General features: G+C 47.6%; 8 non-coding genes across 8 annotated transcripts; 5 read left to right on the forward strand and 3 right to left on the reverse strand.

The window, feature by feature from the left end:
• Positions 1-37462: 37462 nt before the first annotated feature.
• Positions 37463-37544, forward strand: trnas-uga (transfer RNA serine (anticodon UGA)). Its single transcript has one exon. It is a non-coding gene; the product is annotated as a tRNA-Ser (tRNA).
• A 319-nt stretch (positions 37545-37863) lies between these two features.
• On the reverse strand, positions 37864-37952 carry trnar-ucg (transfer RNA arginine (anticodon UCG)). The gene is given in 2 exon segments: positions 37864-37899; positions 37916-37952. It is a non-coding gene; the product is annotated as a tRNA-Arg (tRNA).
• Positions 37953-42851: 4899 nt separating this feature from the next.
• On the reverse strand, positions 42852-42925 carry trnai-aau (transfer RNA isoleucine (anticodon AAU)). Its single transcript has one exon. It is a non-coding gene; the product is annotated as a tRNA-Ile (tRNA).
• Positions 42926-45476: 2551 nt separating this feature from the next.
• On the forward strand, positions 45477-45550 carry trnai-aau (transfer RNA isoleucine (anticodon AAU)). Its single transcript has one exon. It is a non-coding gene; the product is annotated as a tRNA-Ile (tRNA).
• Positions 45551-46097: 547 nt separating this feature from the next.
• Positions 46098-46179, reverse strand: trnas-cga (transfer RNA serine (anticodon CGA)). The gene has a single exon. It is a non-coding gene; the product is annotated as a tRNA-Ser (tRNA).
• A 3224-nt stretch (positions 46180-49403) lies between these two features.
• trnar-ucu (transfer RNA arginine (anticodon UCU)) lies at positions 49404-49497 on the forward strand. The gene is made up of 2 exons: positions 49404-49440; positions 49462-49497. It is a non-coding gene; the product is annotated as a tRNA-Arg (tRNA).
• A 2328-nt stretch (positions 49498-51825) lies between these two features.
• Positions 51826-51899, forward strand: trnai-aau (transfer RNA isoleucine (anticodon AAU)). Its single transcript has one exon. It is a non-coding gene; the product is annotated as a tRNA-Ile (tRNA).
• Positions 51900-52229: 330 nt separating this feature from the next.
• On the forward strand, positions 52230-52300 carry trnag-gcc (transfer RNA glycine (anticodon GCC)). The gene has a single exon. It is a non-coding gene; the product is annotated as a tRNA-Gly (tRNA).
• Positions 52301-72089: the final 19789 nt, after the last annotated feature.

Below are 72089 nucleotides of genomic sequence, written 5' to 3' on the forward strand. Positions count from 1 at the left end.
CCAGCACATCCCCACCCCACCTAATACCCGCAGCTACGCCCCACCCCATCTAATATCCTCAGGTCTTCCCCACCCCACATAACATCCTCAGCTCCTCCGCACCCCACATATTATACTCAGCACCTCCCCCCGACTTAATATCCTCAGCTCCTCACAACTCCACCTATTATCGTCAGCTCCTCCCCACTCCACCTAATATCACCAGCTCCTCCCCATCCCAGCTAATATTGTCTGCTCCTCCACACTCCACCTAATATCCTCAGCTCCTCCCCACACCACCAATATCCTTAGCTCCTCCCTACCTCACCTAATGTGCTCAGCTGCTCCCCACACCACCAATATCCTCTGCTCCTCACCACCCCACCTAATATCCTCAACTCCTCCCCACACCACCAATATCCTCAGTTCCTCACCACCCCACCCAATATCCTCAGCTCCTCACCACCCCACCTAATATCCTCAGCTCCTCCCCACACCACCAATATCCTCAGTTCCTCACCACACCACCTAATATCCTCAGCTCCTCCCCACCCCACCTAATATGCTCAGCTCCTCCCCACACCACCAATATCCACAGCTCCTTACCACCCCACCTAATATCCTCAGCTCCTCCGCAGCCCACCAATATTCTCAGCTCCTCCCTACCTCACCTAATATCTTCGGCTCCTCCCCACCCCACCTAATATCCTCTGCTCCTCCACACCCCATCTAATATCCACAGCTCCTCCACACTCCACCTAATATCCTCAGCTCCTCACCACACTACCAATATCCTCAGCTCCGCCCCACCACACCTCATATCCTCAGCTCCTCCCCACCCCAACTAATATCATCAGTTCCTGCCCACCCCACCTAATATCATAAGCTCCTCCCCACCCCACCTAATATCCTCAGCTGCTCCTCACCCCAGCTAATATCATCAGCTCCTCCTAACCTCACCTAATATACTCAGCTCCACCCCACCCTACCTGTTATCCTCAGCTCCTCCCCAAACCACCTAATATCATCAGCTCCTCCTCATCTCACCTAATATCTCAGCTCCACCCCACCCTACCTATTATCCTCAGCTCCTCCCCAAACCACCTAATATCATCAGCTCCTCCTCATCTCACCTAATATACTCAGCACCACCCACCCTACCTATTATCCTCAGCTCCTCCCCAAACCACCTAATATCATCAGCTCCTCCTCATCTCACCTAATATATTCAGCTCCACCCCACCTTACCTATTATCCTCAGCTCCTCCACAAACAACCTAATATCCTCAGCTCCTCTGCACCCCAGCCAATTACTTCAGCTCCACTCCGCCCCACCTAATATCCTTAGCTCCCCACACCCCACCTAATATCCACAACACAGTCCCACCCCACATAATATCCTCAGCTCCTCCCCACCTAAACTAATATCCTCAGCTCCTCCCCAACACACCTAATATCGTCATCTGCCCCCTACCACATCAAATATCACCAGCACATCCCCACCCCACCTAATATCCTCAGCTACACCCCACCCAATTTAATATCCTCAGGTCTTCCACACCCCACCTAACATCCTCAGCTCCTCCGCACCCCACATATTATACTCAGCACCTCCCCCCGACTTAATATCCTCAGCTCCTCCCCACTCCACCTATTATCGTCAACTCCTCCCCACTCCTCCTAATATCACCAGCTCCTCCCCATCCCAGCTAATATTGTCTGCTCCTCCACACTCCAGCTAATATCCTCAGCTCCTCCCCACACCACCAATATCCTTAGCTCCTCCCTACCACACCTAATATGCTCAGCTCCTCCCCACACCACCAATATCCTCAGCTCCTCACCACCCCACCTAATATCCTCAGCTCCTCCCCACACCACCAATATCCTCAGTTCCTCACCACCCCACCTAATATCCTCAGCTCCTCACCACCCCACCTAATATCCTCAGCTCCTCCCCACACCACCAATATCCTCAGTTCCTCACCACCCCACCTAATATCCTCAGCTCCTCCCCACACCACCAATATCCTCAGCTCCTTACCACCCCACCAATACCCTCAGCTCCTCCCTACCTCACCTAATATCTTCAGCACCTCCCCACCCCACCTAATATCCTCTGCTCCTCCACACCCCTACTAATATCCTCAGCTCCTGCACACTCCACCTAATATCCTCAGCTCCTCACCACACTATCAATATCCTCAGCTCCTTCCTGCCTCACCTAATATTCTCAGCTCCTCCACACCCCACATAATATCCTCAGCTCCGCCACACCCCACAAATATCCTCAGCTGCTCCCCACCCCATCTAATGTGCTCAGCTCCTCCCCACTCCACCTAATATCACCAGCTCCTCTGCACCCCACCCAATATCCTCAGCTCCTCCCCACCCCATCTAATATCCGTAGCTCCTCCCCACCTGACCGAATATCCTCAGCTCTATCACAACCCATCTAATGTCCTCAGCTCCTCCCCACCCCACCTAACATCAGCAGCTCCTCTGCACCCCAGACAATACCCTCAGCTCCACTCCGCCCCACCTAATATCCTTAGCTCCCCACACCCCACCTAATATCCTCAACACAGTCCCAGCCCATCTAATATCCTCAGCTCCTCCCCATCCCACCTAATATCCTCAGCTCCTCCGAACACCAACTATTATCCTCAGCTCCTCCCCACCCAAACAATCTCTACAGCTCCTCCCCACCCAACCTAATATCCACAGCTCCTCCGAACCCCAAACTAATATCCTCAGCTCCTCCCCACACCACCAAATATCGTCATCTCCGCCCCACACCACCTAATATCAGCAGCACATCCCCAGCCCACCTAATATCCTCAGCTCCTCCCCACCCCACCTAATATCGTCATCTCTGCCCCACCCTACCTAATATCACCAGCACATCCCCAGCCCACCGAATATCCTCAGCTCCTCAACACTCCACCTAATATCATCTGCTCATCCCCACAGTAAATAATATCTTCAGCTCCTCACCACTCCACCTAATATTCTCAGCTCCTCCCCACCCCACCTAATATCACCAGCTTCGCTGCACCCCACCTAATATCCTCAGCTCCTCCACACCCCATCTAATATCCTCAGATCCTCCCCACCCTACGTAATATCCTCAGCTCCTCCCCACCTCACCTAATATCCTCAGATCCTCCCCACCCCACCTAATATCCTCAGTTCCTCCCCACGCCACCTAATATCCTCAGCTCCTCCCCACCCCACGTAATATCCTCAGCTCCTCCCTACCCCACGTAATATCCTCAGCTCCTCCCCACCCCACGTAATATCCTCAGCTCCTCCCCACCTCACCTAATATCCTCAGATCCTCCCCACCCCACCTAATATCCTCAGCTCCTCCCCACCCCACCTAATATCCTCAGCTCCTCCCCACCCCACGTAATATCCTCAGCTCCTCCCTACCCCACGTAATATCCTCAGCTCCTCCCCACCCCACGTAATATCCACAGCTCCTCCCCACCCCACCTAATATCACCAGCTCCAATGCTCCCCATCTAATATCCACAGCTCCTCTGCACCCCACCGAATATCCTCATCTCCTCCCCACCCCATCTAATGTCCTCAGCTCCTCCCCATCCCACCTACTATCAGCAGCTCCTCTGCACCCCAGCCAATATCTTCAGCTCCACTCCACCCCACCTAATATCCTCAACACTGTCCCACCCCACCTGATATCCTCAGCTCCTCCCCACCCCACGTAATATCCTCAGCTCCTCCCATTCAATCCAATATCCCCAGCTCCTCCCCACCCCACCTAATACCCTCAGCTCCTTCCAACCCACCTAATATACTCAGCTCCTCCCACCCCACATAATATCCTTAGATCCACCCCAAATAATATCCTCAGGCCCTCCCCACCACACCTAATATCCTCAGCTCCTCCCCACTCCAACTAATATCCTCAGCTCTTCACCACCAATGTTTCCTTTAAGTATTTGTCTTTAGCGGGCCACGAACCAAATCATCCGTGGTCAAATTTTACAACAACCTTTAGAACAACAACTTTAACAACAACGAAACCAACAACAACAACCAGTTAAGATCATATATACAGTAAAGTGATATTGCCACCTTACCGTCTCAATTCATGAGAAATTAGAAATGATTCTGCAGGTTTAACATAACTTCCCTGCTTTTGAAATCTATTCTTCTAGAAATGAACCCGAGTTTTTTATTTGCACTTTTATGGCTTTTTTTAACCTGCGTTGCTGCTCCTGATGATTTTTGAATCTCTACCCCTAGATCCCTTTGCACCTTTACCCCATTTAGACTTTTTTTTCCAAAGAGTAGCTATGGTCCTTATGCCTGCTATCAAAATGCACCACCTCACACTTACCCATATTGAAATTCATTTGTCGTTCATGTGCCCATTCTGCAAGTTTGCTACGATAGAATTAATTAAAAGCTTTTAGTTCGTCATGTAAAAAAAATACTTGCCAGCAATGACTGGGATATAAAAAAACTGCATTTGCACTTTAGAAACGCCCCTCAGTTACAGGGTTATGCATCGACGAACAGTCCAAAAGCCCAAGGTGAGCTAAATGAGGCAGATCTATTCATACAATTTGTATTAATTTTAAAATTGACATTGTATTACCCATCCCTCAAGTCACTAGAGCAATGGCTGCACAATCAGCAGCAGCAGCGGATTTGCTATGCTGCTGACGTGCTTTACATCCAGCCATGCAACCAGAATCTTAATCACAATGCAACCAGACAACCAACAAATATAATGTGCTGTAGTTCTTTAGTTTCAATATTAAAAATCATTGAATAAAAGCTGGTATCCTTAGTTCCAACTTCAATCACTTCCATTATTAAACGTGTTATTCTTGAACCAGCAGACCCCCATGTAACATGTCAGAAATACAGCAATAATCACAAGTGCAGAACAACACATACACAACTAGCATCACCGAATTGAAAGCAAAAAGCAGGAAAAGCTATGCTTTAACAGAAATAAACATTCATCATTCTTCCTGGACTGGAGCACCAGTCAGCTTGACTTTGAAATGCAAGTCGCATTGAGTTTTAGCAGAGTTTGGTAAGTGGCAGAAAAAGTCTTTTAAGTGCATTTACTGAATTTTAGTGAGTAAAAAAGTTAATTATTTGATGTAAGTTTAATTTTTTAGAGTAAATTAAGCTGTTGCGGAGTTTAAACCGGAAGTAGAATCCGGGTATAAAAAGGGGCGGGCTTAGTGCGGTAGCACTGAGTGCAAGTCGCATTCAGTGTAAGCAGAGTTTGGTAAGTGGCAGAGTTCGGGCAAGTGGGAGGTGAGGGCGTGCTTTTTGCTCTGTTTGCTTCCCTCTCTCAGGCTAATCCAACACTGCAGAAGTGGAGCAGTGAGACAATTCAACCGGACAGGTCCCCCAGACAGCATTTACGAGGGAGGTTGGAGATCAGCTGGTTGATAGGTCCTCTTCCTTCTGTTCTATACCTTTAAATTGGTAAGTCGTATTAAATAGTGGTGTAATATTATCATCTATATCGGGGCAGAGGGCCTTAATAACAAATAATAAATTAAATTAATTACATAGATATGGGTGAACAGGTGATGTGTCACTGTTGTGAAATGTGGGAGCTGGTGGACACCATTGAGGCTCACGGTGATTACATTTGCGATAACTTTTGCTGCTTGAGCAATTCAAGCTCCATGTTAAAGAGCTTGAGACCGAGCTTCAGACACTGCGAAATATCAGGGAGGGGGAGAAGTTCCTGGACTCTATGTTTCAGGAGGTGGTCACACCTTTGAAATTAATTAATGCAGATGTAGTCCGTGGTCAGGGATAGGATGGTGTGACTACGAGTGACGCAGGTACAGGGATCCAGGAGGTAGTGCTGAAGGAGCCGCAGCCCTTGCTCTTGTCAAGCAGGATCGAGGTTCTTACTCCCTGTGGGGGCGGGAGCGGGGGTGATGAGCAACCTGGCCACAGCACCGTGGTACTGGGGACATTCAACTGGAGGGAGTAAAAAGAAAAGTTGTAGTGGTAGGGGATAGTTTCATTAGGGGGATAGATAGGGTTCTCTGCAGTCAAAAGCGGGAGTCGCGAAGGCTGTGTTGCCTGCCCGGTGCCAGGGCTAAGGACATCTCTTCTGGGCTGGAAAGGAACTTGGAGTGGGAGGGGGAGGATTCAGTTGTCGTGGTCCATGTTGGTACAAACGACGTAGATAGGACAAGGAAGACGGTACTGTTAAAAGAGTATGAGCAGCTAGGGGTCAAATTAAAAAACAGAACCTCAAGGGTAATAATCTCCGGGATATTACCTGAGCCACGAGCGAATTTAGCTAGGATAAATAAAATTAAATAGTTAAATGCGTGGCTCAAAGACTGGTGTGGGAGAAATGGATTTTACTTCTTGGGACACTGGCACCAGTACTGGGACAGGAGGGAGCTGTTCCATTGGGACGGACTCAACTTGGCCAGTGCTGGGACTGGAGTCCTGGCGAATCATATAACTAGGGCTGTAGAGAGGGCTTTAAACTAATTAGTGGGGGAGAGGTTTCTACAGAGCAAATAATAGAAATGACAACGGAGAAGGTCATAGACTAAGGTAGCAGTGGGGGAATTAAAAAACAGAACGTGTCAGGAAGGGGCAGAAGATATGGAGTAAAAGGTAAAGTAGTAAAAGGGGGAAAAACTGGAACTAAGTGTCACAAAACATATTTGAAAGTTCTTTATCTGAATGCACGTAGCATTCGTGACAAAATGAATGAGTTAAAGGCACAAATAACTACATATGGGTATGATCTTGCGGCCATTACAGAAACATGGCTGCAGGGTGTCCATGACTGAAAATTAGACATACCAGGGTATTTAACAATCAGGAAGGACGGGCAGGAAGAAAGGGGAGGTGGGGTGGCTATGTTAATAAAGGAAGGAATCACTGTAATACAGAAAAATGATATTTGGTCAAAGTAGCAGGATAGTGAAACAGTTTGGTTGGAGATAAGGAAAAATAAGTGGAAAAAAAACACTAGTGGGCATAGTCTAAAGGCCTCCGAACAGTTGCAACTCTGTTGGACGAAGTGTTAATCAGGAAGTAGTTGAGGCTTGTAATAAGGGAACAGCTATAATTATGGGGGAATTTAACTATCATATTAACTGGACAAATCAAATTGGGCAGAGCAGCCTTGAGGATGAGTTCATTGAGTGTATTAGGGATGGGTTTCTTGAGCAGTATGTAACTGAACCGACCAGGGGGCAAGCAAACTTAGATTTTGTCCTGTGTAATGAGACAGGATTAATTAAAAATGTCCCACTAAAGGATCCCCTTGGAATGAGTGACCATAACATGGTAGAATTCCATACTCAATTAGAGGGTGCGAAGGTTGGGTCTCAAACAAGCGTGCTAAGCTTGAATAAAGGAGACTATGAAGGTATGAGAGCGGAATTGATTAGAGTGGACTGCGAAAATAGGTTAAAGGATAAGACGGTACATGATAAGTGGTGTACATTTAAGGAGTTATTTTACAACTTCCAAAAAAATATATTCCACTGAGGAAAAAAGGGTGCAAAAGAAAACAGAGCCATCCGTGGCTAAGTAAAGTAATTAAGGATAGTATCCGACTAAAAACAAGGGCATGTAAGGTAGCCAAACCTAATGGGAGGTTAGAAGATTGGGAAGTCTTTAAAAGACAGCAAAAAGTAACTAAAAGATTGACTAAGAAAGGGAAGATAGATTATGAAAGTTAATTAGCAATAAATATAAAAACAAATAGCAAAAGTTTCTACAGTTATATAAAAAGAAACAGGGTGGCTAAAGTAAATGTTGTTCCTTTGAGGATGAGACCGGGAAATTAATGGTGGGAAACATGGAGATGGCAAAAACGCTGAACAAATATTTTGTATCAGTCTTTACGGTAGAGGACACTAAGAATATCCCAACACTGGACAAACAGGGGGCTCTAGGGGGGGAGGAGCTAAATACGATTAAAATCACTAAGGAAGTGGTACCTGGTAAAATAATGGGACTCAAGGCGGATAAATCCCCTGGACTTGATAGCTTACATCCTAGGGTCTTGAGGGAAGTGGCGGTAGGGATTGTGGATGCATTGGTAATAATTTTGCAAAACTCCCTGGACTCAGCAAAGGTCCCAGCAGATTGGAAAACTGCTAATGTAACACCCTTATTTAAAAAGGGTAGTAGGCAGCAGGCTGGAAACTATAGACCTGTTAGCCTAACATCTGTGGTTGGTAAAATGTTAGAGTCCATTATTAAGTAGACAGTAACGGGACATTTGGATAAACGTAATTTAATAGGACAAACTCAGCATGATTTCATGAAGGGGAAGTCATGTTTGACAAATTTGCTTGAGTTCTTTGAGGAAGTAACATACAGGGTGGATAAAGGGGAACCAGTGGACGTAGTCTATTTAGACTTCCAAAAGGCATTTTCGCAAGTTGCCACACAAAAGATTATTGCTCAATATAACAAATCACGGGATTGGGGGTAATATTCTGGCGTGGGTGGAGGATTGGCTCTCTAACAGAAAGCAGAAAGTTGGGATAAATGGTTCATTCTCAGACTGGCAATTAGTAGCTAGTGGTGTTCCGCAGGGGTCAGTGCTGGCTCCCCAACTCTTTACAATCTATACTAACGATTTGGAGGAGGGGACCGAGTGTAACATATCAAAGTTTGCAGATGATACAAAGATGGGAGGGAAAGTAAACATAGAAACATAGAAACAAAGAAGATAGGAGCAGGAGTAGGCCATTCGGCCCCTCGAGCCAGCTCCGCCATTCAATGAGATCATGGCTGATCATCAAAACTCAGTGCCCCGTACCTGCCTTCTCCCCATATCCCTTGATACCTTTAGCTCTAAGAAATATATCTAACTCCTTCTTGAATATATTTAAAGACTTGGCCTCAACCGCCTTCTGTGGTAAAGAATTCCACAGGTTCACCACTCTCCGGGTGAAGAAATGCTTCCTCATCTCTGTCCTAAATGGCTTACCCCTTTTCCTTAGACTATGACCCCTGGTTCTGGACTCTCCGACCATCGGGGACATTCTACCTGCATCTAGTTTGTCCAGACCTGTCAGATTTTTATAAGTTTCGATGAGTAGTGAGTGAGGAGGGCATAAAAAACCTGCAAAGGGACATAAACAGGCTAAGTAAGTGGGCAGAGATTTGGCAGGTGAAATACAATACTGGAAAGTGTGAGGTTATGCACTCTGGCAGGAAAAATCACAGAGCAAGTTATTATCTTAATGGCAAGAAACTGGAAAGTACTGTAGTACAATTGGATCTGGGGGTCCTGGTGCACGAAACTCAAAAAGTTAGTATGCAGGTGCAGCAGGTGATCAAGAAGGCCAATAGAATGTTGGCTTTTATTGCTAGGGGGATATAATATAAAAACAGGGAGGTATTGCTGAGACCCCACCAGGAATACTGCTCACAGTTTTGATGTCCATACATAAGAAAAGACATACTTGCTCTCGAGTCAGTACAAAAAAGGTTCACTCGGTTAATCCCGGGGATGAAGGGCTGGTCATATGAGGACAGATTGAATAGATTGGGACTCTACTCATTGCAGTTCAGAAGAATGAGAGGGGATCTTATTGAATCATATAGGATTGTGAAGGGGCTTGATCGGGGGGATGCGGTGAGGATGTTCCCAATGATGGGTGAAACTAGAACTAGGGGGCATAATCTTAGAATCAGAGGGTGGTAGGTTTGTGGAATTTGCTGCCCCAGAAAGCTGTGGAAGCTACATCATTAAATAAATTTAAAACAGAAATAGATAGTTTCCTAGAAGTAAAGGGAATTAAGGGTTACGGGGAGCTGGCAGGAAATTAGACATGAGTCTTGTTTCGGAATGGTCTTGGCCCTGTGGGTAGTGGAGTGGGCCCAGGGGCCGTGTAGCCTGGTTCTGCTCCTACTTCTTGTGTTCTAATTCTGTGTTAGATTTCAGGAGATGGTTTTATTCCTGTTCCTGGCTGGGTGGAGATCGCCTTTGCAGAAGGCAAGTACTGTAGAAAATATAGGGACAGAGTGATCTCCTGGACGAGTTTCGATCGCCTAGATGGGTCGGAGAGGAATTTCCCAGATTTTTTCTCCCAAATTGGCCATTGGATTTTTTATCTGGTTTTTCGCCTCTCCCGGGAGATCACATGGGTTCAGTTGGGGTGGAGAGTGATAGAAGATTTTAGGTTGGGATCAGATCAGCCATGATCTTATTGAATAGTGGAGCAGGCTCGAGGGGCCGATTGGTCTACTCCTGCTCCTATTTCTTATGTTCTTATGTTCTTATGTTACTCTTATGTTGATGTAAAAATGTTAATTTACAAATTTCGCTTCCAATATTTTTTCTCTCAAACATTCTCCACAATAATAATCCCTGCTCTTTATCACGAAAATAGCGGGAAACAAACTTCATTTTACCCTCAACTGTTAATCTTCTAATTCAAACATGTATTCCAAATAGAAAGTGTACATTATCACAATCAATGTATTTTGTGTGTTTTTATCAATAAACAAGTAGAGGTTTCGTCTAAAGTAGCTTTCTACAATTGGTATACTTTATTGCATAGCTCTTGCTTCTATTTTTTAATTCGTGAATGGGATGTGCCCATCGCTGGCAAAGCCAGCATTTATTGCCCATCCCTAATTGCCCTTGAGAATGTGGTGGTGAGCCGCCTTCTTGAACCGCTGTAGCGCTTGTGGTGAAGGCACTGCCACAGTGCTGTTTGGGAGGGAGTTCCAGGATTTTCAACCAGCGACAATGAAGGATCGGCGATATACTTCTGTGTCAAAAATAGTGTGTGATTTGGAGGGGAACTTGGAGGTGGTGGTGTTCCGATGCACCTGCTGCCCTTGTCCTTCTGGGTGGAAGAGACCGCGTGTTTGGGACGTGCTTCCGAAGAAGGTTTGGCAAGTTACTGCAGTGTATCTTGTAGATGGGACACACTGCAGCCATGGTACGCTGCTGGTGGAGGGATTGAATGTTCAATGTGGTGGATGGAATGCCAATCAAGTCGAGCTTCTTGAGTGTTGTTGGAGCTGCACTCATCCCGGCAAGTGGAGAGTATTCCATCAAACTCCTTACTTGCGCCTTGTAGATGGTGGAAAGGCTTTGAGGAGTCAGGTGGTGAGACACTCGCCACAGAATGCCAAGCCTCTGACATACTCTTGTTGCCACATTATTTATGTGGCTGGTTCAGTTAAGTTTCTGGTCAATGGTGATCCCCAAGATGTTGATGGAGTGGGATTCGGCGATGGTAATGCCATTGAATTTCCTTCGGAGGTGGTTAGACTCTCGATTGTTGGAGATAGTCATTTCATGGCACTTCTGCAGTGCAAATGTTGCCTGGCACTTATCAGCCCAAGCCTGAACGTCGTCCAGGTCTTGTTGCATCTGGGAAGGGACGACTTCATTATCCAAGGGGTTGTGCATTCATCAGCTAACATCCCCTTTTCTGACTTAATGTTGGAGGGAAGATCATTGATGAAGCAGCTGAAGATGTTTGGGCTTAGGACACTGCCCTGAGGAACTCCTGCAACGATGTTCTGGGGCTTTGATGATTGACCTTGAACCAGCACAACCTTTGTGCTAGGTATGGCTCCAGCCAGTGGAGCTTTTTCCCGCGATTCCCATTGACTTCAATTTCACTAGGGCTCATTGATGCCTCAGTCGGACAAATGCTGCCTTGATGTGAAGGGCAGTCAATCTCCCCTCCCCTCTGGAATTCAGCTCCTTTGTCCATGTTTGGATCAAGTTTGTAATGAGGTCAGGAGCCGAGTGATCTTAGTGGAGCACAAACTGGACATCAGTGAGCAGGTTATTGGTGAGTAAGTGCCGCTTGATAGCAATGTCGAAGACATCTTCCATCACTGATGATTGAAAGTAGACTGATGGGGCAGTGATTTACCGGGTTGGATTTTTCCTGCTTTTGTGGACAGGACTTGCCTGGGCGGTTTTCCACATTGTCGCATAGATGCCAGTGTTGTAGCTGTCCTGGAACAGCTTGGCTGGAGGTGCGGCTAGTTCTGGAGCACATGACTTCAGCACGATTCCCGTGGAGTTGTTGGGGCACATAGCCTTTGCTGTATCCAGTGCGCTCAAACGTTTCTTTATATCACATGGAGTGAATCGAATTGGCTGCAGACTGGCTTCTGTGATGGTGCTGACCTCAGGTGTAGGCCGATATGGATCATCCATTGAGCACTTCTGTCTGAAGAAGTTTGCAAACGCTTCAGCCTTGTCTTTTGCACTCACGTGCTGTGCTCCAGCATCATTGAGGACGTGGATATTCCTGGAGCCTACTGCTCCCGTTAGTTGTTTAATAGTCCACCACCATTCAGGACCTAATGTAACAGGACTACAGAACTTTGATCTGATCCATTGATTGTGGGATCGCTTAGCCCTGTCTATAGTATGCTGTTTCCTCTCTTTCGTCCTGTGTTGCAGCTTCCCCATGTTGGCACCTCACCTTTAGGTATTCCTGGTTCTGGTCCTGGCATGCTCTTCTACACTATTGAACCACGGTCCTCTGGATTAATAGAGTGAGGGATATAACGCGCCAGAAATTTACAGATTGTGGTGAAACATAATTCTGCTACTGCTGATGGCCCACCGTGACTTATGGATGCCCAGTTTTGAGCTGCTAGATCTGTTGTGAATATATCTCATTTAGCACGGTGGTAGTGCCACACAACAAGATGCAGGGTGCCCTTAACGTGAAGTCGGGACTTCATCTCCAAAATGAGTGTGCGGTGTTCACTGCTACCAATAATGCCCTGGACAGATGCATCTGAGACATGTCGATTGGCGAGGACGAGTTCAAGTAAGTGTTTCCCGCATGTTGGCTCTCTCACCTCCTGTTGCAGGTAGTTCGGTCAGTAGTGGTGTTACCGAGCCACTCTTGGTGTTGGACTTTGATGTCCCCCACCCAGAGAGTACATTTTGTGCCCTTGCTTCTCTCAGCGCTTCTTCCCAGTGGTGTTCCCGATGGAGGAGTACTGATTAATCAGCTGAGGGAGGGCGGTAGGTAGTAATCAGCAGCAGGCTTCCTTGCCCATGCTTGACCTGAAGCCATGAGACTTCATGTGGTCTTGACTCAAGGGCCACCCCTTCCTGACTGTATAACACTGTGCCGGGTCTGTCCTGCTGGTGGGACAGGACATAACATGGGATGGTGATGGAGGAGTTTGTGACATTGGCTGAAAGATATGTGACGTAATAAAGACTCACTACACACTTGGCTGAACATAAAGCAAGGCTTTAATCGACTTGTAACAAAACATGGAGGTCTAGTTAGTAGACACTAGCTTCCTGTTTCCAGACTATCTCTGCCAAGTTGGGCCCACGCATGAGTATTTACACTCCTCGGGCAGCGCCCTCAGCTGGCTGTTCAGTAGTACTTCCTGAATTACTTCTTGTAGAAGTTGCGATTTATGACCTTCTTCCTCCCATAAAGGTTTGGAAGTCCAGACTTCCTTTAACGGACTAGGCGGTCCAAAAATAGCCGTAGTCGTTTTGCTTTCTGCTTGTGACCGGAAGGCACATCTCCCCGGACCGTGTCTGTGGAGGCCTGGGACTATCATAACTCTGGGTGCAGAACCCCACAGGCGCAGAGTTGGCTCATCATTGGTCGTAGCCGGAGATTGTCCGGAATCCTGATTCCGGGTGGGCATCCTACGGGGAGCGTTCAACTCCCTGAGTTGGTCCAGTAGCACTGCTGGCAGATCCCTCGATGCCCCAGGTAGGGTGTCATCTTCATAGGGGTGCAGAGTGTTGACATCATCGTCATGGGATCCTACATCATTCGGGCCCGTGTGACCGGTTGGGCAGGGAGCCAGATCTCTGAGCGAGACGTTTGACTCCCGGCCATCGGGATACCGCACGTGTGCATACGTGGGGTTTACCTCCATTACCTCCACCTCGTCAATGAGAGGGTCCTTCTTGGCCGACCGGACAAACCTCCGGAGTAGCACAGGGCCTGGAGCCACCAACCATGATGGTAGAGATGTCCCATGTGTAGAGCGACGCCAGAACTTGAAGAATCGCTCATGAGGTGCGATATTAGTGGATGTGGAGAGAAGAGACCTGATAGAGTGTAACAGGTCGGGGAGCACAGTTTCCCACTGCTGGTCTGGTAGGTTGCATGACTATAGTGCCAGACGGACAGCGTTGCAGACGATGGCATTGTATCAGTCAACCTGTCCATTGCCGATTGGGTGATATGATGTCATCTTACTCGAGGTGATTCCCCGTTGGGAGAGATAACTTTTAAGTTCACTCGACATAAAGGAGGGACCCTGATCTGTGTGGATAAAATTGGCCGTCCCACAAAGGGAAAAGACCTGATCGAGGCATTTAATTACCGTAGAGGTAAGCATATTAGGACAGGGGAAGGCAAAGGGAAAGATTGAATACTCGTCTACCATCGTAAGTAGGTAGGTTTTCCGCGTCGACGAAGGCAATGGCCCTTAAAATCTATGCTGAGCCTCTGCATGGGCTGCATTGCATGTATGATTAAGTCATCTGATGGGCGGAAGAATTGTGGTTTCAATTCTGCACATATCCTACAGGAGAAGCATATTTTCCTTACGTCCTCCATTGAGAATGGTAGATTTTTGGAGCACACAAAGTGCAACATACGGGTAATGCCAGGATGGCATAAGTCCATATGCAGATCCGCCAGAGTCGAAGTTGAAATTGAAGAGCAAAATGCCCGTGTGAAGGTATCTGGGGCCACATTTTGTTTGCCGGGTCGGTAAAGGATAGTATATCCAAAGGCGGCCAGCTCCATCCTCCAGAGTTGAATTTTATTATTTTTGATTTTGTGCGCTTCCAGTTATCCAACATGAAGGCCACTGAGTGGTGGTCAGTTATGAGCATGAAATGACACTGAGCAAGAAAATAACTCCATTGGCGTACAGCCTCGATGATGGCTGTAGCCTCCTTCTCAACGGGGGGGCGGTAATGGAGCTCGCTACCTGTAAGGTTCTGGATAGGAATGTCACAAGCCAGCAACCTTGATTCAAGGTAGCTGAGATCACAACCTCCGAAGCATCGCATTCGACCACAAAAGGAAGGTTTTCATCAATGGAGCGAAGCGTGGCTTTCTCTAGCTATCGTTTGAGGAGGTTGAAGGCAGAAATAGCCGTTGTTTCTAATGGAAAAGACTTTGCATGAAGCAGGGGCTGTATTTTATCAGAGAAGTGAAGTATCCACTTTGCGTAATAAACAAACATGCCAAGTGTCCGACGAAGAGAGACGAGATTTGTAGGGGTAGGGAGCTCCTGAAATGGACAAAGTCACTCTGGGTCCGGTTTAATAACACCGTTGCCCACCCAGTAGCCGAGAATGTTCACTGATGGCACCGATTTCACCGATTTGCATTCGTTTAACGTTAAGTGACGACGGCGGAGAACGTCAAAAAATCTCTGAAGATTGGCGTCATGCTCCTTTTGATCATGGCTGGCAATCGTGATATTGTATAAATATGGAAAGCTATCTGGCAAGTTCTCTTGCTGGATTAGGCCATCCATTGCCCGTTGGAAGACGGCCACCTCATTGGTGACCCCAAATGGAAGGCGACAAAACTGATAAAGCCGACCATTGGCCTCAAAGGCAGTATAATTTTTGTCCGAGTCTTTCAGCAGTACCTGATGGCACGTGCTCTTTAAATCAAAGGTTGAAAATACCTTGTATTTGGCAAGGTTGTTGACCATATCATCTATGCGTGGTAGCGGGTAGGCATCCAGATCGGTATATTAATTAATAGTCTGCGCATAATCAATACACAGACGTTTCTTATGTTGTTTTAAAGGGTTTTTCACAATGACGACTTGAGCCCGCCAGGGGGATGAACACAGCTCAATAATACCGTCAGCTAAAAGGTGAGAGATTTCTGCCTCGATAAATGTCCAGTCGTCTTGGCTAAAGCACCATGATTTGGTGGCTATGGGTTTACAGCGGGGGAGAGATTGGCAAACAGGGAGGGCTCACCGAGTAAGGCCGCTGAGAGCGCACAAAACGGCACCTTAGAAATGGTAAGCTCCAGCTTCGACCCTCCAATCTCAAAAGTGAGTCTTTTGTGCTGCTTCTGGAAGTCCTGTCCCAGAAGCACATCGCTACATAAGTTTTCGAGTACTCCGAGCTGGGTGGAGGGATACGTGCGTCCATTAAGGATAAGGTTGCCAAGACAGAAGCCAGAAGAATTGGTGGTCAGAGTCTTCAGAGCCATTGCAATCTCCCTGTCCGAGGGATAAATGCACAGTTTTAACCTGCTGACAGCCCGCTTACTAATGAAGCTGTCAGAGCTGCAGTAGTCAATTAGCACGCCTGGAGTGTGCTCATTTACTGAAAGCTTCGTGGCTGCATGGGACAAACTTTGGGGAAAAACAGCAGTGATGGGAGGAGGGGTGATTTTCCCTTCGGCAGCTGTAGCCTTAGCAGTTGTTCTTGGGGGAGGAGCAGCTCCATAGGTAGCAGCTGTGAAGCTAAGAGGATCTCTCGACCGGTATACTTTAGAGGAGTGGCCTTTCTTGTTAGCATAGGCCCGTGACTGGCATACCTTGGGAAAGTGTCCTTTCTTGCTGCAATGATTACAGGTCGCATTACGAGCCGGGCAAAATTTTCTGTAATGGAACGTACCTCCACAAAAGAAACACTTTCTTCCTGATTGCCAGGATGCTGCTAGGGCGGGGTCGTCATCAGCAAAGGCCTCTTGGGTAGGGTCATCGTCCGTTAGAGTAGAGTCATCATTGTTGTATCCGTGTGTTAATGAAGACACGGAATGCAGGAGTTGGTTTAACAGGTGTTTACTGAACAAAGTCTGGAGGTGAACTAAAAGATACAAGACACTATACAGGCTTATATAGCCCGAGTGGCCACAACCGGCATTACAGTACACAGGGGCTCTTAAAGGCACATACACCACAATCATCAGCGGGGGCATCCACCCGAGACATATCGAAAGACTTATTACAGGTGATAGCCGCCGCCCGTGCACGTGGTGGGTGATAACTGTCTGCATTCTTCTTGGCCAAGTCCAGGGAAGACGGCTGGTCAGAAGCAGCCCATAAATTGAGGGTTTTATTTTTCAGCAGATGCTGAGATATAAAAGGGGACGCAAACCCATTGATAAAGGAATCGCGGATTAGTTCCTCATGATACTGTTCAGCTGTAACCGCTTTAAGGTTACAATCTTTGCTGAGCCTGTGGAGTTTCTGGAGCAATTCATCGAGTGATTCCCAGGCTGCTGCCGAGTTGTGGTCAGTAGGTGTCGGGTATAGATTTCATTTGGGGACTTGACATATAGCTGCTGTAAAATTTAGATAGCAGCGCTGTAGTCTATACAGTTCTCAATATAATCATACACATGAGGAGATACATAGTTAATAAGCATTCGTAACTTATTAGGGGCATCCACCCCACATTCTTCAAGAAAGTTGCTAAAGGTACGAAACCAATGCTACCATACCTTCGCTGCCGCAGGTGCATTCGGGTACAGGTCGAGACGAGCGGGTCTAAGGAGTTTTTCCATGATGGATCAGTTTCTTGGCCAAGTTCTTTTCTGTGGTTTGAGTTGCAGCTGGTTGTTCCAAATCACCCAGAGCGTGGAGATGATAACAAGTCGATTAAATTGACGTAATAAAGACTGACTACGCACTTGGCTGAACATAAAGCAAGGCTTTAATCGACTTGTAACAAAACATGGAGGTCTAGTTAGCAGTCACTTGCTTTCTGTCTCCAGATTGTCTCTGGCCAAGTTGGGCCCACGCCCGAGCATTTATACTTCTCGGACGGCGCCCTCAGCTGGCTGTCCAGTAGTACTTCCTGAGTTACTTCTTGTAGAAGTCGCGATTTACGACAGCCCGTATGGGGCAGAAAGCAGCAATCTATAGACCAGTTATCTTAACAGCTGTCGTTGGGAAAAGGCTGGAGTCCTTCATTAAGGAAGCAGTAGCAGGCTATTTTGGAAAATCATAATGCAGTCAAGCAGAGTCAGTATGGTTTTATGAAAGGGAAATCACATTTAACAACTTTGCTGGCGTTTTTTGAGGATGTGGCGAGAAGGATGGACAAACGTGAGCCAATGGATGAGGTGTATTTGGATTTCCAGAAGGCAATCGATAAGGTGCCAGATAAAAGGTTTCTGCATAAGATAAGACCTCACGGATTTGGGCGTATTATATTAGCATGGATAGAGGATTGGCTAACTAACAGAAAGCAGAGATTCGGGATAAGTAGGTCAAATCCGGTTAGTGAAAGTTAACTAGTGGGGTGCCACAGGGATCGGTGCTGGGGCCTCAACTATTTACAATCTACATTAACGACTTGGATGAAGGGACCAAGTGTAATGTAGCCAAGTTTCTGGATGGGTGGGAAAGCAAGTTGTGCAAAGGAATCAAAGAATATGCAAAGGGATATAGACAGGCTAAATGAGTGGACAAACATTTGGCAGATGGAGAATAACGGGGAAAGTGCGAGGTTATCCACTTTGGCAGGAAAAATAAAAAAACGAATTATTATTTAAATGGAGAGATTACAAAATGCTACAGTTCAGAGTGACCTGGGTGTCCTTGTGCATGAAGCACAAAAAAGTTAGCATGCAGGTACAGCAAGGAGTCAAAAAGGCAAATGGAATGTTTGCCTTTATTGCAAAGGTGTTGGAGATAAAAAGCAGGCAGTCCTGCTCCAACTGTATAGGGAATTGGTGAGGCCACAACTTGAGTACTGTGTGAAGTTTGGGTCGCATTATCTGAGGAAGGATGACCTTGCCATGGAGGGAGTGCAGCGAAGATTCACCAGGATTATTAATCGGATGGCAGGAATGACGTATGAGGAGAGATTGGGTCAATTGGGCTTATACTTGCTGAAGTTTAGAAGAATGAGAGGGGATCTCATTGAAACTTATAAAATTCTACCAGGACTAGAGACACTAGATGCAGGAAGGATGTTCCCGATGGCGGGGGAGTCCAGTACCAGGGGCCACAGTCTAAAGTTAAGGGGTAAGCCATTTAGGACAGAGATGTGGAGGAATTTCTTCACCCAGAGAGTGGCAAACCTTTGGAATTCACTACCACAGAAGGCAGTTGAGGCCAATTCACGAAAAATTTTCAAGAAGGAGTTAGATATAATTCTTAAGGCTAAAGGGATCAAGGGATATGGGGAGAAGGCAGGGGCAGGGTACAGAGTTTGGATGATCAGCCATGATCTCATTGAATGGCGGAGCAGACTCGAGGGGCCGAATGGCCTAAACCTGCTGCTATCTTTTATGTTTCTATGTTTCTATGTTTAATACAAGTAACGGCATGTGTGCACACCCCCTGCAGGTCAAAGTTGCGCGGTGCTTGTTAACAGGACTGCATTATGTGTAAAAGCAAGTGTTCGACCCGTGCTGGTCATTTGCGCATGGTATACATTAGCCGGTCTGCAGTATAAGTAATGGCAGCGTGCCCCTCCTGCTGATCGAACGTGCATGGTGCATGTTTGCAGGTCTGCAGTAAAAGTAACGGCAAGAGAGCGCCTCCTGCTTATCTAAGGTGCGCGGTGCATGTTAACAGGACTGCATTATAAGTAACGGCGAGTGTGCGCCCCCTGCTGGTCTAATGCGCACAGTGCACGTTAGCCGGTCTGCAGTACAAGTAATGACGAGTGTGCGCCCGCTGCTGGTCTAATGCGAACAGTGCACGGTAGCCGGTCTGCTGTGTAAGTAACGGCGAGTGTGCGCCTGCTGCTGGTCTAAGGTGCCCGGTGCATGTTAGCAGGTCTGCAGTATAGGTAATGGAGAGTGTTCGCCCCCTGCTGGTCTAATGCTCACGGAGCACGTTAGCGGGTCCGCAGAAAAAGTAACCGCGAATGTGCGCCCCCTGCTGGTCTAAGGTGCACAGTGCAAGTTAGCCGGTCTGCAGTATAAGTGCGAATGCAAGAGCGCCCTCTGGTGGTTTAATGCGGACAGTGTGATGCCTTCAACCATTAACGTGCTTGTGTTTGATAGTTTTTTTTTAATAAAGTGTTTATGAAGACATTAAGTTCCTGACACTGAAATAATTCAACTCAGAGGGAAAAAATGAGCAATTCTTACAGCAGATAATTTATTCTATGGGTGGAAGGAATGTCTAAGGGGGTTACCGAGTGATGTTGAAAACATTATTAACTTTTCTGCCATTCAGCCGAATTGTGATGAAATTTGAGGTTTTTCTCAATTTAAAGACTGTATTTTAAGGGGTTCAGTAAAAATGCTCAGTGTTTATGACACCGGGGTTCTGTGTGAGGAGCTGGTGAGTTTAACAGGGTCAGCACTGAATGCTGGAAGTTCTCTGACAGTCTCTGTCTCTCTGAATGGTGCAGGTGGTGTGGGCGGGTCAGGGTTGATTGACAGCTGAAGGCTGTTTCTGGTTCAGTAAATGTAGAATGTTCCTTCCAAATGTTTTTTGATTGACAGCTGCAAACGACTTCTTTGTCTCAGGTCACATTAAGTGAATCATTCTTTGATCATTCCGTGTCTGCTTTAAAGGGGTTTGCTGTCAGTCACGAAACATTCTGAAGCTGCTTGACACGGGTTTACTGTCATACTCGATCATTCTCTGTCTTCTTAAAATGGGTTAACTCTAAATCCCGGGTCATCCACTCGGAGCAGCAGGGAGCAGCGAGGAGGACCCCGGCTTAAAAACCGGCGGCAGTTGCGAGGCCCGACCACTTGGAGCAGCAGGGAGCAGCGAGGAGGAGCCCGGCTTAAAAACCGGCGGCAGTTGCGAGGCCCGGCCACTCGGAGCAGCAGGGAGCAGCGAGGAGGAGCCCGGCTTAAAAACCGGCGGCAGTTGCGAGGCCCGACCACTAGGAGTAGCAGGGAGCAGCGAGGAGGAGCCCGGCTTAATAACCGGCGGCAGTTGCGAGGCCCGACCACTCGGAGCAGCAGGGAGCAGCGAGGAGGAGCCCGGCTTAAAAACCGGCGGCAGTTGCGAGGCCCGACTACTCGGAGCAGCAGGGAGCAGCGAGGAGGAGCCCGGCTTAAAAACCGGCGGCAGTTGCGAGGCACGACCACTCGGAGCAGCAGGGAGCAGCGAGGAGGAGCCCGGCTTAAAAACCGGCGGCAGTTGCGAGGCACGACCACTCGGAGCAGCAGGGAGCAGCGAGGAGGAGCCCGGCTTAAAAACCGGCGGCAGTTGCGAGGCCCGACCACTAGGAGCAGCAGGGAGCAGCGAGGAGGAGCCCGGCTTAAAAACCGGCGGCAGTTGCGAGGCCCGACCACTCGGAGCAGCAGGGAGCAGCGAGGAGGAGCCCGGCTTAAAAACCGGCGGCAGTTGCGAGGCCCGACCACTCGGAGCAGCAGGGAGCAGCGAGGAGGAGCCCGGCTTAAAAACCGGCGGCAGTTGCGAGGCCCGACCACTCGGAGCAGCAGGGAGCAGCGAGGAGGAGCCCGGCTTAAAAACCGGCGGCAGTTGCGAGGCCTGACCACTCGGAGCAGCAGGGAGCAGCGAGGAGGAGCCCGGCTTAAAAACCGGCGGCAGTTGCGAGGCCCGACGACTCGGAGCAGCAGGGAGCAGCGAGGAGGAGCCCGGCTTAAAAACCGGCGGCAACTGCGAGGCCCGACCACTCGGAGCAGCAGGGAGCAGCGAGGAGGAGCCCGGCTTAAAAACCGGCGGCAGTTGCGAGGCCCGACCACTCGGAGCAGCAGGGAGCAGCGAGGAGGAGCCCGGCTTAAAAACCGGCGGCAGTTGCGAGGCCCGACCACTCGGAGCAGCAGGGAGCAGCGAGGAGGAGCCCGGCTTAAAAACCGGCGGCAGTTGCGAGGCCCGACCACTCGGAGCAGCAGGGAGCAGCGAGGAGGAGCCCGGCTTAAAAACTGGCGGCAGTTGCGAGGCCCGACCACTCGGAGCAGCAGGGAGCAGCGAGGAGGAGCCCTGCTTAAAAACCGGCGGCAGTTGCGAGGCCCGACCACACGGAGCAGCAGGGAGCAGCGAGGAGGAGCCCGGCTTAAAAACTGGCGGCAGTTGCGAGGCCCGACCACTCGGAGCAGCAGGGAGCAGTGAGGAGGAGCCCGGCTTAAAAACCGGCGGCAGTTGCGAGGCCCGACCACTCGGAGCAGCAGGGAGCAGCGAGGAGGAGCCCGGCTTAAAAACCGGCGGCAGTTGCGAGGCCCGACCACTCGGAGCAGCAGAGGAGAGAGGTAAAAAGTCATCAGTGTGTGACATCACCAGGGAGCAGGTAACTGATTGGTTGGTGAGTATTTCTCTTTTTTAAACTTTAACTCTGTAATTTATAGTGACTAGGGTCTTTTCTGGTGTAGCAGGGACTGTAGGTAGACTATACAAGCGCCTTAGAGGTATCTTTAATTGGTGATAGTGAATTTAACTTAAATTAATTAAAGGGTAAGTCATGCCAGGAGAGCCCAGCCCCGTGATGTGCTCCTCTTGCTCTATGTGGGAATTCAGGGACACTGCCCCTGATGACCACGTGTGCAGGAAATGCATCCATCTTCAGCTACTAGCAGACCGCATTGAGGCGCTGGAGCTGCGGGTGGATGGGTTGTTGAGCATTCACGATGCTGAGAGGGTCGTGGATAGCGCATTTAGTTAGTTGGTCACACCGCAGGGAAGGGTTGCACAGGAAGAAAGGAAATGGGTGACCAACAGGTGGAGCAATAGAAGCAGGCAGGTAGTGCAGGAGACCCCTGTGACCATTCCCCTCTCAAACAGGTATACCGATTTGGATACTCTTGAGGTGGATGACTCACCAGGGGAAGGCAGCAGCAGCCAACTTCCTGGCACTGGGGGTGCTCCTGCTGCCCAGGAAGGGAGGAAAAAGAGTGGGAGAGCAATAGTAGTAGGGGATTCTATAGTAAGGGGAACAGATAGGCGTTTCTGTGGCCGTAGACGTGAATCCAGGATGGTTTGTTGCCTCCCTGGCTCAAGGATGTCACTGAGCGGCTGCAGGGCATTCTGGAGGGGGAAGGTGAACAGGCAGAGGTCGTGGTCCACATTGGTACCAACGACATAGGTAAAAAGAGGCATGAGGTCCTGCAGCAAGAATTTAGGGAGCTCGGTGGAAGATTAAAGAGCAGGACCTCAAAGGTTGTAATCTCTGGATTACTCCCGGTGCCACGTGCTAGTGAGTATAGGAATAGGAAGATAGAACAGATGAATGCGTGGCTAAAGGGATGGTGCAGGGGGGAGGGCTTTAGTTTCCTGGATCACTGGGCCTGCTTCTGGGGAAGGTGGGACTTGTACAAGTCGGACGGTCTACACCTGAACCAGAGGGGGACCAATATCCTTGCGGGGAGGTTTGCTAGCACTGCTGGGGGGGGTTTAAACTAACTTGGCAGGGGGATGGGATACAGAGTGGAGCTATAGTAGGGGGTGATTTACAGCCAAATACAGAGGAAAGAACAAGTCAGCTGGGAAGGCAGAGAAAATATGTGAGGGCAAAAGGGAATATGGCAAGGCTGGAAGGCATTTATTTTAATGCAAGGAGTCTTGCAAATAAGGTGGATGAACTGAAGTTGTTGTTGAACACATGGGAGTACGATATTGTTGCTATCACGGAGACATGGTTGAGGGAGGGTCAGGACTGGCAGCTCAATATTCCGGCGTATAGAATCTTCAGGAGAGACAGAGGGGGGTGTAAAAGGGGAGGGGGTGTTGCAATATTAATTAAGGAGTCGATTACTGCTGTAAGGAGGGATGATATATTAGCGGGTTCCTCTAATGAGGCCATATGGGTAGAAATTAAAAACAAAAATGGGGCAAGCACCTTGCTGGGAGTGTACTATAGGCCCATCAAACAGTCAGGGGGAGATAGAGGAACAGATATGTAGGCAAATCTCAGAGAAGTGCGAAAATAATAGGGTAATAATAGTGGGGGATTTCAACTTCCCCAATATTAATTGGGATAGTCAGAGTGTGAAAGGCTTAGAGGGTGCAGAATTCTTAAAGTGCATCCAGGAGAGCTTTTTGAGACAACATGTAGAAAGTCCTACAAGAGAGGGGGCGGTACTGGACCTAATTCTAGGGAATGTAGCCGGGCAAGTGGTGGAAGTGTCAGTAGGAGAGCATTTTGGCGACAGTGACCATAATTCGGTAAGATTTAAGGTGGTCATGGAAAAAGACAATGACGGCCCGGAAATAAGGGTTCTAAATTGGGGGATGGCCGATTTTAATATGATAAGGCAGGATCTGGCCAAAGTGGACTGGGAGCAGCTACTTATAGGAAAATCCACATCAAAGCAGTGGGAGGCTTTCAGAAGGGAAATAGAGAGAGTACAACGCCAACATGTTCCTGTAAAGGTCAAGGGTGGGACCAACAAGCAAAGGGAACCTTGGATGACAAGGGATATACAAAAATGCATTAGGAAAAAAAGGGGGGCTTTTGGCAGTTACAAAAGACTAAAGACGGAGGAAGCCCTAGAGGAGTATAAAAAGTGCAGGGGCATACTTAAAAAAGAAATTAGGAGGGCGAGGAGGGGCCATGAAATAACACTGGCGAGCAAAATAAAGAAAAATCCTAAGATGTTTTATAAGTATATTAAGGGCAAGAGGATAACCAGGGAAAGGGTGGGGCCCATTGGGGACCAAAGTGGCAATCTGTGTGTAGAGCCAGATGATGTAGGCGGGGTTTTAAATGAATTTTTTGCATCTGTGTTCACTATGGAGAAAGATGATGTAGACATAGAAATCGGGCAAGGGGACTGTGACATACTTGAACATATTAGCATCGGGAGGGAGGAGGTACTAGCGGTTTTAGCAGGCCAAAAAGTGGATAAATCCCCAGACCCGGACGAGATGTATCCCAGGCTGTTGTGTGAGGCAAGGGAGGAGATTGCAGGGGCTCTGACACAAATTTTCAGAACCTCTCTGGCCACAGGGGATGTACCAGAGGACTGGAGAACAGCTAACGTAGTACCATTATTCAAGAAGGGTAGCAGGGATAAACCAGGGAATTACAGGCCAGTGAGCCTAACATCTGTGGTAGGGAAATTATTGGAAAAAATTCTGAGGGACAAAATTAGTCTCCACTTGGAGAGGCAAGGATTAATCGGGGATAGTCAGCATGGCTTTGTCAAGGGTAAATCATGTCTGACAAATCTGATTGAATTTTTCGAGGGGTTGACTCGTTGTGTGGATGAGGGAAATGCTGTGGATGTGGTTTACATGGACTTCAGTAAAGCTTTTGACAAAGCCCCGCATAGGAGACTGGTCAAGAAGGTAAGAGCCCATGGGATCCAGGGTGCCTTGGCGCGTTGGGAAGCAGGAGGCTGAGAGGTGACCTTTAAAATTATTTAAATTATGAAGAGGTTTGATATTTCAAATTAATGAACAGATCCGCTTCGAACAGGGTCCAAACCATCACGCCTAAATCACAGAATCACAGAGAATCACAGAAACCCCACAGTGCAGATAGAGGCCATTTCGGCCCATCGAGCCTGCACCGACACATATCCCACCCGATCCCCGTAACCCCTGCACCAACACATATCCCACCCTATCCCCGTAACCCCACGTATTTAATCCCCCTAACACTAAGGGTCAATTTATCATAGCCAATCAACCTAACTCGCACATCTTTGGACTGTGGGAGGAAACCGGAGCACCCGGAGGAAACCCACGCAAACACGGGGAGAATGTGCAAACTCCACACAGACAGTCGCCCAAGGCCGGATTCGAACCCGGGTCCCTGGCGCTGTGAGGCAACAGTGCTAACCACTATGCCACCATTCAAGACCAACGCCGCAACCAATCAGATATCGCAGCTGAAAATACTCCTCTTTGAAACAGGCCCAGATGCAGAATGATCATAGAATCATAGAATGGTTACAGCACAGAAGGAGGCCATTCGGTCCATCAAGCCCGTGCTGGCTCTCTGTACGAGCACTTCAGCTAGCCCCACCCGCACACCTGCCCTTGCCCCGTAGCTCTGCAATTTTTGCTCATTCAGGTACTTATCCAAGTCCCTTTTGAAGGCCGTGATTGAATCTGCCTCCGCCACCATTTCCAGTTACTAACCAATCATTGCGTAAAAAAGTTTTTCCACGTGTCGCCTTTGGTTCTTCTGCAAATCACATTAAATCTGTGCCCTCCGGCTCTCGACCCTTCTGACATAAGAATATAAGAAATAGGAGCAGAACTAGGCCATTTGAACCTTCGAGCCATTATCTGCTCTGACTAGGCCGCTCATGATTTTGAAATGGCCCGGGACTGACATGATCTGTACAAACAGCACATCCCGTTTAAACAGACACGGAATGATCCGGGACTGACAGTCCATCCCTTTTAAACAGACACAGAATGACCCGGGACTGACAGCACATCCCTTTTAAACAGACACAGAATGACCCGGGACTGACAGCACATCCCTTTTAAACAGACACGGAATGATCCGGGACTGACAGTACAACCCTTTTAAACAGACACAGAATGATCCGGGACTGACAGCACATCCCTTTTAAACAGACACAGAATGATCCGGGACTGACAGTACATCCCTTTTAAACAGACACAGAATGACACGGGACTGACATCACATCCCTTTTAAACAGACATTGAGTGATCCGGAACTGACAGAACATCCCTTTTAAACAGACACAGAATGACCCGGGATTGACAGTTGATCCCTTTAAACAGACACAGAATGAATCACTTTCGTACTGGGACAAGTAAGTCGTTTGTATCATTCAGTCCAACAAAGCTGATGGTTAGGAATTTCCTGAATTGATGAACCACAGGCAGCCTTCAGTTGTCTGTAAATAAACAGACTTTCTACCATGCACCGTGCACATTCACCCACCGGGGCGCACAATCGCCTTTACTTGCACTGCAGACCTGCTTACATGCACCGTGCCTGTTAACCCACCAGGTGGGGCACATTCGCCATCATTTTAAAAGTATACTGATATTAATAGCAATTTTTGTTAAACAAGTCTATTATTTTCCCCTAATACCCTGGTCTAGCAAAAGTCTATCGAACTCAGATATACAATCATTAAATGATCGAGCAATAACTGCCTTTTGTGGGAGGGAGTTCCACACTTCGACCTTTCTTTGTATGAAGAAATGTTTCCTAATTTCTCTCTTGAACGGCCTGGTTCCTATTTTAAGGTTTGGTCCCCTTGACCTAGACTCTACCTCACCCCCCCGCAACCCACACCTGCCCCTCCCCCGCCACCCCCCATCCCTCGCCCCAGTGGAAAACGTTTCCCTCTGTCAACTCTATCAATTACCTTCAATATCCTAAAAATCAGAATCTGCCCACATGGCAGACTGGTAAGACAGGTAAACGCCCAAAGGATCCAAGGAAAGTGACAAGTTGGAAGCAAAGGGTCGTGGTCGATGGGAGTTTGTGACTGGAAGGCTGTTCAGTGGGGTTTAGGAGGGCTCAGTACTAGGTCCCTTGCTTTTTGTGTTACATATCACTGATTTAGACTTCAATGTAGGATTAAGAAGTTTGCCGATGTTGTATAAATGTTGTCCGTGTGGTTGTTAGTGAGGAAGAAAGCTCCAGACTGCAGGACATTATCAATGATTTGGTCAGGTGGGCAGAAAAGTGGCAAATGGAATTCAATTCGTGGAAGTGAGAGGTAATGCATTGGGAGAGGGCTAACAGGACAAAGGAATATACAATAAATGGTAGGATATTGAGAAGCGTAAAAGAACAGAGGGACATTGGAGAGCATGTCCACAGGTCCATGAAGGTAGCAGAACAGGTAGATAAGGTGGTTAAGGAGGCAATTGCAAAAGACTGCGGATGCTGGAATCTGAAATAAAAACAAAAAGAGCTGGCAATATTCAGCAGGTCATTATTTCAGATTGCCTGCTGAATATTTCCAGCATTTTCTGTTTTTATTTCAGATGAGCTGCTGAATATTTCCAGCATTTTCTGTTTTTATTTCAGATGAGCTGCTGAATATGAGAATACCAAGGTCAAGGAAATAGAAACAAGAAACTGTGAAGGCAGCAAGAAGTAAAATAAAAAGGCTAAACTGATCTTTGGCTGCTAATATGGCTGGCGCCCACAATGTTACACCTTGCTGTTAGAAACAATGTATGGCAGAGTGCAGAAGTTATACAGACAATAGGCGATCAGAAAACACATTACCGTGATTGCAAACGCATTACCATAATGTTTAGGTGATCAGAAACCCATTACCAGGATATTTACTTAACTGTAACCCATTCAGTAAAATGTGACTTCTTTATTTCAAACTGCCAGGCCAGGAAATCAAATTAACTGTCTACGTGCACAGCTCGGGATTGGTGCAGACTGTACGATGTGTTAATGTCTTCTCAAATGCAAGTATAATAATGTAACACACTGTAGGACAAACTGCTTGCTCTGTTGGATTCGCAGACTCTTGCAGGAGTCGGTGTCGATATATCAGAGTAAGACTCCGCGGATAATAAATCGTTTGAATTCTCCAGTTGTTCGACTCAGTGTTTACTGAACCAGACTGAGGGTAAAAGAATCCGTTCTAACATTTGGTGTCAGAAGTGGGATCTCAACGGGCAGTCACCGAGAGTTTGCGAACTAGGAGCTGAATCGTCTCGGACATGGAGGGAGGAAATGGGGCCCCGATGAGAGTAATTTTTGTACTGCCTCGGTTTTCCTCCGATTCCGCCAGTCCGACGATGAGTCAGCCGATCGCTAACTCCCGTGTGGTGTCCCGCCGAGATCGAGGTCAGTCTGGCGAATACTGGAAGGGATAGGTGATTAGGTCAGTGATCGGATATCACTGAGGGTCAGTGATCGGATATCACTGAGGGTCAGTGATCGGATATCACTGAGGGTCAGTGATCGGGTATCGCTGAGGGTCAGTGATCGGGTATCGCTGAGGGTCAGTGATCGGATATCGCTGAGGGTCAGTGATCGGATATCGCTGAGGGTCAGTGATCGGATATCACTGAGGGTCAGTGATCGGGTATCGCTGAGGGTCAGTGATCGGATATCACTGAGGGTCAGTGATCGGGTATCACTGAGGGTCAGTGATCGGATATCGCTGAGGGTCAGTGATCGGATATCACTGAGGGTCAGTGATCGGGTATCACTGAGGGTCAGTGATCGGATATCACTGAGGGTCAGTGATCGGATATCTCTGAGGGTCAGTGATCGGGTATCACTGAGGGCCAGTGATCGGGTATCGCTGAGGGTCAGTGATCGGATATCACTGAGGGTCAGTGATCGGATATCTCTGAGGGTCAGTGATCGGGTATCACTGAGGGCCAGTGATCGGGTATCGCTGAGGGTCAGTGATCGGATATCACTGAGGGTCAGTGATCGGATATCACTGAGGGTCAGTATACGTACTGAGGGAATAACTAGGAACTGTGTAAACTTAGAAATAACACTTGTGTCAGGTAAAGAGTGTCGACCTTGTATCTCACTTGGCCCGCCTAGGCTCTGAACAAGTTTAAAACGCGACTGTGTAAAGTTCACAAGGGGAGTAAGATGGGCAACTGTTTAGATACCACGACTGAATCGGGTAGCGCCTTACAGACCCTTTGTGAACAACATCCTGACAAAGCGAAGCAACTCAGACAGTTGTCGGGAGGATTGAATAAGAAATTAGGAAGTGATCAATGGCCACTAGGAGGAACTAAGAATCTAGATGCCGCTAAAAAGGCTCAAGAACTAATTTGGAAAAGTAACAGGGGTACCACAGCCAAAGAAGTAATTGCCCTATGGAGACAGTACTGTCAGGAACTGAAATAAACTTCCTTGTTAGCAAGCTGGCAGGATAATGCCTTAAAATTAGGAATAGCACTTACAGGGGGAGGGGTAGTCAAATCAGTAGAGGCATTGAAAAAGGAATGCGCTCATGAGAAACGCTCAAAACAGGAGTCTGAAAAGACCACGAGCGAGCCTGGAAAGGCTGATAATAGTGGATTACGTAATCCAATGGTTGGCCTTGCCTTGACAGAGGGAGATGGTGATGATGATTTGGACGAATGGAATCACAGGGCTCAGGTTGTTCCCCACGCTCCCCCCCCCCGTACGTTAACATTTATCCCCCGGTGGCACCCGCACCAGCTGTACAAACCACCGCGCCGACACCTCAAGTATCTGCCAGTGCCGTTTCCCTGCCGCCGTCAGTCACGGTTCAAGTAAATAATCCCCCGCCGGTCCAGATGGGAGACCAACAACCGGGTCCCCAGTATACCGACCCTGTTGCCTTTTACACCCGACTCAGGACTAAGAATAATCGGCCCCCGACGACACCCTCCCCACCCCAACCCAGTCCATCAAGGTCACGAAAACGGAGAAATCAAAGGCAGATGATTCAAAGTCAGAGATTAGAGAGTCAGAGCTAGAGTACCCTCAAGGCTTTAAGGTCCTTTTTAGAGTGCCGGGACCATAGTGACATTGACAGTGGAGATTCAGGAGACGACTTGTCATCCCTGGAATCACGATCCGATACCGAGAGACCCGCCAGACATAAACCGACACCCCGGCAGTTGCCGGTGAGACAAATGCCTAACCCTGCCTTTAACGCAAATATTCCAGTGGCCGCCGATAACCCCCGAACCATAGGTATCTTCTACCCCTGGAAACCTAACGAGATAATGGCTATCTTAGCCGGGATGCCAGATAGGAAGAAATCCCCCACCTTGTTTGTAGAATTCCTCCGGACTACTATACTCGTCTATAATGCTGAATCAAGAGAATTATGGGCGTTAGTACAGCAGATCTTGAATCCCGCCGAACCTGCAAGGTTAACCTAGGCTTTGAGGATCATGCCACATTAGAGGCTCAACACGCACAGAGTGCTGCTCGTGAACACACCATATTCACTGCTTTAACCACCACCCTGCAGAAACCCATTGATATATCCAAGGTATTGGATACTAAACCACGAAAGGGCGAGGGAGCAGTGAAATTCCTAGAGAGATTCTCTGAGGTATATCGGAGTCAGTCAGGAGATGCTAATTACCGGAACGGAGCAAATTCGCCGCAATACTGTGCTATCCTGATAAATTGTCGACCAACCTCGGTGTCTGAAGCAATTAAGACTAACAATATGGACTGGTCAGAGAATCGTCCCAGCCAGATGGCCAGGGCAGTGAAATATTATTGGAAAGGGAGTAAGAGTCAGGAGAGTCAGCCCCAGGTCAAGGTCAAGACTGAGTACGTGATAAAAAGGAAGAGCCAAAGCCCACCCAAGATGTGATAGGATATCAGACGGAGCCCCTTTACTGCGTCCCAGGGTGGGTTGATAGACAAGGGTACAGAGATACCAGCCATCCCAACGGACCAACCGTCCCTAATTATGGCCCACCCTACGCTCACCCAAGACAAAATTTCGGCGATAGAGGAAGAGGAGGGAGGCAAGCAGGGTCAGATACCTGTTTTAATTGTGGCCAGCAAGGCCATTGGAGCAGGGAATGTACCTCCCGAAGACAAGGAAGAGCGGGCCACATGCAAGGACAACGGGGAGGTTGACAGGGAAATCGGGGACGAGGAAGATATACAGACTTCTCCCAGAATAATCCGTTTCCCCAGTACTGACTAGCCAACCTCGTGGCGAACGGGTTCCACTCAGACAAGGAGCCCCTTTCTATCCCTGCTGATTGAAGGGAGCCGACATACGTTTCTGGTAGACACCGGAGCTGCTATGTCATCTGTCCGATCAGAGCTCAATCTCCCTAAATCCGGGGAGACACAAAGCCTGTCCAGATTCCAAGGACAAGTGTGCCAGTACCCAATATCAGAACCAGTTGAAGTAACATTTCAAAATGAGTCTGTGAAACACCAATTCGTGATCACAAATGGGCTGGATTGCAATCTCATGGCCAGAGAACTGTTATGTGCATTTCAATTAAGAAGCATTGTACTACTATCAACCCAGCATGTTTTCTCACAGAACCACCCCTCGAACAAACAGACCCAGGACATGATTGTCTATTTTTAATCACGGAAGATACCTCCGTCAGTGAGGATCTATCTGATGCCCCAATGCAGAGTCCTGACACAACCATGTATGTAGATGGAAGTGCGTCCGTCAGTCCCCTTGGGAAAAGACTTTCTGGATATGCAATCGCAGATCAGGACAGTAAGACTTTGGAGTCTGCCGCCTTTGAGTTTCCGTATTCCGCCCAACAAGCAGAACTGTTCACATTAATACGAGCTTGTATCTTAGGGAAGGACTTAAAGGTTAACGTTTATACAGACTCGAGATATGCCTTCGGAGTGGTTCATGATTTCGGACAATTATGGAAAAACAGAGGGTTCCTAACCTCTGCAGGAACACAGATATCCCATCAGAAATTAGTATCTGATTTGCTACAAGCCCTCATGCTACCAAAACAGATCTCCGTGATAAAGTGCTCCGCACACACAGCAGGACAGACCCCTGTAGATATAGGGAATAGATGCGCAGACCAGGAAGCTAGGGAAGCGTCCCAGGAACAACGAGTGGTTGTGCCTAGAATGATGAGCCAGACTAAAAGCTCAAATAAAAGCAAGTCTCCCTCGGAAAAGCCAATGCCAACCATCCAAGACGTCATTAAGTTACAGGAGGACGATCCTGACCGTGATAAGGGACTGTGGAAACAGCTCGGTTGTACATATGATTGTGTGTCTAAATTATGGGTCACCCCTGCCGAGCAAAGCTTGTATGTCAGATGAGCTAGCATTATGGGTTATACACTTTGCAACTCATTGTGGTACCAGAGCAACTAGTGACACGTTATTAACTACATGGTAGCATCCTAGATTACAAGCTCTGGCTCAAGGTATTAGCAGTCGCTGCCTCATTTGTCAGCAGCATAACCCGGGAAAAGGCATACCTTGTGAAATGGGTAAGACGCCGTTACCCATGGGTCCCATTGAGACCCTCCAGATGGACTATATTGAATTAGAAAGGTGTCAGTGTTATAAATATGTACTGGTTATTGTTGATGTATTTAGTAAGTGGATTGAGGCCTACCCGACTACGGATAACAAAGCCTCCACTGTTGTAACAGTTTTAAGGAGAGAAATTATTCCAAGGTACGGAATTCCAAACCGATTAAGTTCAGACAACGGCCCTCACTTTGTGGGTCTGGTAAACAAGGAGTTCTGCACTCAAATGGGCATCCAACAGCAGCTACATTGTGCCTACAGGCCACAGGCCGCCGGACTGGTCGAGTGGGCTAATCAGACCTTGAAAAATAAACTTGCCAAATTACAGGCCGAGACGGGAACTACATGGCTCAAATTACTCCCCGTGGCCTTGTTCCAAATACGTACTATCCCGGCTGGTGCCACCCCAACTGCTGCCAAAGTAGAGGGAAAGAGTGCTTGGGTCCGCCTCCACCACTGTAAAATTGTCAGTAATGCTATGCCTAAAACTTAAAGAATGCTAACCTCTCTTGCTTCCAAGAAATCTCTCCCTAAACAGACGTGCCGCGCCGACCAGCCATGCAGACGTCGCTGTGGATCCTCTCTATCAGTGCCCTGATCACCCTTGGAATAACTCAACGGCCCAGAAAGTGGACATGCCGGTGGAACCATCCCAAGCGGGTACACCACCTGTGCCACGGAGACGTGCTTCGGTGCAATGATGATAACCCAGGCGGGTTCGGGAAATGGAACGTGATCAACTGGGACACCAACATTGGGCTTTTTAGACAGCCCCACCGCTCGCTAATGCTGAGATACATACACAGAGGAACATTGCCATGCCATTGGACCAAGTGTAAATTTGATTACGTCTGTTGACGCCAGGTGACCAAGTCTGTTACTGCAGGACCATGCAACAGAACTACCGATACCAAAGGACAAAGCTGTTATCCAAAGTCCAACCAGGAAAAGAAAAGAAATGGACTGCCCCTATGAGCAGCTTCGACTATTCGAGGGTAGAAGGTACCCTCACAAAGAGACGTAAACGAGATCTCCAACACACTTTCCCTGAAGAAACCCCGACGGGCAACCTATTCCTCCAGACTCACGCAGCCCTATACTCACCAGAGTCAATTGTTTGTTATCCGCCCCTGATATCTGTTGAGGGGGTGTTTACCCCAACCCCGGTTATTGTTCCCCCGGACTTTCTTTTAGATGCTCACCTTCTCCCTCCCACAAACAATATAACAATACCCTATACCTTAACCCCGCCCGCCAATTGCCTGAAACCAAGCAGAAACCCTGGTGGCTATGAGAATTGTTGGAATGGGACGGGCTATGGCTGTAGGTCAGTATGGGTTAAGCAGAACTACACCTGCTTGATGACACGCTGCCTCCACCATCAGTGTACGATAGGACCAGACACCAGTCGCTGCACATGTGAGCAATCCGTATATGTGTCAATAACCGAAGGAGTACAAGTTTTATGTGGAGAAGGGGATGGGACAACTCTGAAGGTAGGGGGGGAAACCTTTATGCTAGTAAAAATAGCTAATACCCAGCCTACTGATACTCGTGAGATCCAAGGTTTTGACTATTTCCTTCCCCCGAGCCATTTAAGCACAAGGCAGAAACACGTATCTGTGATATATACCAAACCAGGCTACTTTTTCTTGAGCCAAGGAAAAGCCACTAATTTCATGGTAGTAGATACCGCCCCCAGACGGTAGCCATCGCTACCTTAACCCCTACCACAGTACCCTGCCCCTCCCAATGGACATCCCACCGAAAAATAGTAGTCAGGGCAGCCTCGAAAGAGTTTTGCTCCAAGTGGAAAAATCCTGAATCCCTAGGACACAGAACCTCTATAGGATATGGATTTGCTGGCCTGTTCTCTATAGGCTATATTGGAGCCTATCTGGCCGCCAATAACCGGAACTACCTTATCTGTGGCCTCACCATCCTGGGTATGCTACCATGGGGGCCCTCGACGCAGTCACTAAAGAATTGTCGGAACTCAGGTTATTCACTATGCAAAACAGATATGCCCTAGACTACCTGCTGGCCCGAGAAGGTGGTGTCTGTGCAATAGTAAAAGGTAAATGCCTTATGGGAGTCCGAGACCAGACAAAGAACATCACCCGCTTTATCACTAAGATAAGGGAACAAATGGATAATATGAAGGAAGCAAGTAACTGGGGAGATTGGGGATTTGGAGGATGGTATGACTGGTTGATAAATATGGCTATGTACCTAGTAGTTGCAATCGCCTGTATTTTTATTGGACTAGCAATCATGAAATGTCTGCTAGGAAGAATGCAGCTAGCTTTGGAAAAAATAGGTAGCCCGAAGATGTTAATGGTAAGACTGACCAATGAATGTGAAATGAAGGAAGTAAAGTATGATGACAATGAAGAATTTGATCGACTAAATAAGATAGACGTAACCGAATAACGGTTGGTTATCATAGAATGATAAAAGGAGGGATTGAGAATACCAAGGTCAAAGAAATAGAAACAAGAAACTGTGAAGGCAGCAAGAAGTAAAATAAAAAGGCTAAACTGATCTTTGGCTGCTAATATGGCTGGCGCCCACAATGTTACACCTTGCTGTTAGAAACACTGTAAAGCAGAGTGCAGAAGTTATACAGACAATAGGCGATCAGAAAACACATTACCGTGATTGCAAATGCATTACCATAATGTTTAGGTGATCGGGAACCCATTACCAGGATATTTACTTAACTGTAACCCATTCAGTAAAATGTGACTTCTTTATTTCAAACTGCCAGGCCAGGAAATCAAATTAACTGTATACGTGCACAGCTCGGGATTGGTGCAGACTGTACGATGTGTTAATGTCTTCTCAAATGCAAGTATAATAATGTAACACACTGTAGGACAAACTGCTTGCTCTGTTGGATTCGCAGACTCTTGCAGGAGTCAGTGTCGATATATCAGAGTAAGACTCCGCGGATAATAAATCGTTTGAATTCTCCAGTTGTTCGACTCAGTGTTTACTGAACCAGACTGAGGCTAAAAGAATCCGTTCTAACAAATATTTCCAGCAGTTTCTGTTTTTATTATTGGTTAAAAAGTCCTAGGGAATATTTTCCTTTATTCGGCGGCAGGTGGTTAAGAAGGCAAATGGTATCTTGGCCTTCATAGCGAGAGGGTTTGAGCACAGGAACAGGGATGTCTTGCTGCAGTTGTACAGGGCCTTGGTGAGACCACATCTTGAGTATTGTGTGCAGTTTTGGTCGCCTTATCTGAGGAAGGACATTCTTGCCATGGAAGGGGTTCTGCAAAGCTTCACCAGGCAGATAGCTGGGATGGCAGGAATGATGTATGAGGGGAGATTGTGTCGATCGGGCTTATACTCACTGGGGTTTAGAAGAATGAGAGGGGATCTAATTGAAACGTATAAAATTCTGACAGGACTGGACTGACTAGATGCAGGAACGATGTTCCCGATGGTCGGTGAATCCAGAACCAGGTGTCACAGACTAAGGATAAGGGATAAGCCATTTAGGACAGAGATGAGGAGGAATTTCTTCATCCAGCGAGTGCTGAACCTGTGGAATTCTCTACCACAGAAGGCAGCAGAGGCCAATACATTAAATATATTCAAGAAGGAGTTGGATATATTTCTTAAGGCTAAAGGGATCAACGGTTATGGGGAGAAAGCAGGGACCGGGTACTGTATTTGGATGATCAGCCATGATCTCATTGAATGGTGGAGCAGGCTCGAGGGGCCGAACGGCCTACTCCTGCTCCTATCTTCTATGTTTCTATGTTTGTATTAGCCAAGGCATAGAATTCAAGAACAGTCTGGTTATGTTTGAACAGTATAACTCACTAGTTAGGCCACAGCTAGAGTACTGCAGACAGTTTTGGTCACCACAGTACAGGAAATATGTTATTGCACTAGAGAGGGTACAGAGGAGATTTACTAGGATGTTGACAGGACTGGAAAATTTTAGCTGTAAGTAAAGATTGGATAGGGTTGGGTTGTTATCTTTGGAGCAGAGGAGGTGGAGCGGAGACATAATTGAGGTGCATAAAATTCTGAGGGGCCAAGATACAGTGGATAGGAAGGACCTATTTCCCTTAGCAGAAATGTCAATGATCAGGGGCGTAGATTTAAAGTAACTGGTAAAATGATGAAAGAGGAGTTGACAACAACCATTTTCACACAGAGAGTGGAGGGAATCTGGAAGTCACTACCGATCACATTAATAGAAAGCACTATGGATATGTACTTGAAGTGCTGCAACCTACAGGGCTACAGACCCAGAGCTGGAAAGTGGGATCAGGCAAAATATCTCTTTTTCGTCCGGCAAAGACACGATGGGCCGAATGGCCTCCTTCTCTGGCGTAAATTTCTGTATTTCTATGATCTCTGCCCCTTAATCTTTAATATTCCAGGGAATACAAGCCTAGATTATGTGATCTCTGCTCCTAGCCTAACCCTTGGAGCCCTGGTAACACACTCGTGAATCTGCACCGCACTCCCTCCCAGGTCAATATATCCTTTCTAAGGTGCAGTGTGCAGAACTGTGCACAGTGACCTAACCAGGCCTCTGTGCAGCTGTCACACAACTTCCTTCCATTTATATTGTGCAGGGCAGTTGTCTAATAGATTGCACAAGTCATTTCACTGTTGAAAAGTTACATTTGTACAGCTGCGATGGCCGAGTGGTTAAGGCGTTGGACTTGAAATCTAATGGGGTTTCCCCGCGCAGGTTCGAACCCTGCTCGCAGTGATTCTACTGCAAATTCTTTATTTTATTTCATCGGTTCCCTGTGGAGATCACTGGCCCCGAAACTGATTAGAATTCCCTCCACTGCACGTTATGACACTGATTAACCCAAAGCTGTTGTTCCAATTGGAAACACTAATTTGTCATCAATTAGAAATTGTGGATTTGTTTGAAACTATTTGCAAAGATCAGTGAGAAATTTACACATAAGACAGCACGTAAAAATTCCATTTAATAAAGAACCCTGCAATGTTTGGAAGGAAAAGAGTGGAAACGCGGTTTGGTTTTCTAAAGTTGAACCCGAATTAAAAAGTGTGTAAAACGACCGCGGCAGGACTCGAACCTGCAATCTTCTGATAGCATCAGAATTTACACCGAAGTCAGACGCCTTATCCATTAGGCCACGCGGCCACACAAAAGTCGACTCAACAAATCCTAATAATGAGTGATTAAACTCCGTTACTGTGTTAATTTCATTAACAACAGAGAATACTGGAAACACTCAGCAGGTCAGGCAGCATCGAGTGAGGGAGAAACAGAGTTAAACTTTCAGGTCGAACCCTTCGTCAGAACTGGAAAAGGTTAGGGAAGAGGGATTTTTAAGCAGGGGTGGGTGGAGGCGAGGTAAGAACAAAGGAAATGTCTGTGATAGAATGGACGGCAGGAGAGATTGACTGACAAAAGGGATGATGGTGCAAGGCAAAAGGAGAGGTAATAGGACAAGTTAACGAACAAAAGATGGCTCAAGATGAGGTGTGAATGATTATGGCAGAAACATTAACAACTGTCATGTGAGGAAAAATGAGAACAAATTAAAAAAATTAAAGAAATACAGGGGCCAATTTATAGTCTGAAATTGTTGAACTCGGTGTTAAGTCCAGAATGCTGTAAAGTGCCTAATAGAAAGAAGAGGTGCTGTTCCTCGAGCTTACGTAGAGCTTCATTGGAACAGTGTAACAGGCCAAGGAAGGAGAGATCAGAGAGGGAGTGGAGCAGATAATTATAGTGACAGGTGACCGGAAGCTCGGGGTCACACTTGCCGACTGTTCTGCAAAGCGGTCACCCAATCTGCATTTGGTGTCACAATGTAGATTCAGCGAATACAGTAACTAAATTGTAAGAAGTACAGGTAATCGCTGATTCACCTGGAAGGAGTGTTTGGTGCCCTGGGCGATGGGAAGGAAGGAGTTAAAAGGGCAGGTGTTGCATCTCCTGCACTTGCATGGGATGGTGCCCGGCGAAGGAGAAGGGGTGTTGGGGTGATAGAGGAGTGGACCAGGCTGTCATGGAGAGAGCGGTCCCTTCGAAATGCTGAAAGGGAGGAGGGGAAGATGTGTTTGGTGGTGGGATCATGCTGGAGGTGGTGGAAATGGCGCAGGATGATCCGTTGAATGTGGAGGCGGGTGGGGTGAAAGGTGAGGACAAGGGGGGAACCCTATCATGTTTCTGGGAGTGAGCGGAAGGGGTGAGAGCAGTCGTGCGGGAAATGGAACAGACTCGGTCGAGTGTCATGTCAACCATGGTAGAGGGGGATCCTCAGTTGAGGAAAATGGAAGACATACCGGAAGCACTGGTATGGAAGGTGGCCTCATCAGAACAGATGCAACAGAGACAGAGAAACTGGGAGAATGGAATAGAATGGAATGGATAAATCCCCAGGGACTGATAATCTACATCCTAGTGCACTTAAGGAAGTGGCCCTAGAAATAGTAGATGCATTGCTGGTCATCTTCCAAAATTCGATAGACTCTGGAACAGTTCCCATGGATTGGAGGGTAGCTAATGTTACCCCACTATTCAAAAAAGGTGGTAGAGAGAAAACGGGGAATTATAGACCGGTAAGCCTGACATCGGTAGTGGGGGAAATGCTATGTGGATGTGGTGTATTTGGACATTCAGAAGGCTTTTGAGAAGGTCCCGCACAAGAGATTAGCGTGTAAAGTTAAGGCACATGGGATTGGGGGCAAGGTACTGACTTGGATAGATAACTGGTTGGCAGACAGGAAGCAAAGAGTTGGAATGAACGGGTCTTTTTCCGAGTGGCAGGCAGTGACTAGTGGGGTACCGCAGGGATTGGTGCTAGGACCCCAGTTATTCACAATATATATTAATGATCTAGAGGATGGAACTAGATGTAATATCTCCAAGTTTACAGATGACACAAAGCTGGGTGGGCATGTGTGCTGTGAGGAGGATGCCGAGAAACTCCAGTATGATTTGGACAGGTTGGGTGATTGGGAAGAAGCATGTCCGATGCAGTATAATGTGGATAAATGCGAGGTTGTCCACTTTGGTGGCAAAAACAGGAAGGCAGATTATTATCTGAATGTCAATAGATTGGGAGAAGGGGAAGTGCAACTAGACCTGGGTGTCCTTGTGCACCAGTCGCTGAAGGTAAGCATGCAGGTGCAGCAGGCGGTTAAGAAGGCAAATGGTATGTTGGCCTTCGTAGCGATAGGGTTCGAGTACAGGAGCAAGGATGTCTTGCTGCAGTTGTACAGGGCCTTGGTGAGACCACATCTTGAGCATTGTGTGCAGTTTTGGTCGCCTTATCTGAGGAAGGGTGTTCTTGCCATGGAGTGAGAGCAGTGAAGATTCACCAGACTGATACCTGGGATGGCAGGAATGACATATGAGGAGAGATTGGGTTGATTGGTCTTATACTCGCTGGAGTTTAGAAGAATGAGAGGTAATCTCATTGATACTTATAAAATACTAACAGGACTAGACAGACTAGATGCAGTAAGGATGTTCCCGATGGCCGGGGATTCCAGAACCAGGGGTCACAGCCTAAGGATAAGGGGTAAGCCATTTAGGACAGAGATGAGGAGGAATTACTTCATCCAGAGAGTGGTGAGCCTGTGGAATTCTCTACCACAGACGTCAGTGGAGGCAAATTCATTAAATATATTCAAGAAGGAGTTAGATATATTTCTTAAGGCTAAAGGGATCAAGGGATATGGGGAGAAGGCAGGGACAGGGTACTGAATTTGGATGATCAGCCATGATCTCATTGAATGGTGGAGCAGGCTCGAGGGGCCGAATGCCTACTCCTGCTCCTATCTTCTATGTTTCTATGTTTCTATGAGTCCTTACAGCAAGCGTGGTGGGAGGAAGTGTGGTCCAGGTAGCTGTGGGAGTCAGTGGGCTTATAGTGGATGTTGGTCGATAGCCTATCCCCAGAAATGGAGACAGAGAAGTCGAGGAAGGGAAGGGAAGAGTCGGAGATGGACCATGTGAAGGTGAGGGAAGGGTGGAAATTGGAGGCAACGTGAAAGAAATTATCTAGTTCAGGGCGAGAGCAGGAAACGGCACCAATACAATCATCGATGTACCGGAAAAAGAGGTGAGGAAGGGGACCTGAGTAGGACTTGAACAAAGAATGTTCCACATATCCCACAAAAAGGCAGGCATAGCTAGGGCCCATGCAGGTACCTATAGCAACACCTTTAATTTGGAGGAAGTGAATGGAATCAAAGGAGAAGTTGTACAATGTGAGAACAAGTGCAGCCAGGCGGACAAAGGCGGTGGTGGATGGGGACTGGTGGGGCCTCTGTTCAAGGAAGAAGTGGAGCCGCTTAAGGCCATCCTGGTGGTGGATGGAGGTGCAGAGGGAATGGACATCCAGAGTGGAAAGGAGACGTTTGGGGCCAGGAAACTGGAAACTGTTAAAATACGGAGGGTATTGGAAGAGTCGCGCATGTCGGTGGGAAGGGACAGGACAAGTCGAGAAAAAATAGAGTGAAGATATGAAGAAATCAGTTCTGTGGAGCAAGAACAGGCTGCAACAATTGGTCAACCAGGGCAGTCCTGTTTGTGGATCTTGGGAAGGATGCAGAAGTGGGCAGTGCAGTGTTGAGGAACTGAGAGATTGGCGGCAATGGGGGGAAGATCTCCAGAGGAGATGAGGTCAGTGACAGTCTTGGAAACAATTGCTTGATGTTCAGTAGTGGGGTCATGGTCCAGGGGGAGGTAGGAGGAGCTGTCAGAGAGTTGCCGTTCAGCCTCCGGATGGTAGAGGACGGTTCTCCAAACAACAACAGCACCACCTTTGTCAGCAGGTTTAATGACAATGTTAGGGTTGGATCGGAGAGAACGGAGTGCTGCAAGTTCAGAGGGAGATAGGTTGGAGTGGGTGAGGGGAGCAGGGAACTGGAGGTGGCCGATGTCATTTCAGTCCTATTCTTTGCACTCCAAACCAACAGAGAGAGTAGACAATGGTAATGCAGTCGATGTAATTTATCTGGATTTTCAGAAGGCCTTCGATAATGTACCCCATAATAGACTGATGAACAAGGTCATAGAATTCAGAGTCAGGCGAGAAATAGTGGAATGGATTGCTGGCTGGCTTAAGGAGAGAGGGCAGATAGTCCGACTACCGGGTAGTTTATTCACAGTGGCAGAAGGTGGGTAGTAGTGTTCCACAAGTATCAGAGCTGGAGCCACTGCTGTTCGCAATTTATATTAACGATTTAGACTTAGTAATCAGAAACACAATTTATAAATTTGCAGATGACACCAAATTGGGGGGGATAGTCAATACTGGGGAGGACTGCAACAAGTTACAGGAGGACATTAATAAACTTGCAGAATGGGCATAGCATTGGCAAATGAATTTGAACACAAATAAGTGTGACATATTTCATTATGCTAGGAAGAATAGGGAGGTCACTTTAAAAGATCTTTAAAATTATGAAAGGTTTTGATAGAGTGGATACAGAGAGAATGATTCCACTTGTGGGGAAGAGCATAACTAGAGGCCATCAATATAAGATAGTCAGCAAGAAATCCAATCGGGAATTCAGCAGAAACATCTTTACCCAGAGAGTGGTGAGAATGTGGAACTCGCTACCACAGGGAGTGGTTGAAGCGAATAGTTTAGATGCATTTTAGAGGAGGCTAGGTAAGCACATGTGGGAGAAGTGAATAGAGGGTTATGCTGATAGATTTGGATGAGGAAAGACTGGAGGAGGCTCGAGTGAAGCATAAACGGCGGCATGGACTGGTTGGACCGAACGGTCTGTTTCTGGCGGTATGTTAATAATGAGTGATTAAACCCCGGGATTGTATTTATTTCAGTTCTATTCTTTGCACTCCAAACCAGTCAGCAGCTGTGAACCGTTCACTGATTGAAATACGAGAAGTCCCGATGGATCTGGAATTGTTCATTTAATGTTGGAAACGCTCCGCAGGTCATAACTCAGGATTTCCAGCTTTGCTTCAAAGTATTGCAGGTCCCGTGTGAGTTTCCATCCAAACTTTTCAACAAATAACAAAATCAAGAAACTACCCTCTCTACCAAAAATCAAATGGCCCGTACGGGGATCAAACCCGCGACCTTGGCGTTATTAGCACCACGCTCTGACCAACTGAGCTAACCGGCCATTGGGGTTGGTGCATGTGTATAAGCTTATATTTTTGAGACTCTAGCTGACGATTTCCTGCATTAATCTTTCAGCATACACTTGCAGTTGTCAATCATACACTATCCTATCGGCAAATACTGTACATATGGCACTGTGTGCCACACATGACAACAGCCAACACAAGTGCCAGGCAATGGCCATCTCCAACAAGCGAAAGTCTAACCACCGCCCCTTCACATTCAACAGCAAGACCATCACCGAATCAGCTACCACCATCATCAACAACAACTTGCATTTATATAGCACCATTAACGTAGTAAAACGTCCCAAGGCGCTGCACAGGAGTATTTTCAGACAAAACATTTGACACCAATCCACATAAGGAGAAATTCGGGCAGGTGACCAAAAGCTTGGTCAAAGAGATAGGTTATAAGGAGCATCTTAAAGGAGGAAAGAGAGGTGGACAGGTTTAGGCAGGGAATTCCAAAGCTTAGGGCAACAGGAAGTTTGAGCGATTATAATCAGGGATGCTAAAGAGGGCAGGATTAGAGGAGCGCAGATATCTCAGGGGGTTGTGGGGCTGAAGGAGATTACAGAGATAGGGAGGGGCGAGGCCATGGAGGGAACAGAAAAGCAAAATATTATTAAAATGGAGAGAGACTACAGAATGCTGTGATTAAGAGGGATCTGGGTGTCCTCGTACATGAAACACAAAAAGTTAGCATGCAGTAATTAAGTAGGCAAATGGAATGTTGGCCTTTATTGCAAGGGGCATGGGGTATAAAAGTCGGGAAGTCTTGCTACAACTGTACAGGTGAGGCCACTCCTAGAGCACTGCATACATTTTTGTTCTCCTTATTTAAGGAGGGATATACTTGCATTGGAGACAGTTCAGAGAAGGTTCTCTAGGTTGATTCCCGGGATGAAGGGATTGTCTTATGAGGAAAGGTTGAGCAGGTTAGGCCTATACTCATTGGAGGTTAGAAGAATGAGAGGTGATCTTACTGAAACATATCAGATTCTGAGGGGGCTTGACAGGGTAGATGCTGAGAGGCTGTTTTCCCTCATGGGGGAATCTAGAATCAGGTGGCATAGTTTCAGAATAAGGATTTGTCCATTTAAGATGCAGATGAGGAGGAATTTCTTCTCTCAGAGGGTTGTGAATCTTTGGAATTATCTACCCCAGAGAGCTGTGGAGCCTGAATCATTGATTATATTCAAGGCTGAGATAGACAGATTGTTGAACTATCGGAGAGTCAAGGGTTAAGGGGGAACAGGCAGAAAAGTGGAGTTAAGGCCAAGATCAGATCAGCCATGAGCTTATTGAATGGTGGAGCAGGCTCGAGGGGCCAAATGGCCAACTCCTGCTCCTATTTCTTATGTTCTTATGTTCTTATAAGGGCAGCCGGTGCATGGGAACACCATCACCTCCAAGTTCCCCTCCAAGTTACACACCATCCCGACGTGAAAATATATCACCATAACTTCATCGTCGCTAGGTCAAAATCCTGGAAATCCCTCCCTAACAGTACTATTGGAGGACCTTCACCTCATTGACTGCAGCGGGCCAAGAGGGCTTCTCACTACCACCTTCTCAAGGGCAATTAGTGATGGGCAATTAATGCTGGCCTTGCCAGCGATGCCCAAGTCCTAGGAACAAATTACATTAAATTAAAATCGTCACGACTGGATGTGGAAGGATTGCAGAGCTTTGATCTGATCCGTTGGTTGTTGGATCGCTTCGCTCTGTCTACACATGCTGTTTCCATAGCTTAGCATGTGTGTAGTCCTGAGTTGTAACTTCATGAGGTTGGCAGCTCATTTTCAGTACGCCTGGTGCTGCTCCTGAAATGCTCTTCTACACTCCTCATTGAACTAGGGTTGGTCCCCTGTCTTGATGCTAATGGTAGGGTGAGGGATATGCCGGTCCATAAGGTTACAGATTGTGGTGGAATACAATTCCAAAACTGAGGCCCCCTCTGCCCTCTCGGGTGGACATAAACGATCCCATGGCACTATTGGAAGAAGAGCAGGGGATGATGAGGTTTACCCCGGTGTCCTGTAGCCAATATTTATCCTCAAATCAACATCACTAAAACAGGTGATCCTCGATTATCACATTGTGGGAGCTTGCTGTGCACAAATTGGCTGCTGCTGTTTTTCCTACATTACAACAGTGACTACAACTACAACTACAACTACATTGCCTGTAAAGCGCTTTGAGACGTCCTCAGGTGAAAGGCGCTGTAGAAATCAGAGTCTTTCTTTTACAGCCTTCGAAGTCACAGAATCACAGAAACCCCACAGTGCAGATAGAGGCCATTTCGGCCCATCGAGCCTGCACCGACACATATCCCACCCGATCCCCGTAACCCCTGCACCAACACATATCCCACCCTATACCCGTAACCCCACGTATTTAATCCACCTAACACTAAGGGTTAATTTATCATAGCCAATCAACCTAACCCGCACATCTTTGGACTGTGGGAGGAAACCGGAGCACTGACAACTGACAAAAACCAAAAATCAACATAAATTGAATTTAACAGCAAAAGGAGTTAAGGCAGGCTGGTTAGCTCAGTAGGTTAGAGCGTGGTGCTAATAACGCCAAGGTCGCGGGTTCGATCCCCGTACGGGCCATTTACTTTTTGATGCTGTGGGTAGTTTCTTAATTTTGCTATTTGCTGAAAAGATTGGAGCTGTCATACTTTGAAGCAAAGCTACAAAACCTTAGTTCTGCCGAGAACTCAAGGAACTGGAAGGTTGACCTTGTGTCTATCTGTCCACAGATGGCGCTGATGGATAAGGCGTCAGACTTCGGTATTAATTTTGAGGTTATCAGAATATTGCAGATTCGAGTCCTGCCACGGTCTTTTTACACACTTTTTAATTCGTGTTCAGTTTTATAAAACCAAACCGTGTTCCCACTTAGTAGCTGAAGGTGATTCCCTACCAAACACTGCAGGGCTCTTTATTAATTAGTATTTTTGATGCTGCTTTGTGTGTGTATTGCTCACGAGTTCCCAACAAATCCACAATATCTAATTGATGCCGATAAATTATTAGTGTTTCAATTGGAACTTTGGGTTAATCAGTGTAATAAAGTGCAGTGGAGGGAATTCTGATCAATTTCGGGGCCAGTGATCGCCACAGGGAGCCGATGAAATAAAAAAAATTGCATCAAAGTCGCTGCGAGCAGGGTTCGAACCTGCGCGGGGAAACTCCATTGGATTTCGAGTCCAACGCCTTAACCACTCGGCCATCGCAGCTGCACGTTAACAGTGAGAAAATGCTTCCTACTGTGAGTGAGTCAGGAACGAGCTCAGAGAAGACAGGTCATAAATACTCACCGATAAATCCAGCAGGGAATTCAGGATTAACATCTTTGGCCAAAGAGCGCTGAGAATGCAGCAGTTGAAGCGAATACTACTAGATGCATTTAAGAGGAAGGGAGAAAGGAATAGAAGGATATGCTGATAGGATTTTTTAAATTCGTTTATGGGATGTGGGTGCACTGGCAAGGCCAGCATTAAATGCCCATCCCTAATTGCCCCTTGAGAAGGTGGTGGTGAGCCGCCTTCTTGAACCGCTGCAGTCCGTGTGGTGAAGGTACTCCCACAGTGCTGTTAGGGAGGGAGTTCCAGGATTTTGACCCAGCGACGATGAAGGATCGGCAATATACTTCTAAGTCAGAATGGTGTGTGACTTGGAGGGGAACTTGGAGGTGGGGGTGTTCCCATGCGCCTGCTGCGCTTGTCCTTCTAGGTGGAAGAGGTTGCGTGTTTGGCAGGTGCTGCTGAAGAAGCCTTGGTGAGTTGCTGCAGTGCATCTTGTAGATGGTACACACTGCAGCCACGGTGCGCCGGTGGTGGAGGGAGTGAATGTTTAAGGTGGTGGATGGGGTGCCAATCAAGCAGGCTGCTTTGTCCTGGATGGTGTCGAACTTCTTGAGTGTTGTTGGAGCTGCACTCATCCAGGCAAGTGGAGAGTATTCCATCACACTCCATACTTGTGCCTTGTAGATGGTAGAAAGGCTTTGGGGAGTCAGGAGGTGAGACACCCGACGCAGAATGCCTAGCCTCTGACCTTCTCTTGTTGTCACAGTATTTATGTTCAATGGTAACCCCCAGGATGTTGGTGGTCAGCTCCTTTGTTCATGTTGGACCAAGGTTTTAATGAAGTCGGGAGCCGAGTGCTCTTGGCAGAACCCAAGCCGGGCATCAATGAGCAGGTTATTGGTCAGTAAGTGCCACTTTACAGCACTGTGGATGAAACCTTCCATCACTTTGCTGATGATTGAGAGTAGAGAGTAGACTGATGGGGTGGTAATTGGCTGGATTGGATTTGTCCTGCTTTTTGTGGACAGGACATACCTGGGCAGTCTTCCACATTGTTGGATAGATGCCAGTGTTGTAGCTGTACTAGAACAGCTTGGCTGGAGCACAAGTCTTCAGAATGATAGCCGGGGTGTTGTCAGGGCCCAGAGCCATTGCTGTATCCAGTGTGCTCAGCCTTTTCTTGATATCACGTGGAGTGAATCGAATTGGCTGAAGACTGGCTTCTGTGATGGTGGGGACCTCAGGAGGAGGCTGATATGGATCAGGCCAGGTGGTCCGTCCAGCTTCATTTTTATTATTTTGTTTCATAGCGGTTTGTTACAACTGAGTGGCTTGCTAGGCCATTTCAGAGGGCAGTTAAGAATCAACCACATTGCTGTGGGTCTGGAGTCACACAAAGGCCAGACCAGGTAAGGACGGCAGATTTCTTTCCCTGAAAGACATTAGTGAACCAGATGGGTTTTTACGACAATCCGATAGTTTCATGGTTACCATTACTGATTCTAGTTTTATTTGGGGGGTGAGGAGAAATAGAGAAGGAGGAGCCTCGTGTGGAGACCAGTTCGTGCAAATGGACTGTTTCTGTGGGGCAGACTCTATAATATTATGTAACACCCGTTTTAATCAGACACAGAATGATCCGGGACTGACAGCACATCCCTTTTAAACAGACACAGAATGACCAGGGACCTACAGCACATCCCTTTTAAACAGACACAGAATGATCCGGGACTGACAGCACATCCCTTTTAAACAGACACAGAATGATCCGGGACTGACAGCACATCCCTTTTAAACAGACACAGAATGACCAGGGACTTACAGCACATCCCTTTTAAACAGACACAGAATGATCCGGGACTGACAGCACATCCCTTTTAAACAGACCCAGAATGACCAGGGACTGACAGCACATCCCTTTTAAACAGATACAGAATGACCAGGGACTTACAGCACATCCCTTTTAAACAGACACAGAATGATCCGGGACTGACAGCACATCCCTTTTAAACAGACACAGAATGATCCGGGACTGACAGCACATCCCTTTTAAACAGACACAGAATGACGAGGGACCTACAGCACATCCCTTTTAAACAGACACAGAATGATCCGGGACTGACAGCACATCCCTTTTAAACAGACACAGAATGATCCGGGACTGACAGCACATCCCTTTTAAACAGACACAGAATGACCAGGGACTTACAGCACATCCCTTTTAAACAGACACAGAATGATCCGGGACTGACAGCACATCCCTTTTAAACAGACCCAGAATGACCAGGGACTGACAGCACATCCCTTTTAAACAGATACAGAATGACCAGGGACTTACAGCACATCCCTTTTAAACAGACACAGAATGATCCGGGACTGACAGCACATCCCTTTTAAACAGACCCAGAATGACCAGGGACTGACAGCACATCCCTTTTAAACAGATACAGAATGACCAGGGACTGACAGCACATCCCTTTTAAACAGACACAGAATGATCCGGGACTGACAGCACATCCCTTTTAAACAGACTCAGAATGACCCGGGACTGACAGCACATCCCTTTTAAACAGACACAGAGTGATCCTGGACTGACAGCACATCCCTTTTAAACAGTCACAGGATAATCCGGGACTGAAAGCATGTCCCTTTTAAACAGACACAGAATGACCCGGGACTGACAGCACATCCCTTTTAAACAGACACAGAATAATCCGGGACTGACAGCACATCCCTTTTAAACAGACACAGGATAATCCGGGACTGAAAGCATGTCCCTTTTAAACAGACACAGAATGACCCGGGACTGACAGCACATCCCTTTTAAACAGACACAGAATAATCCGGGACTGACAGCATGTCCCTTTTAAACAGACACAGAATAAACCGGGACTGACAGCATGTCCCTTTTAAACAGACACAGAATAAACCGGGACTGACAGCATGTCCCTTTTAAACAGACACAGAATGATCCGGGACTGACAGCATGTCCCTATTAAACATACACAGAATGATCCGGGACTGAAAGTAGACCCCTTTTAAACAGACATGGAATGCTGCCTGACCTGCAGAGTGTTTCCAGCATTTCATCTGTTTATATTTCAGATTTCCAGCATCAACACTATTTTGCTTTTGTAATAGAATTTTACTTAATTGGCTCTGTGGCGCAATGGATAGCGCATTGGACTTCTAGTTGGTATAGCAGATTAAGGCATTCAAAGGTTGTGGGTTCGAGTCCCACCAGAGTCGGATTTTGGGTCAGGGTTCGATGGTTCCTCCACTGACAGTACATTTTGCAGTAAATCGGTAATTCAGAGAAGGGAAACTACCGCCCTGACACTTTCCCTCTGAGTACTCTCAACCCCTGAGTCAGTTACACAGGAGCAGGAGGAGGCCATTCAGTCCCATGGCCGTTTTACATAGGAACAGGAGGAGACCATTCAGTCCCATGACCCTTTTACACAGGAACAGGAGGAGGCCATTCAGCCCCTTTAGCCTGTTATACAGGAACAGGAGGAGGCCATTCAGCCCCTCGAGCCTGTTACACAGGGACAAGAGGAGGCCTTTAACGCCTCAAGCCTGTTGCATTGGACAGGAGGAAGCCGTTCAGCGATACAAGATCTGTACAAGAACAGTAGAACTCCATTCAGCCCCTCGAACCTGTTACATAGGATGAAGAGGAGGCAAATCAGACCCATGATCCAGTTATAAAGGAACAGGAGGAGGCAATTCAGACCCACGAGTCTGTTTCACAGGAACAGCAGGAGGCCATTCAGCCCCTCAAACCTGCCACACATGAACAGGAGGAGGACATTCAGTCCCTCAAGCCTGCTACACTGGAACAGGAGGAGGCAATTCAGACACACGAGTCTGTTATACGGGAACAGGAGGAGGCCATTCAGCCCCTCGAGCCTGTTATACATGCACAGGAGGATGCCATTCAGCCCCTCGAGCCTGTTACACAGTAACAGGAGGAGGCCATTCAGCCCCTCAAGCCTGTTACACAGGAACAAGAGGAGACAATTCAGACACACGAGCCTGTTATACAGGAACAGGAGGAGGCTATTCAGCCTGTCGAGCGTGTTATACAGGAAAAGGAGGAAGCCATTCAGCCCCTCAAGCCTGTTAGACAGGAACAGGAGGAGGCCATTCAGCCCCTCGAGCCGGTTACACAGGAATAGGAGGAGGCCATTCAGCCCCTCAAGCCCGTTATACATGAACAGGAGGAGGCCATTCAGCCCCTCGAGCCTGTTATACATGCACAGGAGGATGCCATTCAGCCCCTTGAGCCTGTTACACAGGAACAGGAGGAGGCCATTCAGCCCCTTGAGTCTGTTATACAGGTACAGGAGGAGGCCATTCAGCCCTTCGAGTCTGTTATAAAGGAACAGGAGGAGGCCAATCAGCTCCTCGGGTATGTTACACATAAACAGGAAGAGGCCATTCAGCCCATCGAGCCTATCATACAGGAACAGGAGGAGGCCATTCAGCCCCTCGAGCCTGTTATGCAGGAACAGGAGGAGGCTATTCAGCCTGTTAAGCCTGTTATGCAGGAAAAGGAGGAAGCCATTCAGCCCCTCAAGCCTGTTACACAGGAACAGGAGGAGGCCATTCAGCCCCTTGAGTCTGTTACACATAAATAGGAAGAGGCCATTCAGCCCATCGAGCCTATCATACAGGAACAGGAGGAGGCCATTCAGCCCCTCGAGCCTGTTATGCAGGAACAGGAGGAGGCTATTCAGCCTGTTAAGCCTGTTATGCTGGAAAAGGAGGAAGCCATTCAGCCCCTCAAGCCTGTTACACAGGAACAGGAGGAGGCCATTCAGCCCCTCGAGTCTGTTACACATAAATAGGAAGAGGCCATTCAGCCCCACAAGCCTGTTATACAGGAACTGGAGGAGGCCAATCAGCCCCTCGAGTCTGTATCACTGGAACAGGAGGAGGCCATTCAGCCCCTCGAGCCTGTTATGCAGGAACAGGAGGAGGCCATTCAGCCCCTCGAGCCTGTTATGCAGGAACAGGAGGAGGCTATTCAGCCTGTTAAGCCTGTTATGCAGGAAAAGGAGGAAGCCATTCAGCCCCTCAAGCCTGTTACACAGGAACATCATGGGCAAGGAAACCTCCTGCTGATTACCACCTACCACCCTCCCTCAGCTGATGAATCAGTACTCCTCCATGTTGAACACCACTTGGAAGAAGCACTGAAGGCAGCAAGGGCACAGAATGTACTCTGGGTGGGGGGCCTCAATGCCCATCACCATGAGTGGCTCGGTAGCAGCACTACTGACCGAGTTGTTCGAGTCCTGAAGGATATGGCTGCCAGTCTGGGCCTGCGGCAGGTGGTGAGGGAACCAACACGAGGGGAAAACCTACTTGACCTCCTCCTGACCAATCTACCTGTCACAGATGCAAAACAGTTCAAAAAGTATTCATTGGCTGTAAAGCACTTTAGGATGTCCTGAGGTCGTGAAAGCCCTGTGGAAATGCAAGTCTTTCTTTTACAGCCTTCAAAGACAAAGTGACTTAGCTGGCAAAAACCAGAAACAGGGACGGTACTATAGATGAGCCTTACAGATGGGCCGGTTAGCTCAGTTGGTTAGAGCGTGGTGCTAATAACGCCAAGGTAGCGGGTTCGATCCCCGTACGGGCCATTTATTTTTCGAGGGAAGGTTAGTTTCTTAATTTTGTAATTTTTGAGCAGTTTAAAAGTTTAAAAAGTTTGGAAGGAAACTCACACGGGACCTACAAAGCTGCAAAATCTTAGTTCTACCGAGAGCTCATGGAACAGAAAGGTTAACCCTGTGTTTTTCTGTCCACAGATGTTCCCTGACCTGTGGAGTGTTTCCAACATTTAATGAACAATTTCAGATCCAGCATCTGCTGCATTTCGCTTTTTATTTTACCGCAGTGTCCTCGCTTCTATTAACAAAAGTCAAAAATAAATTGTAGCTATTGGAAAATGGGTTTTATTGTCACTGTCAGCATTGGTGGTTCAGGGGTAGAATTCTCGCCTGCCACGCGGGAGACCCGGGTTCGATTCCCGGCCAATGCAGGTTTAAATCTTTAACAATTTATTTCAGAGCAAACACATCACATGAAACATTAATAATAAATTAGCTGTTCCTGTGTAACTGGATCAAGGGAATGAATGGCCTCCACCTGTTCCTGTGTAACAGGCTTGAGGGGCTGAATGTCCTCCTGTTCCATTGTAACAGGCTCGAGGGGCTGAATGGCCTCCTGTTCCAGTGTAACAGGCTTGAGGGGCTGAATGGCCTCCTCCTGTTCCTGTGCAACATGCTCGAGGGGCTGAATGGCCTCCTCCTGTTCCTGTGTAACATGCTCGAGGGGCTGAATGGCCTCCTCCTGTGTAACAGGCTCGAGGGGCTGAATGGCCTCCTGTTCCAGTGTAACGGGCTCGAGGGACTGAATGGCCTCCTCCTGTTCCTGTTTGACAGGCTCAAGGGGCTGAATGGCCTCCTCCTGTTCCTGTTCGACAGGCTCGAGGGGCTGAATGGCCTCCCCCTGTTCCTGTTCGACAGGCTCAAGGGGCTGAATGGTCTCCTCCTGTCCCGGTTTGACAGGCTCGAGGGGCTGAATGGCCTCCTCCTGTTCCGGTTTGACAGGCTCGAGGGGCTGAATGGACTCCTCCTGTCCCGGTTTGACAGGCTCGAGGGGCTGAATGGACACCTCCTGTTCCGGTTTGACAGGCTAGAGGGACTGAATGGCCTCCTCCTGTTCCTATTGAACCATGTTTCAGGCACTAATGTGGCTGATGTTCCGATTGTGCCCTCTGCTGTCCCGGCGCAGAAAGAAACACAGTGCCCGTGTATAAAACCCAAAGTCCTTGTACTTTCTTTCTTTCTTTGAATCTTTCTTTCATTTCTTCCTTTTCTGTGCCATATGCTCCTTATTCTTTGTTGCTTAGTGATATATGTGTTCATATTTGCCGGTTTCAGCATGTTCATTGCTTCTGCTGCTTTGAATTGTGTCGAAAAAGTGAACTGAATTTCTCCACCTGTGTGAAGCATCCTCGTGTTCGAAGCTGTTTTGGTTTCAATCAAACAAACGCACAGATTACTCGAACTCGCTGAGACTTTCCTGGCCAGTATTTGTTTCTTGCTTCCTTGCATTTGGAAAGGCCCAGGCTTCATCCCCGGCCTGTGCTGAGGGAGCTGATATGAGCCTGGGCAGCGGTTACAATTGGTGTCTGTGGCCCTGTGTTAGGGAGAGGGTGAATGAGCCTGGCTTCTTGTCCACTCGCCCTGCTGGCTGTGGGCAATGGCTGAGCAGAGGACCAGTTGTGATGGGTTTCAGCAGGAGGGGAGAGGTGGAGAAGGGAAGTTGTAAAGATAAAGAAAGGGGCTCACAGCTGTTACAGCTGCTGCTGCCCACAGTAGGCAGTTTGGACAGTGGGTTACCACAGCCCATGACACACACGAGCCAATCCAGCCGCCTCGTGGACTGCCTTCACTTACACTTCTCCTTTTTAAGATGAAACTGTCATTTCATTTATGTGATGTCTAAACCACATCCCCTCTGATTGTCATTTCAAAACCATTGCACTTACAGTCTCAGCTCAACATCGGCAAACCCCAGCAGCAAGCAGGTGAGATTTACAATCTCTTAATGATCAATGATCTTTCACAGGAACGTGTCAAATCAGTGCTATGTTGTTAAAGTCAACACAGGATGTCAAGGTCTTAGAGAGGGTGCAGAGGAGATTTACCAGAATGGTACCAGGGATGAGGGAATTCAATTATGTAGAGAGACTGGAGAAGCTGGGATTGTTCTCCTTAAAGCAGAGAGGGTTAAGAGGAGATTTGATAGAGATGTTCAAAATTATGAATAGTTTTGATAGCATAAATAAGAAGAAAGTGTTTCCACTGGCAGAAGTTTCGGTAACCAGAGGACGCAGATTTATTGTGATTGGCAAAAGAAACAGAGGTGACATGAGGAAACATTTTTTTTAAGCAGCAAGTTGTTGTGATCTGGAATGCGCTGCCTGAAAGGGCGGTGGAAGCAGATTCAATCGTAACTTTCAAAAGGCAGTTGAATAAATACTTGAAGGAAAACATTACAGGGCTATGGGGAAAGGGCAGGTGAATCAAATTAATTGCAGAGCTCTTTCAAAGTGCCGGCGCAGGGCTATGGGGAGAGAGTGGGGCACTGGGATTTATTTGGGATTGATACAGGTCTATGGGGTGTGAGTGGGGCAGTGTGATTAGTTTGGGATTGATTCACGGCTATGGGGTGAGAGCGGGGCAGTGGGATTAGTTTGTGATTGATACAGGTCTATGGGGTGTGAGCGGGGCAGTGGGATTAGTTTGGGATTGATTCAGGGCTAAGGGGTGAGAGCGGGGCAGTGGGATTAGTTTGTGATTGATACAGGTCTATGGGGTGTGAGCGGGGCAGTGGGATTAGTTTGGGATTGATTCAGGGCTATGGGGTGAGAGTAGGGCAGTGGGATTAGTTTGTGATTGATACAGGTCTATGGGGTGTGTGTGGGGCAGTGGGATTAGTTTGGGGATTGATACAGGGCTATGGGGAGATAGCGGGTCAGTGGGATTAGTTTGGGATTGTTACAGGGCTTTGGGGAGACAGCGGGGCAGTGGGATTAGTTTGGGATTGATACAGGTCTATGGGGTGTGAGCGGGGCAATGGGATTAGTTTGGGGATTGATACAGGGCTATGGGGAGATAGCGGGTCAGTGGGATTAGTTTGGGATTGTTACAGGGCTTTGGGGAGAGAGCGGGACAGTGGGATTAGTTTGGGATTGTTACAGGGCTTTGGGGAGAGAGTGGGGCAGTGGGATTAGTTTGCGATTGATACAGGTCTATGGGGAGATAGTGGGTCAGTGGGTTTAGTTTAGTATTGCTGTGGCAAAGACCCAGAATTAACACAGTGGGCCGAATGGTCTCCTCTGCTCTGTAAATATCTATTGTTGGAGACTCCTCGGCAGCTTTTAACACACCATTTGGTGTACATTTCCTCTCCATATTCTTCTCTAAATGTTCACTGACGGTTCCTTCACAGCTACCCAGGCTCCCTGTTTTTCGTGTTAGCAGCAAATGTCGATACGTCTGCCTCCTGTACCCAAGTCCGGATTGTTGAAATGGCAAGAAGGGCAACGGTCGCAGCAGTGATGCAGGGGGGCCAACTCTTTACATCGTCCAGTCAAAAAAACACCCAATAACTACCGCACTCTGCTTCTGCCTTTTAACCAGCTTCCTGGTTTCTCGAACGGTTTCTAGTTGAGTATTAATTTTATCCCATATAAGGACATAGAAACATAGAAACATAGAAGATAGGAGCAGGAGTAGGCCATTCGGCCCCTCGAGCCTGCTCCGCCATTCAATGCGATCATGGCTGATCATCCAAATTCAGTACACGGTCCCTGTTTTCTCCCCATACCCCTTGATCCCTTTAGCCTTAAGAAATATATCCAACTCCTTCTTGAATATATTTAATGAACTGGCCTCTACTGCCTTCTGTGGTAGAGAATTCCACAGGTTCACCACTCTCTGGGTGAAGAAATTCCTCCTCATCTCAGTCCTAAATGGCTTACCCCTTATCCTTAGACTGTGACCCCTGGTTCTGGACTCCCCGGCCATCGAGAACATCCTTCCTGCATCTGGTCTGTCCAGTCCTGTCAGAATTTTATAGGTTTCAATGAGATCCCCTCTCATTCCTCTAAACTCCAGCGAGTATAAGCCCAATCGACCCAATCTCTCCTCATACGTCATTCCTGCCATCCCAGGTATCAGCCTGGTGAATCTTCGCTGAACTCCTTCCATGGCAAGAACATCCTTCCTCAGATAAGGCGACCAAAACTGCACACAATACTCACGATGTGGTCTCACCAAGGCCCTGTACAACTGCAGCAAGACATCCTTGTTCCTATACTCAAACCCTCTCGCTACGAAGGCCAACATACCATTTGCCTTCTTAACTGCCTGCTGCACCTGCATGCTTACCTTCAGCGACTGCTGTACAAGGACACCCAGGTCTCATTGCACTTCCCCTTCTCCCAATCTATTGCTATTCAGATAATAATCTGCCTTTCTGTTTTTGACACCAAAATGGATAACCTCGCATTTATCCACGTTATATTGCATCTGCCATGCTTTTGCCCAATCACCCAACCTGTCCAAATCATACTGGAGTTTCTCGGCATCCTCCTCACAGCACACATGCCCACCCAGCTTTGTGTCATCTGCAAACTTGGAGATATTACATCCAGCTCCCTTGTCTAGATCATTAGTATATATTGTGAATAGCTGGGGTCCAAGGACCAATCCCTGCTGTGCCCCACCAGTCACTGCCTGCCGCTCGGAAAAAGAACAATTTAATCCAACTCTTTGCTTTCTGTCTGCCAACCAGTTCTCTATCCAAGTCAATACCTTGCCTCCAATCCCACGTGCCTTAACTTTACACGCTAATCTCTTATGCGGGACCTTATCGAAAGCCTTTTGAAAGTCCAAATACACCACATCCACTGGTTCTCCATTATCTATTTTAGCAGTAACATCCTCAAAAAATTCCAGTAGATTAGTCAAGCATGATTTACCTTCTGTAAATCCATGTTGACTTTGTCCGATCCTGTCACTGTTTTCCAAGCGCTCTGCTATTACATCTTTTATAATGGACTCTAGCATTTCCCCACTACCGATGTCAGGTTTACCGGTCTGTAATTCCCATTTTTCTCTCTACCACCTGTTTTGAATAGTGTGGTAACATTAGCTACCCTCCAATCTATGGGTACTGTTCCAGATTCCATCGAATGTTGGAAGATGATCAGTAATGCATCTACTATTTCTAAGGCCACTTCCTGAAGTACCCTAGGATGTAGATTATCAGCCCCTGGGGATTTATCGGCCTTCAATCCCGTCAATTTCCCTAACACCATTTCCCTACAAATACTGATTTCTTTCAGTTCCTCCCTTTCATCAGACCCTTTAAGAACATAAGAACATAAGAAATAGGTGCAGGAGTAGGCCAATCGGCCCCTCGAGCCTGCTCCACCATTCAATAAGATCATGGCTGATCTGATCCTAACCGCCAATCTACTATCACAGAAACATCTCCTGAATCTAAAAGAATTAGACACACGAAATAGGAGCAGGATCAGGCTACACGGCCCCTGGGACCGCTCCGCTACCCACAGGGCCATGTCCGATCCGAACCTAGACTTATGTCCAAATTCCTGCCCGCTCCCCGTAACCCTTAATTCCCTTTACTTCTAGGAATCTGTCTATTTTTGTTTTAAATTTATGTAATGATGTAGCTTCTACAGCTTTTTGGGGCAGCATATTCCATGGACCTACCACCCTCTGAGTGAAGTAGTTCCTCCTCATCTCAGTTTTGAAAGAGCAGCCCCTTATTCTAAGGCTATGCCCCTTAGTTCTAATTTCACCCATCATCAGGAACATCCTCCCTGCATCCACCCGATCCAAACCTTTCACAATCTTATATGTTTCAATAAGATCGCCTCTCATTCTTCTGAACTCCAATGAGTAGAATCCCAATCTACACATCCTCTCCTCATATGTCCATCCCCTCATCCCCGGGATTAACCGAGTGAACGTTTTTGTACTGACTCGAGAGCAAGTATGTCTCTTCTTATGTATGGACACCAAAACTGTATGCAGGATTCCAGGTGCGGTCTCACCAATACCTTGTACAACTGAAGCAATACCTCCCTATTTTTATATTCCCTCCCTCTAGCAATGAAAGTCAACATTCCATTTGCCTTCTTAATCACTTGCTGCACCTGCATACTAACCTATTAAGTTTCGTGCACCAGGAACCCCAGATCCCTTTGCACTTCAGTACTTTCAAGTTTCTTGCCATTAAGATAATAACTTGCTGTACGATTTTTCCTGCCAAAGTGCATAACCTCACACTTTCCTGTATTGTATTCCATCTGCCAAATCTCTGCCCATAAACTTAGCCTGTCTATGTCCCCTCGCAGGTTTTTTATGTCCTCCTCACTCACTACTTTCCCTCCCATCTTAGTATCATCTGCAAACTTTGATATATTACACTCGGTCCCCTCCTCCAAATCGTTAATATAGATTGTAAAGAGTTGGGGACCCAGCACTGACGCCTGCGGAACACCACTAGTTACTGATTGACAGTCTGAGAATGAACCATTTATCCCAACTCTCTGCCTTCTGTTAGATAGCCAATATCTATCCATGCCAGAATATTACCCCCAATCCCGTGATTTTTTTATCTTAAGCAATAATCTTTTGTGTGGCACCTTGTCAAATGCCTTTTGGAAGTCTAAATACACTACGTCCACTGGTTGCCCTTGATCCACCCTATATGTTCCTTCCTCAAAGAACTCCAGCAAATTTGTCAAACATGACTTCCCCTTCATAAAACCATGATGACTTTGACCTATTGAATGATGATTATCCAAATGTCCTGTTACTGTCTCCTTAATAATGGATTCCAAAATTATACCTTCCTCAGATGTTAGGCTAACCGGTCTATAGTTTCCAGCCTTCTGTCTACTGCCCATTTTAAATAAGGGTGTTACATTAGCAGTTTTCCAGTCTGCCGGGACCTTTGCTGAGTCCAGGGAGTTTTGGAAATTATTACCAATGCATCCACAATCCCTACCGCCACTTCCCTCAAGACCCTAGGATGTAAGCCATCAGGTCCAGGTGATTTATCCGCCTTGAGTCCCATTATTTTACCGAGTACCACTTCCTTAGTGATTTTGATCGTGCTTAGCCCCTCCCCCCCTTTAGCCCCCTGTTTGTGCAGTGTTGGGATATTCTTAGTGTCCTCTACTGTAAAGACTGATACAAAATATTCATTCAGTGTTTTTGCCATCTCCATATTTCCCACCATTATTTTCCCGGTCTCATCATCTAAGGGAACAACATTTACATTAGCCACCCTTTTTCTTTTTATATACCTATAAAAACTCTTACTATCTGTTTTTATATTTTTGCTAATTTACTTTCATAATCTATCTTCCCTTTCTTAATCAATCTTTTTGTTATTTTTTGCTGTCTTTTAAAGTTTTCCCAATCCTCTATCCTCCCACTAGATTTGGCTACCTTATATGCCCTTGTTTTTAGTCGAATACGATCCTTAATTTCTTTACTTAGCCACGGATGGCTGTCTTTTCTTTTACACCCTTTTCTTCTCAGTGGAATATATTTTTTTTGGAAGTTGTAAAGTAACTCCTTAAATGTACACCACTGATCATGTATCGTCTTACCCTTTAATCTATTATCCCAATCCGCTCTACTCAATTCCGCTCTCATACCTTCATACTCTCCTTTATTCAAGCTTAGCACGCTTGTTTGAGATCCAACCTTCTCACCCTCTAATTGAATATGGAATTCAACCATGTTATGATCACTCATTCCAAGGGGATCCTTTACTAGGACATTTTAAATTAATCCTGTCTCGTTACACAGGACCAGATCTAAGGTTGCTTGCCCCCTGGTCGGTTCAGATACATACTGCTCAAGAAACCCATCCCTAATACACTCAATGAACTCATCCTCAAGGCAGCCCTACCCAATTTGATTTGTCCAATTCATATGATAGTTAAAATCCCCCATAATTATAGATGTTCCCTTACTACAAGCCTCAACTATCTCCTGATTGATACTCCGTCCAAAAAAGTTGCAACTGTTTGGAGGCCTATAGACTACGCCCACTAGTGTTTTTTTCCCCTTATTATTCCTTACCTCCATCCAAACTGTTACATTATCCTGATCTTTTGACCCAATATCATTTCTCTGTATTAAAGTGATTCCTTCCTTTATTAACATAGCCACCCCACCTCCCCTTCCTTCCTGCCTGTCCTTCCTGATCGTTAAATAACCTGGCATGTTTAATTCCCAGGCGTTGTCACCCTGCAGCCATGTTTCTGTAATGGCCACAAGATCATACCCATATATAGTTATTTGTGCCATTAACTCGTCTATTTTCTTACGAATGCTACGTGCATTCAGATAGAGAAGTTTCAAATATGTTATGTGACACTTAGTTCCTGCTTTTGCCCTTTTTATTACTTTACCTTTTACTCCATACCTTCTGCCCCTTCCTGACACGCTCTGGTTTTTAATTTCCCCACTACCTAAATCTATGACCTGCTCTGTTGTCATTTTTATTATTTGCTCTCTAGGAACCTCCCCCCGACTAGTTAGTTTAAAGTCCTCTCTACAGCCCTAGTTAAATGATCCGCCAGGACTCTAGCCCCAGCACTGGCCAATTGAAGCCCGTCCCAACGGAAAAGCTCCCTCCTGCCCCAGTACTGGTGCCAGTGTCCCAGGAAGCAAAACCCATTTCTCCCACACCAGTCTTTGAGCCACGCATTTAACTCTCTAATTTTATTTGTCGTAGCCAAATTCGCTCGTGGCTCAGCTATTATTACCCTTGAGGTTTTGTTTTTTAATTTGACCACTAGCTGCTCATACTCCTTTAGCAGAAACGGCTTCCTAGTGCTATCTACCTCGTTTGTACCAACATGGACCATGACAACTGGATCCACCCCCTCCCACTGCAATTTTCTTTCCAGCCCAGAGGAGATGTCCTTAACCCTGGCACCGGGTAGGCAACACAGCCGTCGGGACTCTCGCTTTCGGCTGCAGAGAACTCTATCTATCCCCCTAATAATACTATCCCCTACCACTACAACATTTCTATTTACTCCCCCCTCTTGAATGGCCCTCCGTTCCACGGTGCTGTGGCCAGGTTGCTCATCCTCCCTGCAGTCCCTGCTCCCATCAGCCGTGCCTCAGTGGGAAGCATCCTTGCCCTGAGTCACTCTCGCTCTCCCCACTCCAGTGACTTGAGCACCAAAATCCAGGCTGACACTCCAATGCAGTCGTGAGAGTGTGCTGCACTGTCGGAGGCTCTGTCTTTCAGATGAGATGTTAAACCGAGGCCACGTCTGTCCTCTCAGGTGGGCGTAAAAGATCCTATGGCACTATTTCGAAGAAGAGCAGGAGAGTTCTCCCCTGGGTCCTGGGCCAATACTTAATCAACATAACTAAAACAGATTATCTAGTCATTATCACACTGCTGTTTCTGGGAACTTGCTGTGCGCAAATTGGCTACCACATTTCCTACATTACAACAGTGACTACACTTCATTGGCGCTAAAAAGTTGGGACGTCCTGAGGTCATGAAAGGCGCTGTAGAAATGCAAGACTTCCTTTTTTCTTTCTCTGGGAGCTCACCCACCACCAATGTTAGGCCGACTGGTCTGTAGTTATCTGATTTATTCCTTTCACTCTGATTGAAGAGAGTTGTTATATTGGCAACTGCAGGCATGTGGCACAACTTCCATATCCAAGGCTTAGATGGAATTTTACAGCACAGACACAGGCCATTCGGCTCGACCTGTCCACGCCAGCGTTTATGCTCCACACGAGCCTCCTCCAACCCTACTTCATCTCGCACTATCACCACATCCTTCCATTCCTTTCTCCCTCAGGTCCTTATCTAGCTTCCCCTCAAATGACATTCGCCTCAATCACTCCTTCTGATAGCATCTTCCACATTCTCACCACTCCCTGGGTAAAAAAATTTCTCCTGAATTCCACTTTGGATTAATTAGTGACTATCTCATATGTATGGCCCCCAGTTTTGTTCTCCCCCCACAACTAGAAATATCTTCTTTCTGTCTACCCTATCGAACCCCTTCATAATTTTAAAGACCTCTATCAGGTCACCTCTCAGTCTCTTTTCTAAAGAGCCCCAGCCTGTTTAATCTTTCCTGATAGTTGAAACCTCTCAGTTCTGGTACAAAACTTTTTTGCAGCTTCTCCAGTGCCTCTTTATCCGTTTTATTATATGGGGACCAGTGCACAGGATGTTTGGAGCATTGTCCTCAAAGCCTCTGTTATATCCTCTCTGTCTTCCCTCAGTATTCGAGAACACAGTCATCAGGTTCTGGGGCCTTTGGCACTTCAATACAAAGAGGAAGCAGATCTTAATGAGAAAATAGCCGTGGCCTGGGAGAGCCGCAGGTGATGATGGAATGGGCGAGGTATGCGAGAGCGTGAGGTGTTCAGAGGAGTAAGGGGTCTTCAGGGAGCTGGTAATATCTGGACAGAAAGGAGCCTTCCGCATATCACAAATATTTAACATGGTAATGGCTTTTCAGAGCAGTGGAGAACAGAGTATCCATGGAAGCAGGTTAACTGATTTGCTTAATTTCTACTAAACTGACAATGTAAACCATCTCTGATTTTACAGGCTGTTCTGGCAGCGACAGAGAAAAAGCATCTCACACCCACAGAATTTTTCTTGAGTGAGGTCTTGCAAAACATCTGATCCCTCGGACGGAAGAAGGAGGCTGTGAAGTTAAGACTGAGCGTTCACTGCCTGCTGCTTCTCTGTGCCCTCTCCTGCAATGTGTTGGTGCCCACAGTCCCCGCGTACAGTTTCAATAACAGCATGCAGGATGCCAACCACAATGGTACCTTTCAGTGCGTCCACCGCTTCCTGACACAGGTCGCTAGTGCCGTGTCCGACCTCCCAGCCAGCACCGTGCACTTGAACATCTCCCACAACTGGCTCACCCAACTGCAAGCGGACAGCTTCCACAGCCTGCCCAAGCTGCTCACCCTGCGGCTGGATTACAATTGGATTGAGAGTGTTTACTGCAGTGTGTTCAGTAATCTCACCAGCCTACTGACCCTCAACCTGTCCTACAACAGTATCTCTCGTCTGAACTCTTCGGTCTTCCAAAAACTTGAAAAGTTAGATCAACTCCTGCTCCATCACAACCGCTTAGTCACAGTTGAACAAAAAGCCTTCGCTGCATTGGACAATCTTCAAACACTTGTCTTAAGCTCCAATAAACTCCAGAATTTCTCCCATCTGGTGAGCGCTGTCTCTGGGCTCAGTAATCTGACGCTCCTTGATCTGGGCAACAGTCAACTCGCCTCCCGGCAACATCGCACCGCCCTCCCACCCTCCCTCCGAATCCTGTCCCTCTCTAACAACTCTCTCACAACATTTGACTGCCAGCGGGACTTCCTCAGCAACATTCTCAAGTTGGATCTGTCCAATGACATACTCTCCGATGCTTTGGAATTTTCTGAAGTTGACCTGAGGAACATCTCGTGTTTGATCATCAAGAACAACCCCTTAAATGTCACCGAGTTTCTCAAATCTGCAAACCTGGATCTACAGAATGTTCAATAATCTGGGTTAAGGCTGCACAACCAGAGTAAGCTGTCCGACCTGTGCCACTATCTGGGTCTCAGGCCTATGAAGAGCCTGGTCCTGCAGAACAATCAGATCTTATTTCTCCCTGCCCATTCCCTATCCCAGTGCCCACCCATCACCAGCTGGGATTTATCACACAATCTCCTCACATCTGTGGCCTGCTTTGAATTTGCATCGAAAAGAAAGCAAGTTGTTTCTTTCATTATCGAGCACAACAGAATCAACAAGTTACCTTCCTGCTACAAGGACGGGAAGGCAGTCGCGGTGTTTCCCAAGCTGTCGCTCCTAACCTTTCGCTACAACAGGATTTTCACCATTTATAGTCACGCCTTCTCTTATGCTCCCTATCTCCGGACCCTAAAGCTGAACATTAACAACATTGCTGTCATCAACAAGGCTGCCTTTTCTAACCTCACCAACTTGCAGGAGCTCCGACTCGACAACAACCTCAAAACTTGCATCTGTGAACACACCTTCAGCAACCTTGGGAGTCTCAGGAATCTCAATCTCAGAAACAACAGGATCTCAATTGTTTTCATCAAGGTGTTTGCAAATCTCAATAACCAGGACACCTTGGACCTGGGAGGGAACAAAATTCGAAGCCTCACCAGCCAGTCTTTCTGTAGATTACATAAGCTGACCAAGCTTTATCTCGATAGGAACTGTATAACTCGTATCAGCAGGGAGATCTTCGACATCCTCCCATCATTAGGAGCGTTGGGCTTGGACAGTAACCGGATCAGATACAACACTGGCCTGATTGCAGCATCTTCCTTTGTTAGCCTCACAAAGCTCTACATTCTCAAACTACAAGCCCAGCAATCCTACGGCATCAACATTATTCCTTCAAAGCTTTTCAATGGCCTCATCTCTTTAAGAAGCCTGTATATAGCAGTGAATAAAATGTCGCTGTCCAAAGACAGATTTGAAGATCTGATCAATTTGAGAATCCTCTCCATGCCCGATGCTTGCAACGGGATCCGCAGTCTGAATCCAGGGATCTTCAAGAATCTCCAGAGTCTAAAGAGACTCAACCTTGAAAATGTCGGCCTCCAATCCATGTCTCTTGACATCTTTGGAAACCTTTCCAACCTGAGGACATTGTTCATGGGGAAGAACGCCATTCAGATCATCAATAGCACGGTTGTGGAACACCTGCCCTCCCTGACCTACCTGGATCTGCGGAAGAACCCGTTCCCCTGCACCTGTGACATCAATTTGTTCCAAAACTGGTCCCTGTCCAACCCCAGGATGCAGGTTATCTATTTTTACAACCAAACCTGTGCAGATCGGCCAACTGAATACTTGTACAAGTTTGATGCTCGCGTTTGTTACTTGGCCATTGGGCAGATCATGCTCCATATAACTGTCCCGGTCTTGATCTTTTTCATGTTCATCCCTATATTCTACAGCAAAGGGTACTGGCACATCAAGTATGGGTTTAATATTTTCCTATCGTGGTTGAAAATCCACAGAGGGAGAGGAGAGAGTCAGCAGTCCTACAGGTATGATGCATTTATCTCCTATAATTCTCAGGCCGAAGACTGGGTTCTGCAAGTGTTGGTGCCAAACCTAGAAACGAGAGGACCTCAATGCTTCAAACTCTGCCTCCACCACAGAGATTTTGAGCTGGGCAAATATATCATCGACAACATCGTGGACAGCATCTACCAAAGCAGGAAGACCATCTGTGTGATGAGCCGCAACTACCTGTACAGCGAGTGGTGCTCCATGGAACTGCAGCTTGCGAGCTACAGGCTCTTCCACGAGCTGAAAGATATCATCATCCTGATCTTCTTGGAGACGATTCCAGAAGCTGAACTCTCAACCTACCACAAGACGAGAAATGTCATGAAAAAGAAGACTTACATCCAGTGGCCATCAGACATCGAAGCTCAAAAATTGTTTTTGTTCAAAGTGAGAGATGCGATTAAAGGCTCCAACTAGGCCAAGGAGGCGAATCCCGCTGCTGAAAGTTAAGCTTCAAGGTCTAGAAATCTGCAGTCTTACCGCAGGCCCTTATGGCCCGATTCGGGGTGACCTGGTGGCTGCCGCACTTCCCATGTGTTTTGGAGTGCGCCGCTCAACTAACCGCCCTGTATTAATTGTAAACAACTCCCCCAGTGGCTGCAGAATGGCCGGTGGAACGCTGCTGACTTTCAGTGGGGGAGACTGCAAATGCTCTTGCAGGGCGACCTCGAACAGCTCTGGCCCTAGAACGCCTGGCTGCAGATTGCACCACCTCGGCATGGGTGGCAGCAGGATAGGCTGGCTGACAGGCAGCGGCAAGGGCAATGGTGGAGTGGCAGAGGTGGGAGTAGGAATGCTATCATCCTGAGAGGGGGCAGCAGGTTCCTGCTCCCCAAACCCACTGCCACTCCCTCCGGGACGGTGCCTCAACATTCCTAGCAACCTGTTGGTGGCCAAATGGTGGGGCGGCTGTGACACCCTGCAAGACCCGTTCGACATTGGTAAACCGAGCCATGGTGGCAGCAGTCTGAGCTTGGCTGGCAGCAAGCTGAGGCTGCAGGAGAGCACTCTGATACAGCGTGATCGTCCAAATGGCGCTCCAAATGGAATGACAATGAGGAGCTGCTTCATCAAAGAAGCTCCCCTTTACGTAGTGGAGAAAGCCGAGGCCTAACATGACTTGCAGTTAGACTGCACCCGATATTGTCCCATCTGTTGAGCTGTAAACCAATGAGCAGCGGGTTTACTGCTCAGAATAGCACTATAATCATGTAAAAGAGCACTCAGCATGAATTTTGCGTGCTACGTAGACCACTTTGCCCAGACGCAGCTAAGTAACGCTCGGCCATGACGCCGTCCATTTTCAGGCCATATCCGATTTCTTGGCCCGTGTTCCTCAAAGCCCCTTTGGTTATACTGGCAGGATACCCACTCATCTCGGAACCCGCTGCCACACGCTTCCATCCACCACCGACACAGTCCCTCTTTATTGATAATTCTGTCATTGCTGCTATTGATCCAGGATATGGCAAAGGTACAGACAGACAATGTAATCACAGAATAAAGCTTTAAACTTCTCACCCACGCATGTCGGCTCACTGTCATCTTTCCATCCAACACCTGTTCGAATCTGGGACAGACTGATTGAGTGAACGACTCCTCGATCCGTGGTAATCTGACACTGGTGGACATCAATCCACTGCACAAGACTGTCCACACTGGAGCCCAACAGGATTTCTCAGTCACACTCCCAGTGGCCTGAGGATTGGCTGGTGTGAGAAAACCAGCTAATTAACCTTTCATATTCGCTAATTTTCATACAGTACTGGCTCCCATGGCAGGATAGCCCTGGTGCTACCCATTGCAGGTAATTTCAGGATATACCTGCAGCAACGGCGATAACAGGTAATGCCCAGACATCCCTAGTGGGACAGTGATTACAGGTAATGCCCAGATGCCCCTGGTGGGACGGTGATTACAGGGAATGCCCAGATACCTCTGGTGGGACAGTGATTACAGGTAATACCCAGATACCCCTGGTGGGACCATGAAAACAGGTAATGCCCAGATACCCCTGGTGGGACAGTGATTACCACCTTTCACCACCTCAGGACGTCCCAAAACACTTTACAGCCAAAGAAGTGCTTTTTGAAGTGCAGTCACTGTTGTAATGTAGGAAACGCAGCAGCCAATTTGCACACAGCAAGCTCCCACAAACAGCAATGTAAAATGGCCAGATAATCTGTTTATTAGTCATTTTGATTGAGGGGTAAATATTGGTCCTGGACACCAGGGAGAATGACCCTGCTCTCCTTCGAATAGTGGCCGTGGGCTCATTTACATCAACATGAGAGAGCAGTTTAACGTCTGATCCGAAAGACAGCACCTCCTGCAGTGCGACACTCCCTCCCTCCCGACAGTGGGGCGCTCCCTCAGTACTTCCTCTCAGATAGTGCAGCGCTCCCTCAGTACTGATCCTCCGATAGTGCAGCACACCCTCAGTACTGCCTGTCCGACAGAAACATAGAAACACAGAAGATAGGATCAGGAGTAGGCCATTCGGCCCCTCGAGCCTGCTCCACCATTCAATGCGATCATGGCTGATCATCCAAATTCAGTACCCTGTCCCTGCTTTCTCGCCATATCCCTTGATCCCTTTAGCCTTAAGAAATATATCCAAACCCTTCATGAATATATTTAATGAATTGGCATCTACTGCCATCTGTGGTAGAGAATTCCACAGGTTCACCATTCTCTGGTGAAGAAAGTCCTCTTCTTTTCTGTCCTAAATGGCCTACAACCTTACCTTAGACTGTCACCCCTGGTTCTGGCCTCCCCGACCATCGGAATCATCGTTCCCGCATCTAGTCTGTCCAGTCCTGTCACAATTTTATAAGATTATGATATCCCCTCTCATTCTACTAAACTCCAGCGAGTACAAGCCCAATCGACCCAATCTCTCTTCATACATCATTCCTGCCATCCCAGGTATCAGCCTGGTGAATATTCGCTGAACTCCTTCCATGGCAGGAACATCCTTCCTCAGACAAGGCGACCAGAACTGCACGCAATACTCAAGATGTAGTCTCACCAAGGCCCTGTACAACTGGAGCAAGACGCCCTTGTTCCTGTACTCCAACCCTCTCGCTACGAAGGCCAACATACCATTTTCCTTCTTAACCACCTGCTGAACCTGCATGCTTACCTTCAGCGACTGCTGCATAAGGACACTCGGGTCTCGTTGCACTTCCCCTTCTCCCAATCTATTGCCATTCAGATAATAATCTGCCTTCCTGTTTTTGCCACCAAAGTGGGTAACCTCACATTTATCCACGTTATATTGCATCTGCCATGCTTCTGCCCAATCACCCAACCTGTCCAAATCATCCTGTAATTTCTCAGCATCCTCCTCACAGCACACACGCCCACCCAGCTTTGTGTCGACTGCAAATTTGAAGATATTACATCTAGTTCCCTTGCCTGGATCATTAATATATATTGTGAATAGCTGGAGTCCAAGGACCGATCCCTGCAGTACCACACTAGTCACTGCCTGCCCCTCGGAAAAAGACCCGTCTATTCCAAATCTTTGCTTTCTGTCTGCCAACCAGTTCTGTATCCAAGTAAATACCTTGCCCACAATCCCATTTGCCTTAAATTTACAGTGCGGCACTCACTCAGTACTGTCCCTCCAACAGTGCAGCACTCCCTCAGTATTTCCCCTCCGACAGTGCAGCGCTCCCTCAGTATTTCCCCTCCGACAGTGCAGCGCTCTCTCAGTATTACCCCGCGACAGTGCAGCAGTCACTTAGTACTGCCCCTCCGACTGTGCAGCGTTCCGTCAGTACTGCCCCTTCGACAGTGCAGCACTCCCTCAGCACTGATCCTCCAATAGTGCAGCGTTCCCTCAGTACTGCCTATCCGACAGTGCAGTGCTCCCTCCGTACTGCCCCTCCGACAGTGCAGCGCTCCCTCAGTACGGCCCCTCCGTCAGTGCGGTGCTCCCTCAGTACCGCCCCTCTGTCAGTGCAGCACTCCCTCAGTACCGCCCTTCCAACAGTGCAGCACTTCCTCAGTGCTGCCCCTCCGAAAGTGCGGCGGTCATTCAGTACTGCCCCTCCGACAGTGCAGCACTCCCTCAGTACCACGGCTCCGACAGTGAAGCGCTCCCTCAGCACTGCCCCTCCGACAGTTCAGCCCTCCCTCCATACTGCCCCTCCGACAGTGCGTTGCTCCCTCAGTACCACCCCTCTGACAGTGCGGTTCTCCCTCAGTACTGCCCCTCCGACAGTGCGGCGCTCCCTCAGTGCTGCCCCTCCGACAGTGCAGCACTCCCTCAGTACCACCCTCTGACAGTGCGGCTCTCCCTCAGAACAGCCCCTCCGACAGTGCAGCACTCCCTCACTATTACCCTCTGACAGTGCAGTGCTCCCTCAATACCGCACTTCCGACAGTGCAGCACTCCCTCAGTACCACCCTCTGACAGTGCAGTGCTCCCTCAATACCACACCTCCAACAGTGCAGTGCTCCCTCTGTATTGCCGCTCCGATATTGCAGCTTTCCCTCGGTACTGCACTGGAAGTGTCAGCCTGGATTTTTTTGCTCAAGTTTTCTGGATTAGGACTATGAAACCACTACCTGCTGACTCAGAAGCAAGATGCCGACCCACTGAGCCGCAACTGACTCAATCCAGAGCATCCTATACAACATGAGTAATAAACCTTGGGCAATTCTTAAACATGTTCCCATCATTACTGGCAGGTGGATCACGGAGTCCAGTTTGGAAGTTCCTCCCTGCTGGTCTCTCCGTCCAATCCCCCTCAGTTTCTCTGGACTTTCTGCTGGAGTGCCTGCAGGAGACCAGCGATGATCCCACGGGATCTCGTGAACTGATTGGGACAGCGCGGCTCACGCACTGCTCGAAATCACAAGAGACCCTGCCTCAAAATTTATAAAATATTTCAGTGTTTGGATTGCGACGCATTCCCTTTCGAAGCACTCAACAGGAGGACGGGCAGTACAAGGCTTCAGACTGCAGGAATATGTCAATGGACTGGTCAGGTGGGCAGAACAGAGGCAAATGGGATTCAATCCGGGGAAGTGTGAATTAATGCATTTGGGGAGGGCTAACAAGGCAAGGAATGCACATTAAATGGTAAGACACTGAGAAGTACAGAAGATCAGAGGGACCTTGGAGTGCAGGTCCACAGATCCCTGAAGGTAGCAGGACAGTTAGATGAAGTGGTTAAGAAGGCATACGGGATACATTCCTTTATTAGCCGAGGCATAGAATATAAGAGCAGGGAGGTTATGCTTGAACTGTATAAAACACTAGTTAGGCTGCAGCTAGAATACTGTGTGCAGTTCTGGTCACCACATTACAGGAAGGATGTGATTGCACTATAAAAGGTGCGGAGGAGATTTACGAGGATGTTGCAAGGCTGGGGAAATGTAGATATGCGGAAAGATTGGATAGGCTGGGGTTGTTTTCTCTGGAACAGAGGAGGCTGAAGGGAGACCTAATTCAGCTGGATATAATTATGAGGGGCCTAGATAGATTGGCTAGGAACGACTTATTTCCCTTAACAGAAGGGTCAGTAACCAGGGGGCATAGATCTCAAGTAATTGGTCAGAGGTTGAGAGGGGATTTGGGGAGAAATAATTTCACCCAGAGGGTGGAAGGGTCCGGCGCTCATTGCCTGAAAGGGTGGTAGAGGCAGAAGCCCTCATCATATTTAAAAAGGACTTGGATATGCACTTGAACTGCCGTAACCTACAGGGCTACGAACCAAGAGCTGGAATGTGGGATTAGGGTGGATTGCTCTTTGTCGGCCGGCACGGACACGATGGGCCCAATGGCCTCCTTCTGTGCTGTAAATGTCGATGATTCTATGATAAGGACACACGGGTGCGTTATATCCAGACTAGTCATTTGTGCTTCATCCGTTGTAGAATAAATTCACTCAAGTGTCTTCCGTGGCTCAGTGGGCAGCACTCTTGCCTCTGCATCAGAAGGGCGGGGGTTCAAGTCCCCACTTCAGAGAGTTGAGCCCATAATCCAGGCTGACACCCCCAGTACTGGCATTTACACCACAACGTGGCTGATTGCCCAGGTATGTCCAATCCACAGAAAATGGATAAATCACACTCCCATCATTCCCCTCCCAATCTTCAGTGAAGTGTTGGAAGGAATCATCAATGGTGGCATCAATCATAACCCGCTCACCATTAATCTGGTTAATAATACCAGCCCTCACTTCGAGATCCGCCCAGAATCACCACGGCTCCCCAATAAGAACTTACATTTCTGTAACTGCTTTGAACATAGCGAAACGACCCCAGGCAGTTAACAGGCAAAAAAGACCAGAGCCCAGTCGAAGAAGATATGATGAGGGGTGACAAAAGGCTGGGTTCAAAGCGATGGGGTATAGAGGAGGAGCGGGTGGTGGAGAGGCGTAGGAAATTAGGGAGGGGATCCCAGAGTGTGAGCCCTAGGCGGCTGAAGGCACGGCCGCCAATAGTGGGATGAAGGGAGGCCTGGTGCGGGGATGGGTCGGGCGATGTTAGAGGTGGGTTGGAAGTTCCCCTTCGGATTAAATAGGATGCCGAGGTTGCAACCAGCCTGGATCAGCCTCAGACAGTGGCCAGGGGGAGGGCTGGAGTCCCTAGCTAGTGAACAGAGTTAGTGGCGGGGTCCGAAGACAATCGCCCAGAAATTCGCGTCCCAACGCGTGAGTACGCACGGGCTACTCACGCGTAGACCCAACGAAAGTGCTGGTTTCGTGCATGCACTGTGCATGCGCGGGAATCCGGCACTTCCATTCCCCTGAAAGAAGGGGTTAAGACCTGGAAGGCGTGCGCGGGAGAGTCAGCGTGTGCGCTTTGAACTTTCCATTTTTTTCCAGGTTTCTCCGGGAAGGTAAGTCTCCAGAAGTTAGACATGTAAAAAGCAGTCGCAAGGCCTGCTTTTAAAATGGTAAGTGGTGAATTCATTACAATTAAAACATTTTTACCACAGGTTTATTATTTTTAAATAATTTAAAAAAGGTAAGTTTATTTTTTAGCCCCATTAGAAAATGTAATACATTTTTTCAAAAATTTAAATTGTTATAAAGCCATAGAGTCATAGAGCTTTACAGCACAGAAAGAGGCCCTTCGGC

This window comes from Somniosus microcephalus, unplaced genomic scaffold, assembly GCF_052327205.1.
Source record: "Somniosus microcephalus isolate GS21.2 unplaced genomic scaffold, FLI_Smic_1.0 unresolved_chr8, whole genome shotgun sequence".
Lineage (NCBI taxonomy): Eukaryota > Metazoa > Chordata > Chondrichthyes > Squaliformes > Somniosidae > Somniosus > Somniosus microcephalus.